We start from the raw sequence: 65,000 nt of genomic DNA on the forward strand, positions 1-65,000 counted from the left end.
TATATATATATATAGATATATTACTAAATACCATATATATATATAGATAGATATAGATATATTACTAAATACCAACAATATAGTTAATATCGTCCACGTGCACAACTTCACCTTTCGGTGTCTATTATGCACACACATACACACACACACACACATGCACACACACACACACACCACACACACACACACACACACACACACACACACACACACACAAGGCATACGCACAAATCGTTTCGTCTTACGTAGGCACCAACCCTCTAACATTAGCAAACTTTAAAAAAAACCTCAAAATTACGAATTCTATTTTTTTACTCATGTATTACATGTTAAATCAAAACCTTCGCTCACTTTATTGTTGAGTAATGATCAAATCAATACTATAACACAATGCTTCTCATTACATAAAAATTAGTTATCTTTCTGTCACCCTTTAGCATTATATAATATTTTAAAGATAAATATGAAAGTTTTGTTTGAAATTGCTTAGTGTTTTGTCATCATTCATTGTTTCTTATTTCTTTAAATATCAACATCAAAATATATAAATTTTAATATATTGAATTTCTGATATAAAATATTTCACCATATATTACACATTAACTGAAGAATTCTCCCTTCCATTCGTTTCTCATTCTTTATCATTAATAACAAATGTGTTTTTTTCATCATACTTTATCTCTTTAATATGAGAAGATATTTTTGGAAAAATTTTGAATGCTGGTTACAATTATTTCCTCTTGAATTGCATGTCAACTTGAGACTTCTTCCTATCTAAATTGCCCAATAATTATCGACTTAAGCACATCGTTATGATGCTCAAAATGGGCTTTATCATAGACCATTCCTTTTAACATCAGACAATTCTTAAACAGTCGAAATTCTGCCCAAAAATTCTTCGTTAATTTAATAACCGTTAAATTCACATCTATCATCTATCTATCTATCTATCTATCTATATATCTATCTATCTATCTATCTATCTATCTATCTATCTATCTATCTATCTATCTATCTATCTATCTATCTATCTATCTATCTATCTGTCTATCTATCTCTATCTATCTATCTATCTATCTATCTATCTATCTATCTATCTATCTATCTATCTATCTATCTATCTATCTATCTATCTATCTATCTATCCATAAACACACGAATACGCCTGTATATATATATATATATATATATATATATATATATATATATATATATATATATATATATATATATATATATATTCATCCCGCCATGTTCAGCTATATATGTGGATATATGTAAATATATGTTATGTCATAGTTTGTGCCTGTGGGTATGCACTGATAGTAGTAGCAGTGATACAAGCAATTGAGTTTGTTTTACTAGTAATAATGTCGATGGGGACAGTGCTTTGGTGATATTATTTAAATGGTGTTTCTGTTCAGTTATAGCTCTCGGATAAACGTCATAATGATAACCGTGGGTTATAAAATTGTCCCTGGGATATATGATGTTGCCAAGATAAGATTTACATCGTTTCAGTATTAAATTACACTAAAACTATATATGAAATTGTATTAAATATGAAAATATCTGCGTTCTTCTGTTCTTATTTTTCCCTTTTCTCCCTTTTCTTCCCCATTTCGTTCGTTATTTCTTACTCGTAATTTTTTAAAATACGTTATTTCTTACGCGGTGTTTATTAAAATACACGAAGGAGGTGTTGCCTTCGTGTATTTTAATAAACTTCGCACATAAATTCTGGAGAAACAATCAAATTTTGTCTGAAACAGCAACAATATCTGATATAACAATAACTTCGAAAGTATTCCTGAAAAAAACTAAAACTAAAAATTTGCAGCAATGATAAAAATTCAAACAATTTCTGTTTAAAGTAAGAAATATTGAAGGCGTTGATGACATCTCGAAAAATGTAAATTAAACCAGTAGAATAATTTGTTGCTTAGTTTCAGTGAAAGAAAGTTCAAGCAAACGTACAATAAAGAAAGCTTTACATATTTGTGTTTACTTTCTGGATCTGGAAGAAAGAGCAGTGTTCATGGCTTTCGCATGTACATCTCGAGAGGTGAGACTGATACCATTAATGCTCCTTTGTAAGCCAATACTCGCGGGAAAGACATGAGCAGAGAAGAACATTCAGAGGACGACATCATGCAAGGAATGGATTAGCTGTCGTGATTAGTGCGGGGCCTGGAGTGCTGGCCACAAGGTTAATGAAAGGAGTGGAGACGAGTGGATCGAGAATGTCTGAATAGAGATAGCTTCAGACCAAACAGTAACGAAGATCAGTGTTCATTGTAGTTGTGAAATAAAAAGTAGAGAAAGAAGAGACAGCACACCAGTAGGATATGTCTGTGAATAAATTGCTGCCAAATTTGGGTGGTTCTGACCATTCTGAAATTTGGTGTACCTAGGACTATATTATCCCACATGAATTCTTGTTTATGAAAGCAGAGTTTGGTTGCATGTAAATGTAGATGCCATTTTTTTTCAAGATGGACGAATACATTGAGGTTACCTTTTCGAATAGCGTAATTCTTTTTCTGGAAGCTATAAGTCAACAAGCACAGATTGAAAATCGGGATTTAGAAAAATTAAGGTCTTGATTTTAATAACTTTAATTTAAATTAGACAAAAGCGCTTAGCATTCTTTAATTAATAAACTTTGACGTAATTATTACATTATTAGTGCAGTGCATTTTTTAAAATTTGCCCTCAAATAATACAAATCATATTAAGTTCTTATAGTTTTAATTCAATCATTATATTTTTAAATATTTTATTTTGTTACACAGTTGTTGTTTAACTTAATTCAACCCTTATGATCAAAAGCATTCCATCTACAAACTTATTGGCTTCTTCCTTATATACAAGAAAAGCCAAACCACATCCAACAAGTCCTTTTTTATTAAGGTGGCATGGTGAAACTTGAGAGAGATTTGTTATTATTACTAGCACGCCGAGCGACAATGTGGAAGCTTCTGGAAGTGGTTGAGCAGTGAGTATGTAAAAAATGGCAACTACCGAAATGTCTTTCCTCATATTTAAGCTCAAGTAGAGAGAATAACAGGGGAGAATAACAGCTAAATGCTTTGTGGTACTTAATTACTTTCATATATGTATGTCATTGGTGCACTAGTATAGATAATTCAATCATCTGCAACTTCCTGCATCTAAAATTAGTTGTTGCCGTAGCTGATGTTACTATATAGCTTAGCTTGGGTCGTATTCACAGCCCCACGAACGTAGGCCGTTGGTTGAACAACTAGAATTAGTCCACAGATTCAAAACTCCACACATGCAATTTCTCCATTCAGACATTCACATGTTAATTGTATGTAGCACGGTGTGACAGTCTGGACATGATGCATTTACTGCACATTTCAGTTAGTTTCTGCATATCCGTAATTTGTTGTGTCAAAGTTGATTATTAAATAAGAAAACAAACACTATTCTAATTACTTAATAAAAAAAAACAATGATATTTCGTAGAACGATTGTTGTATTCATTGAACCTGGTGATAGCCATTGAACTCATAAACAAATTTAAACTTCTATAGAAGTGATTATTGTGATAAGGTTACGTTTTCTAGTTAATGCTGCTTTATTTAATTTAATTACCATCATTGAAAAGAAAAATTTCAGGAACATTTCGCAATCTTATTATAATTATAAACTGATAGTTTTCTGTCTCAAAAAGAAATCAGGTTTATTTTAATTTCAACATGAGAAGTGAATGGAACAAAATAAAATAAAATAATGACAAGTTAAAGATAAATGTTCCTCTAAAGTTTGGTTAACAACAGCAAGTTGTAAGCCTATCTATATCTTCCTATTGAGCTTCGCAACCGAGCTCACGAATTTGGCAGCTAGACGCCTGCTCGAGGTTACCATAAATTCTTTATTGGAGAATTGCACAAATTCTATTGCCCAAAGTGTCATGTTTATTATCAGGTAGTTGTCAAATGATGTACCCAAGACAATGCAGCCGTTTTGTCATGATTTTCTTTGACAGCAGAATCACCAATGAATCTGTCGTACAAATGGTTATTGTTGATTATGTAATCGCAATGTTCTATACAATAAACTTGAGTAGCAGTCATCTAATTGCTTATTTGACTGCAGTTGCATTAGTTATATATAAGAGGCGTAAATCCTTTTTGGCAGTATCAATGTGTAAAACATTTACAGCTTTGTTGAGGTGATTTTATACAGCTGCAGCGACATCTGTACTAAGATGGCCTTTCGTTTTCTATATGGGATGCCATCCCTATTATTGCTATCGATCGAGTTCAATTGCATGAAAGTTTTTGTAGTTTTGTTGGTATATTTTAATTAAATGCTAATAAGATAGCATTTGACAGCTTTTGCAACCATAATGATATCAATATTTTCTTTCTTTTTTTTTTATTTGTATTGAACTTCAAACCAGCAAATTCTGCCTTCTGTAAATTCATAGTTGAGGTATTGTTGAATACCAATGATAGAATTATCAAGCCAAGTATATTAAAGAAAACGAAGGAAGGAACCGATGGCGACGGTGGGGGGAGATAAAGGAATACGAAATAAAGAACAAAAATAACAAAGAAGAAGTAAACACCACACATATTGATATCTTGGCAGATTCAGGGTGAGTTTTGTAGGGAAGAAAATAAAAAGGACGATCGAGAAAGAGAGAGAGAGAGAGAGAGAGAGAGAGAGAGAGAGAGAGAGTGAGAGAGAGAGAGAGTGAGAGAGAGAGAGAGAGAAAGACAGAAAAAGTGAAAGAGAGAGTAAGAGTGAGTAAGTTAAAGAGGGGAGAAAAAGAGAGAAAGAAAAGCCCTATATATAAACAAATACAAAAAAAAACCCAAATAATTAAAGATTGATGGAGGTTGTTTTTGTAGTGGTTCTAGAAGATGGAAAAGAAGAAAAGAAATAAGATGTTGAAAGAAGAGAAAAAGTAAAAGAGGATGCTATATAAGAAGCTATGATAACAATAAGAGTTTCTATTTCGTCCCCCACTACCTTGAAATATCTGAACTACCTGCTAACATAAATGCAGCATGTATAATTTCCTTTCAAGCTGTGTAACACTTGCAAACGTCTCCTATTAAGACTGTAATTATATTTCCCAGATATCAATATAGCTTTCAAAGAAGCATTGATATAAATCATGTGGTTCAATCGACAGGGTTTAGAAAAGAGCAGCATTGTGTTGAATGTCAGTAGTAATTTAATACCTTGGCTAATAAAAAAAAAAAAAATGCGCGAGACCTTCAATTTCCAAGAGTATACCAACACATAGATATAGATTATCAAATTTTTGCTGCACAAATATTTACATAACGTATTACATATGCAGTCACGTCCATTGGAAACATAACCCAGAGATGTATTATGTATGCCTATCCCTTTAAACACTCACACACACATATATGGATCTTCGACAGTTTCGACGATGACGATTCAGTTGTTTGATCAACTGAATTGTCTGTCCATTGAATTAGTGAGTAACCGGCCGAACATTCCACAGTCACATGTACCATCAACACGAATATCAAATGGAATCGAAGTCACACAATGCATGATGATGCGATACATTTGAAATACAGATAAAATTCATCAGACAGGCTTCCACATAATTTTTCTAAACCCAATGTCAAACACAAGGCAATAGTAAAAGCCAATGCATGAGATTCCACGCAGTGGAATCGAACTCGAGATCTAGTGATTGTAACGCGAACTTCTTACACATTCAGCCATGCCGTGTCCTATATGCATGTTATGTATGTATGTATGTATGTATGTATGTATGTATGTATGTATGTATGTATGTATGTATGTATGTGTGTGTGTGTATGTATGTATGTATGCATGCATGCATGCATGCATGTATGCATGTATATACGCATACACGCATACACATACATATACAAACGTACATGTTCACACGAGCAAGCATGTATGTCACTGTACATACGGATCTTGCTGCATGCTAAACTTCTTGAATGATTTACATATTTTGACAGTGAATTTGATGGCTTGCAGTTATAATCTTATGATTTTGTGAAAGCAAGCTTCACAAGACTTGTACGAGGCAGTTAGTCACGTAACCAAGTAGTCTAATAATTATTGATAGAGATATAGGACTATAGTTCAATTTGATACAGATGTATACTTTTCACTAGCTTTAACATGAATATATGAAGGGTTGTAGGTATGTATACGTTCATATACTTATGTATGAATATTTATATGTATGTATTGATGTAGGTATGCATGAATGTATACCTACATCAACGTTGAGTACTAATCTGCCTTCTCAACCTAAATTATACAAATAGTACTTAGTAGAAGCGAAATGAAAGCTGCTTTTGACGAAGTCCATGCTGCAGCAAGCATTTGAATAAGGACTTCGGTCTGATAACAACTTGATCGACGTTTTGATGCATTATACTCAAGAACAGTAGCATACAAGTCGTGATTCCTAACCCTGCTTCCAGTTACGCAGGCTTTGCAATGATTATAACCTCTGCTTTTCTTATAATGCTGAGACCCCTTCGGTCATGACTGACCGTGGGATTGCACCTAGAAAGTTACCCTCCCAGGTAAAAGTCCGGGCAAGGTTGTTTATGGAAGACCAGCAGTCGCCCATGGATACCGACCTCCCCTCTCCATGCCACCAGTGTTATCCAAGGGAAAGGCAACAGCAGATACAGCTTGGCACCTGTGACATCGCAACTCATTTCTACAGCTTATTGAACTGGAGCAACGTGAAATAAAGTGTCTTGCTGAAGAACACAATACACAGCCCGGTCCGGGATTCGAACTCACAACCTCACGATCGTAAGCTGGACGCTCTACCCACTGAACTATGCGTCTTCACTTCTTCTAATAAGCTATGAGAAATGAAGCAATTCAAACGCAGAAATATTGAGAACACCCTAGGATATGCAGTCGAAAGTCATCCCTTTATTTTGATAGCTTCTTTCCTTGAACTGTTGCTCTCTGAAACTAGCAACCAACGTCTTCTTCCCCTCTAGTCTATTATATTCAGTCTTTTAAGTTTTCTGTCGATCGACGCATTTTCGTTCTTTGTAGTCTCTACCATTACAGTGGCTTCAATCATTGTTTGCAACAAAATCGAGTAAAAAATTATGCGAAACACAGTATGCAAGTTTGAAGAGGTTTCATTGATAGCCAGATAGCTGAATCCAAGAAAAAACGTCTTTCATCATTCTGTACAACTCCTCCACATATTTCTTAAGAGTTGAAGCTTGACACTAATTCCTAAGATAGGAATCTTTTGACCTGACTTACGCGACATTTTGAAAATGACAACGTAGTGATGACGTTAATGGTAATACTAAGGAGGATTTGTAAAGCAAAGTGATTGGAAAACTGTTACTTATGTATTACACACACACACATTCACACACACACACATTCACACACACATGCATGCACACACACAAACACACACATGTGTGTATGTGCACAAACACATATTGTGTGTGAAGGCTCAAAATTAATGACGGGAATAGCAAAACAAAAGAAAGGTAAAAAGTGTAATCATTAGCGTGAAAGATTAAGAAAGTGGAAGTGTCATTGACATTTTGAGCTTAAGCTCTTCTTCATTAAGTTAAATAGTTACAAGAAGGAAAATTGTCCAGGAAAGAAAGAAAACTGGAGTAACGGTCAAATATAGGTTGTTTTGTGTAAAGTAATGTTGAAAATAGAAATCAGATGACCGGCAGTGATTCACAATGAATTAGGCTCCATTAATGCAAGAGCAACATAGGAAGTATTTGAATTATGTATGTAAACGAAGTTTGTGTGTGTGTGTACGTGTGTGTGCATGTGTGTGCGCGCGATATGTGTGTGCTTGTATGCGCATGTGCAAGTCCGTGGATGTGTTTTTCAGTGTTAGTTACTATCAACGTATGTCTGTATGTAGATCTATCTATCTATCTATCTATCTATCTATCTATCTATCTATCTATCTATCTATCTATCTATCTATCTATCTATCTATCTATCTATCTATCTATCTATCTATCTATCTATCTCATGTGATACTTTGATGCGACTCGAGTCATATAATAACGAAGTCAAAGTAATGATATTTTGAATGCATTTAATACGCACATTTCAGATCATTGTAAAATAGCTAAAAAGGGAATTCCATCTTAGACGCAAGATCTTCCTCAAATAAGACATATTTCAAAATATAAAAAATTGATGGAAATCACTTGCTATATATATATATAATTCGCAGATGGGATCCAGAGATTCTAAGTTTAGAAGACAGTAGTGCTCAAAAAATTCAAACTAAGATTCCGATGTCTTTACAGGGGATCATCCCACAAGGTAAAGAAAGGCTATGAGAGGGAATAAGTTAATCATATATAAATGGACTGATCAATAACGGATTTAAAGTACGGAGAATGAAGCCGCTCGGCAAAAATTGACCTTGAACAATAAGTTTTAACGTTCTAGCTTACTTCCGCTGTGTACAGCAGTGCTTGGAAGGAAGGTGTGTAGCGTGTGACCATGACAGAGAAAACTGAGCAGAGAATCTGCATCAAATTTTGCCAAAATCTTAGCGATACATGCCCAGAGGCCTATGCAAAGTTTTCAAAAAATTTTCATCGTTCTCGACACAATCAAGATTTTGTGCAGCTGAAACCCGAGTGTATTCTTGGTCAACTGAAAGCAGTTTTGGCACAAACTTGGCAGACACGTGTCTCGTACCTAAATCTTCAGTGATAATGGACTGAAGTGAACCGTAACTAATCTGCACATCCTCTGATAAATCACGGATAGTGATTCGACGATTTCCCCTCATAGCTGCACGCACATCTGCGATGTTTTTCTCAGTTCTGCTGGTTGCAGATCTTCCAGAATCTTCGTTAAAATCGACATATTTTCGGCTATCTTGGAAACGTCTGAAACACTCGTACACTTGTGTGCGGCTCATACACTTCTCTCCATACACTTTGTGCAATTTTGCGCTGACCGCTGAGCAGGTATCACCATGATAACTCACTCTGTCACGGTCAAAGCGGTGATCACACGCTACACACCTTCCTTCCAAGCACTGTTGTAAACAGCAGAAGTGGGATAGAACGTTAAAGCTTAGTGCGCATGGACAGTGGAGTTAAGGCCAATTTATGCCAAGCAGCTTTACTTTCCGTGCTTTAACTTTGTTACTATGGCAACAGTGCGGATACTTATTGATCAGACCTCGTATGTGTGTGCATATATTTATGTGTGTGTATGTATATGTATGTATACGTATACATTTTGTGCATGTTTGTATTGTGTCAATGTATTCAAGTCTGATGAATCAGTAATCAGGTTCAATCCAATGAACTTAGTAAGACATCTGACAGAATAATGAGACACATTCTTCTGGGACTGAACTCTTTCGATATCAATTAAAACCGAAACTAATAGGTATGTGTGTATTTGTGTGTATACATACATATACATGTTTATATATAAGTATGTGTGTAGCTGTTATCAAAACTTTTATATATATATATATATATATAATATATATATATATATATATTATATATATATATATATATATATATATGTATATATATATATATATATATATATATATATATATATATAATATATATATATATATATATATATATATATATATATATATACAGATATATGAATGTAGGAGTGGCGTAGTAGTGGCTGTGTGGTAAGTGGCTTGCTTACCAACCACATGGTTCCGTGTTCAGTCCCACTGCGTGGCACCTTGAACAGGTGTCTTCTACTATAGCCTCGGGCCGACCAAAGCCTTGTGAGTGGATTTGGTAGACGGAAACTGAAAGAAGCCCATCGTATATATGTATATATATGTATATATGCATATATGTATGTATGTGTGTGTATATTTGTGTGTCGGTGTTTATCCCTCCAACATCGTTTGATGCTGGTGTGTTTACGTCCCCGTAACTTAGGGGTTCGGCAAAAGAGACCGATAGAATAAGTACTAGGCTTACAAAGAATAATTCCTGGGGTCGATTTGCTCGACTAAAGGCGGTGCTCCAGCATGGCCGCAGTCAAATGACTGAAACAAGTAAAATAGTAAAGAGTAAAGAGTAGATGTGTGCATATATGTGTGTAAGTATGCAAGGATGTAAGAATATGTTCAGTGCTTTTGTATTTAGTTTTGTTCTTTTATTACGACTCTTAGTGTGTTAGCGTACATGTTGGTTACACTGTGGATCCATGCATATATGTATTGTATATATGATTCCATGCGTCTATTACATTAGCATTTAAAACTGCATGTAATTTGCTTTGAACAATGTGCGTGTTGATTGACTTCGTAACAAAGAACGAAAGAACCAATCCAAAGAATGCAGAAACGCATATGTTCCACAACCCATTGTCGCTTCATTCACAGCCTAATATGTGTTTTCCTCACGTCTAGGACGAGAATTTTTCTCTCAGGAATATTTCCACAGCGGATAATCTTTTCACATCTGAATGCACGCAAACCTGTTAAATATGACATTACTCACATAAACACACAGATACGCAAATATATTCACACTCACACACACAAATACGCAAATATATTCACAAACACACACTTGCACATTTGAATTAAAGCTAATATTAAGCAATTGGTAAAATGCTACACATCTTCATTAATAGCTCTTGATATTACGCCTGTTCGTTTCAGTTTTAATTGATATTGAAAGAGACCAGTCCCAGAAGAATGTGTTTCATTACTTTGTCAGATGTCTTACTAAGTTCATTGGATTGAACCGGATTACTGATTCAACAGACACGACTACATTGACATTATTTATGTAACATTTTGAGAACGTTTAAGGCGATCGTATTCATCAAAATATTTTATAATAATGATAATAATAATGATAATAATAATAATAATAATAATAATAATAATAATAATATAATAATAATAATAATATAATAATGATAATAATAATAATAATAATGATAATAATAATTTGTTTCTTTATTTCCCACACGGGGCTAAACATAGAGGGGACAAACAAGGGCAGACAAACAGATTAAGTCGATTACATCAACCCCAGTGCGTAACTGGTACTTAATTTATAATAATAATAATAATAATAATAATAATAATAATAATAATAATAATAATAATAATAATAATAAAAGGGTTATCATGTACATTGTTTTGTCTTGGTATAAAAGATGGGCTACAGCAAATATTCTGCTCAATACCACAGATTTGCTTGTCAGTTGTTTGACCTTAACCAGTTGAGCATGTCCCTTAGTGGCTGACGATATGTGCATCTCTGATCACGAGCAGAAGTAGTGGGGGAGCATCATGGCCATGTGTTGAGAGGGATTCTTTGGAGTTTGAATGGTTCACCTCTGGAAACATAGGTGTTTCGTTCAACATCCTAAAGCAACCCTTATTCAGGGACCGTTTGAGCAGGATGGGCTACTCAACCTGAAGAAAATTCTAACTGGGCCCCACCTGCAAGGTCATGTGCTGTTTATCTTGATATGAGATCACCATGTCGCGCACATATGGTTGTGATGCATGTGCCTGGTGTACCTTTATCAGACGGGTAGTCATGATGGGTATATTGGGCTTCGTATATTTTACCCCAGTGTCACTTTGATGGCATGAACTGCTCTCTCACTCAATAATAATAATAATAATAAATGCCCTGATGCAGTACCAAGCAGTGGCTCTCGTGGCTTCTGATTTTAACTGACTGGAAGTGTTATCATGTACATTGTTTTGGCTTGGAATAAAAGATGGGCTACAGCAAATATTCTGCTCAGTACCACAGATTTGCTTGTCAGTCGTTTGACCTTAACCAGTTGAGCATGCCCCTTAATGGCTGACGATATGTGCATCTCTGATCACAAGCAGAAGTAGTTGGGGAGCATCATAGCCATGTGTTGAGAGGGATTCTTTGGGGTTCGAATAATGCACCTCTGGGAACGCGGGTGTTTCGTTCAACATCCTTAAACAACCCTTATTCAGAGACCTTTTGAGCGGGATGGGTTACTCGACCAGAAGAAAATTCTAACTGGGCTCCACCTGCAAGGTCATGTGCTGTTTATCTTGATATGAGATCACCATGTCGCACACACATGGTTTTGATGCATGTGCCTAGTGTACCCTTATCAGACGGGTAGTCATGATGGGAATACAAGGCTTCGTATATTTTACCCCAGTGTCACTTTGATGGCATATACTGCATACGTATGCATTGTGTTTGATAAAAAGAATAAGCTAAAATGCATTTATATACGATGCAAAGTTTATTGCATATAAGGCGTGCATACAAATGTTAATTTACTGAGGAGGAATTTATTATCAAAATTATACATGTACACACACACAGCAATGTAGCTATGCATGTATGTAAGTATGTATGTATGTACGTATACATATATATATATATACAAATACAGACCTGCATACACATATACACACACACATATATATATGTAAGTATTTATATACATACAAATTTATGTACATACATACTTACATGCATACACACAGACATAAAAACACACACATATACATACATACATACATACATTTATACTGATATATATTTATACTCATATATTCGATTAAATATATATTTGCGTACATGCATATAAAAAAATAAGTTTGCATAATATTTGCTGACGATTCAATTTCAAGCAAAACTATGCTTGTACCCAAGAACATACTCGTGCCTATATACATACACGCATTGTAATATTCGCACAAACTAAAAAAAACCTCTACTCCTCTCCTAACTGTACATGTTTATACGCGTATGTGCGTATATTTATACAAACATCAATTCTTTTAATTTCATAGATATACGTAAATATATTTATGCAAACATATGTGTGCGTTTCTAAATACATTTAAATATAATTCTATGTATATGAGATTCTTATAGAGACACTCCTATTAGTATATTGTGTATTGTATATATATGTGTGACTAGATTTGCATTCGCTTTTATTATTCGAATCGAACAGTTGATAAAATGGTGAACATTTATTATTTTGAATGTACACACATGCGCCTGTCTGTCTGTCTATCTATCTATCTATCTATCTATCTATCTATCTATCTATCTATCTATCTATCTATCTATCTGTCTGTCTGTCTGTCTATCTGTCTGTCTGTCTGTCTATCTATCTTTTCTATCTACCTATCTATCTATCTTTCTATCTTTGTCTGTCTGTCTGTTTGTATGTATGTTTGTATGTAAGTATGTATGTCTGTATGTCTGTCTATCCGTCCGTCTATCTATCTATCTATCTATCTATCTATCTATCTATCTATCTATCTATCTATCTATCTACCTATCTATCTATCTATCTGTCTGTCTGTCTGTCTGTCTGTCTGTCTGTCTGTTTGTCTGTCTATCTATCTATCTATCTATCTATCTATCTATCTATCTATCTATCTATCTATCTATGTCTGTCTGTCTGTCTATCCGTCCGTCTGTCTGTCTGTCTGTCTGTCTATCCGTCCGTCCGTCTGTCTGTATATCCGTCTGTCTGTCTGCCTGTCTGTCTGTCTGTCTATCCGTCCGTCCGTCCGTCTGTCTGTCTGCCTGCCTGTCTGTCTGTCTGTCTATCTATCTATCTATCTATCTATCTATCTATCTATCTATCTATCTATCTATCTATCTATCTATCTATCTATCTACAGTTGCTGCAAAGTGTGTCTGTTCTTTGTGCACTTTCTCTACTTTCAACATATTTTCCAAATACAGTCGAGATGCTTTTTCTGTTTTCCTCTTTCTGTTCTCTCTCCTCCCTGTAACACAAGCACACATTCTCATACAAACGCACCCATGGTCACATACGATATCGCGCATATGCAAGTGTGGTGTATGTTTGATATATGCGTATATATTTATGTATGACTTTATACACACATACGTACACACACATACACATACATACATATACACACACTCTCTGTCTTTCTTTTACACACACTCACTCTTGCACACACAATAACACATTTATATACTATACATATAGTATACACATGATATTTCTGCTGTGTTTTTTAAGTGTGTGCGAATATATGTGTATGTATTCATTGATATATGTAAATCCCTGTGCTACGTTATGTATGCCTATGAGTATGAATATGCGTGTATATATTGGTAGATGTTTGCAACGGAAAATAAGATTGCTCGCTGTTGTCAGGAACCATTCACCTGAATCCTTCATCTTCCACTAAACTGAAAGAACGAAAGCCACCAGCAAATTCATACTATTTAGAAAAATACCCACAAAAACACACTTTCCATGTGGCTTCCTTATCCACAAACCCATGCTCTCGATATCTTACGCATATGAACACACAGGCACACAAACACGTATTTGTATACGCACTCACCAATTCACACGCGTATATCATACCCATGGTCACGCATGCTATATTAAATAAATTACCATTCACTCCTGACAACAGTTGGTCAATTCACAAAGATTGGTTTTTACATGCGTAAATCCGACGTCGTTCTTTTATGTCTTTTAACCTTAAGTATTGCTTTTCCGGTGATTTTAAGAGAACCGTTTATATTTGAGGTTCCGTTTTTCTGAATTCCACTTATTATGAACGGTTTCATTCACTTATAGCAGTGAGACTATCTAATATCACCACATTAATAACAAAAACATAGCAAACAAATATAGTGAAATTGAAAAGATAATGTTTGCTCTAAAATAACTGTAGAACATTTTGTTTATCCAATTTTTTTTTTTTTCTTTTTCTCTAGTTTGAAAATATCTGATCCCGACTAGCATATTTAAGCTTGAAAACCACGACTACGACGACGACGACGACCACCACCACCACCACCAACAACACTACCACAACCACCATCACCACCACCAACACTACCACAACAACCACCACCAGCAACAACAACAACAACAGCAGCCCAACCACAACCCTTACCACCACTGCTGCTGCTGCTACTACTACTACTACTACGACAACTACTACTACTACTACTACTACTACTACTACTACTACTACTACTACTACTGCTGCTGCTGCTGCTGCTACTACTACTACTACTACTACTACTACTACTGCTGCTGCTACAACAACAACAACAACAACAACAACTACTACTACTACTACTACTACTACTACTACTACTACTACTACTACTACTACTACAAGCTTTTGTATTCGCAAACCAAATTCTGAAAGATTGAAATATTCAATTTCTTCTCTGTCTGTCTGTCTATGCTTCCGTTTGTGTCTCTTTGTCTGTGTCTCACTCACCATTTTAAATTTTATTTTCTATAAGATCGGTTCAGTGCCCTAACCTATACAACCTGATATGTACGTATATGTGCGAAGTGAGAGTGTACATGTGCATGGCTGGGTGTATGCATTTATACATACATACGTACATACATATATATATATGTTTATCTATATATATATTTATGCATATATATATATATATATATATATATATATATATATATATATATATACATATATATATATATGTTTATGTATATATATATATATGTTTATGTATATATATATAGATAGATATATGTTTATGTATATATATATAGATAGATAGATATATGTTTATGTATATATATATATATATATAGATAGATATATGTTTATATATATATATATATATATATATATAGATATATGTTTATGTATATATATAATATATATATATATATATATATATATATATATATATATAGATATATGTTTATGTGTATATATATATATATATATATATATATATATATATATATATATATATATATAGATGGATACATACACACATACTAATATCTATGAGAGTACAGTAAATTGTTCGGAATATTTTGTTGGGTTTTTCCTAAAAAGAAGGAAATAATTTCTAAGTGAAGAGATAGCTTCAGACAATAAGGAGGAAAGTTACTTGTAGTCCATGAATAATCGCTGCATATTATGTTAAATATTGTAATAGTGCTACATGTATGATAATCAACCAAATTGGATCTTAACAACACACAACAGGCTAAATTCACATTAGTGTTAAATTACTGTATTAAGGGTTTACAGAACATGTCTGTTATGAAAACATTCAACCTTCAATGGTTTAATGAACAACTGAATGTGGTCATTCAACTTGCTGGAAATAGCAGTCAAATTATCCTCAAATCATATGTTGGAAAAAAAAGGACACATTCGGTAATGTAGGCCCAGAGATAATTTTCAGAAGACAAGATGGTAATGGCGAGAAAGCTGTGTATCGGAGGTCTGTTCACTCTGAGCTGGCACGGGATACAGTATAGCTGCGAAATCAACCTGGCATTAAGTTGGTATTATATATTAGTGAATAGCGGGAGTACTATAAAAATAATGCGTGTTTCATTGATTTGCAACATTGAGTTAAACCCTTCCATAGTTCTGAACAAAGCAAATCAAAGCCATCTAATATATTATCGGCCCGAGCTTGATATTAGTCTTTTAATATACACTGGATCTCAACCGTTGTTCCAATTACAAATTACGTGTCATAACTATTATAGCATATTTCAGTTTATATTAAACTAGCAGTATTGCCCGGCTCAACGGGGATTTCAGGGGAGAGTTTCAGGGAGTCGTTGGCGATGTATCGTGATGATAAAAAATCCGGCCTGCTAAAATTTGGTTAAAGTGATTCAAACTACAGACTCAACGCAAAATGGTCACATTTAATTCAAAGCGTTAAAAATGTTATGAAAACAATTGGTATGTGTTCACAAAGTCAAAACGATTAATACGAAAAGACCCTCCGGGCTACATCCCGAAAATTCATTTCTTTGCCGAATTTCTACAATGTTTACGGCGATTCTTTTTTCATATGTTGATTTTTTATTTTGCATGCAATTTACGCATGCTTGCATGCGTGGTGAACACAGTTCACGTCAAACAGCTGACTGAGTAAAGTTCACTATTCAATGCATGGGATAAGGCCTAAACAAACACATTATCGATTTTTGCACTTGCGAGATGAATTTCGGAACAGAAATAGCGCAGTTCAATTTTCATTCGCCTAAACATTAAGTGACCCATTTTTGGTGGTTCTACGATTTGTTGGCTAGGAGGAGATGTGTCGGGAAGTTAAACACACAGACACACAGATACACACACAGACACACAAGTTGAGTTTTATATATATAGAAGAGTCAGCTCAGGTGCATAAATTGGTTCATTTTGGCATATTTCACGGTACCTATAATACAGAGCAGAGTGATACTGAATGAATGAATTCGGAGATGAAATGACTTGTGCTAATGCACCGTTACCAGTGCCAAGTAAAAGAATCGTCTCCATACTTCCATTGAGGTTTTCGTCTTAAATAACTCTGCTAACACTAACCATTACCGTTTTAAAAAGTAAAAGACAAAAAATACCATCTTTATATAGTTCTTTCGAATATTGGACTATCTCAGCAACTTTACGACTGCCGCGGAAACTGAAAGGAAGTAAATCAATCAATAGTTAAAAGGAAGACAAATTTTAATCATTAAAACAGTAAAAGAGATGTTTAATATGAGTAATTATTGCCTATAAATCAGACCAGGGTGAATGCAGAAGAATACAGTTGCTTATTTTGTTTTCTGTGGCCACGAATTCGATTGGGGATAGTATCATCCTCACAGGTTTTCAGTGATTATCTGTGACAGAAAATAGGTTTAAAGGGATTTCGAATAAACTGTGAAATTAATTGTTATTATTCTTCAATTTCAATGTGTTATAAACTTTTATAGTGGCATTTAAAGTGTCATACAGAAGCAGTACTTTGAATCGTGTAAGTGGCTCGTGGTAGTGGATAGCTGGAAAGTGTTCCTATAGACGAGACTTAAAACAGGTGGGAGGTGAGTGAACCAGTGGTTTAGCATGATTCAATAGAAATAAAATTGTCAAATGGTTATTGAATTTGTCATGGAATATGTTACTTTAGAGTCCAGTACTTTCCCAAGCTACTATCAATTGTGCTTGTTAACATTGGTAATGGTTGTGGCCGCCATTTTCTTTATATTGATTCATATTTATTTTTCGTTGCTGTAGTTGTTATTGTTATTGCTGTTATTATTATTATTATTATTATTATTATTATTATTATTATTATTATTATTATTATTATTATTATTATTATTGTTGTTGTTGTTGTTGTTTTTGTTATTATCAACATCATCATCACTGCTGTTGTCTTTGCTTTGTTGTCGACAATGTTCTTCGTTTTCTTTCTTTTTTATTCTCTTCCTCCTCTTCTTGTCCCCATTCTTGTCGTTTTCATCGTCGTTGGCATTGTTGCTGTGGCCGTCCTTCTCCTCCTCCTCCTACTCATCATCACTTGCTTAGTGTACAGGATATTGTTTTCCTTCTAATTTTTTAAAAACTTTCTGTTCTTGTGGGAAATGAAGAAAATGATATATTTTTAAAAACATTCTATCATCGATAAAATGGGATTATATTACACTGGGGTATGCCAGTTGTTTGCTTTATTTTTTTTTTAAACTTCAGTATCTAATTCATTGCCTCGTTTTTCAACAACCAGACGTCATAGAATTAAAGATATTCATAGCTTATATATCAAGAGAGAATTTAAACAATTAACGCCGAGCAGAGTTGGATTCCTATACCACACATCCCATGTAAGCGACATTGTAAGGCCATACCCTGAGATGTAATCTTACTGAAAGAGAATATATCACAGTCCACGTTCTGTCTGAAAGAAAATAGAATATTATCTCAAAGACGTTTTTTCTCCTTTCTGACTATAAATATATATCATAACCTACAAATGCCATAAAATCATTTCTTTTTATTCGAAAACAGCTAGAACGCAATATAAAAATAAAATAAAAATCGTAAATTAATGTAAGAAAGATAAAAAGTGAATAGATGAAAGATGATATACAGCAATAGAACAAAACTAAATGACATAAAAAATTAATAAAAAGAAATGTAAACAAAATAAACGAAATGAAATGAAACCGATATACAATAAGGTTTCACAGCTTAGCATTATTGCTTTTGAAATCCAGAGATTGGCTCGAGTTTCTTCGTTGTTTTTCTCTCTGTGGAGCATTATGTTCGACCATATTTTAGCCAAGATAATGTCTGTGCATTGAAATATGAGAAAAATCTTTAAAATATTGGCTTTAACATCTCTCTACGACATTGTTAATTATTTTAGACAGTAGTGATAGGGAAGATTTTGTCTGTGCGTATATACATACACATATATATATATATATATTATATATATATATATATATATATATATATATATATATATATATGTGTGTGTGTGTATGTGTGTGTGTGTGTGGTGTGTGTGTGTGTGTGTGTGTGTGTGTGTGTGTTCGTTTGTGTGTGAGCGTGTAAGTGCGTTATGTATGTATGTATGTATGTACGTATGTATATGCGTATCTATCTATTTATCTAACCATTTACATACAGACAGACGCATACACACATACATGCATACATGCATACATTAATTCATTCATACGGTCAAACAGACTGCCAAGAGAGTGGTGTTGGTCTGTGTCGGCAAGATTTGTACGATTTGGTAAAATCAACAAAAAGAACAGAATGAACATGCTGTGGGGAATGGAAAAATCCAGAGTTTCGGACAGATTCCTCCTTATATATATATATATATAGTAATAACGGAAATGATTGTGGTTGGAAATTTTTAGACTTTAGTAATATATTGCGATATATGTTTCTGCATCTCACACGTTCATTTGTAAGGACATTTTCACACCAATAGCATATTATAAAATGTTTATGATATCTATGAATTTTGAGCATTTTTCTATTCCATAGATATAAAAAAATATTCTATAATATCCTACAGATGTGAAAATGTCCTCGACACTGAACATGTGGGATGCAGAAACGTATGTCGCAATACATTAATATATATATATATATATATATATATATATATATAAAATAAAATATTAGGGAATAAATCCAAACTTACAGGGAAAAATCAGATTTAGGATTGAATCCAATTTTATAGTAAAATATTATATTATATTAAATTAGAGATAAAACCACTATTAGGCAAATCATACAATGAAAAACTTAAGCCAATACATAAGATTAATTAATTTATATTATTTAAATATATATCAAAATTATTAAACCTCGCCAAGTTAAATATTTAAACCACCTGAAGAATGTTTGTAACTCGAAATTTTAAGAATTGGACAGCAATGAAACGATCGTAGTGTTATACTAATTATCTTTTTTAATAATTTTGATATATATTTAAATAATATAAATTAATTAATCTTATGTATTGGCTTAAGTTTTTCATTGTATGATTTGCCTAATAGTGGTTTTATCTCTAATTTAATATAATATATATATATATATGTATATATATATGTATATTTATTTTTATGTTTCTTCTGTGAAAGAAACTTTGCTATCGTAATGTTTAGCATTGCAGCAGTTTAGCATGTTAAATCCCATTATTAAAAAAGGCAAATGAAAAACATTCTCGCTGTGTGACCATTCTGACAAATTCTCTCTTGTAATTGACCCTCTTCGTGTGGAACCAGGTCGCTGTTTCGTTTTTGCGTACAAATTCAATCTTCCTTTGTTTCCTTTTTGCATTTGAGAATGTGTATTTCTTCTAAATCGTGTAACATTTGTATTATTTTCGTATCCTTTTGAAGTATATTATTGTTATCTTTTTATGTTATCCTTTTATGGTAAGTGGCAATAATGTTTTGAAATTATTAGGATTTGAATCGTCAACTTTGGAAGTACTAATGAATTAATCTGACAAAACAAAAAAAGCTCTTCAAAATTGGAGTGTAATACAAGTAAACTAACACAGACACACAGTAAAATAATGGGAAAATAATTATGATACTTGACAGCGTCAGTCACTAATTTCCCAAGTCATTATGCAGTGAAAGCATTAAACAATTAATAGAAGAAGCAGAGCACGTCATGCTTTTTGCTGCTTGGTCATTACTTCTCGCACATTTTTTGTATATATCACGAAAACATATCGTTGCTATTATAGCAAAAGTGTCATAGTCCAAAATTCTGCTTTTTCAGAAAACGAAAAAAACAAAAAACAAAAAAACTGCACTACCATTCCATTTCTTTTTACATTAGCAACCGTATCAGCTTAACAATAATACTTTGTTAGGTGCATAGAATCCGTAGCTCCATGCAGGTATAATATTTTTAGTGAGAAATATTTTTGCAAAACTGTCGTACATGGGACTTACTACACCTTTGGAAAATGCTAAACAGTTGTACTACAATTTGATAGTTTTTATCTGAAGCAGCTGGAGATACGATATTTTGACCAAAAGAACCGGTTATTGCAAGCAAAATTAAATATTGAGAAAAACGCATTTGGCCAAATTTGGACATACGACAGTTTAAAGATATAATCTTAGAGTTCGCCTGACAAAGAAATTGTTACTTGAGTTGCATCAGAATTTCCAGAATATTTCAAAGCTATTATAGAAAAAGGTAAATATTGAATGTAGACAAATGTTGTTATTTTGGAAACGCTTACTCTCAAAAACGTCCATATTAAAGGAAGAGAAAAAATGTACCAGAGTTTAAAGCAACAAAAGATCATGTCAAATTGTTACTGGTAAATTCTGTTGGAGATTTGACATTCGAACCATTGATTGTTACTCATTTTGATCTTCCAAGAACAATGAAAGTGTTTCCAAAGCAGTTTTACCTGTCAGGAAACCTAATAGGAAAGTTGCACAAAATGTATCTACTGGATGGTTCGTTGAAGATTTCTGCCTCGTTGTCATTTGTTACGGTTAGAAGAATAATTTGAAGTGCAAATTTCTTTTGGATACGCTTCTAGCCATCCTTCAGTTATCGTCTGCATTTCACCATGGGCAAATTTAGTACTAGAGCCTATGGATCAGGATTTATTTCTATTTTCAAGGCATGTTATCTTTAAGCCAGATGAATGCAGCGTTTGATGATAATCACCAGCTTGCAAAGAATCTGAAAGAATCACAACAATAAGCAAGCAAAAAAAAAAATTATGTTTGTCAAAATTTTAAATATACATGCCTATATAAGGATTTGGAGAACTTACGTCCAACTAGAAAGAAGTAAGGGTCTAAGTGCAACAGCGGTGCCACCTGAAATACGAGAGCAGTATTGTATTATGGCTTTCTTCCGAATTTTCTAAAGAATTGTGTAGTTTGGTACTGAGCCACTGGTTGACACTGAAGAGAAGAGCCTATCTTTGAAATGCAGTCGTAACCATGTTAAACGTTGTGAGACCTTGCATTTTGGGTGATGGTGACAGCCCTAGAGGTGGTTTAAGGGAAGCGAAGTGAGATGATGCTCTCTCGCTACGTTCAGTCAATTTTTTACCGTTGAAAGCGACAAAATTTACTTGTTCCCGTTGAAGAATGTTTTCAGGGATATTTTATTTAGTCAAGTAAGATCGGTATGATTTGCGTGAGAGTGGTTGTTGTAGATGACAGTAAATAAGCGTTAATGTATAAGAGGAAGAGGATAGGCGATAGAACCGCACCTTGGAACACAACACAGCTCTCTCTTATGCACACTCCTCTGTTAGATTACGCTATCATGGTTTATGCTGAGATTGCTCTGATCCACTCTACCAAGAGTGTGAATCAGAGAGCATACCATCAGTGCAGACTGCAACGGTGCAATCTGACGTGAAATTATTGATTCCGGAGATAAATGAAGTACAGAGACTATAGGCGGACAGCTTGACAGGAAAATAGCGTGCTACATTTGGTAAATGACGTGGCGGAGTCACGAATTTTTTTATAGGGTGATATCTCTCTGGTGATCAGCATGGGAGAATAATTCAGTGAATCAGAAAATTTTTGCTTTACGAAAACAGTGAAATGGAAATATGTTGAGATGAAATTTTGTGCGCTTGGTAGAGTGGTGAACAGAAGAGGAAGCTCTCTCCAGGAGAATACTGCTCACGAAGGGAAAGGATAATTTCGCAAAGATTTTGGAAACCCTTTTGGAAAGGGACCAATAGGGACCTGGTCACTGTATCAGCTCAAATAAACTATTTCATTGAGATTGAGTTCTTCTCTCGTTCCTTATAAGCAATCAATATATGCACATACATTCCTATATACGTACATACATGTATACATGCATACACGTGTATGCATATATATATATATATATATATATATATATATATATATATATACGCACACAAACTCCCCCCACATATATATGCATAGATACGTATATGTGCGCTTATTTATATACATATATATATATATATGTGCATTGACACGTATGCATGCATATATATATATATATATATATATATATATATATATGTATGTATGTATGTATGTTTGTGTATATATATATATGTATATATATATATATATTTATACATACATGCACATACGTACACACATACACATACATCCCACATAGATACAAACCTTTAGAATATCAATGCCCTTATTATTGATAGAAGCCATTATCATTGTTGTTGGTGAAATTTGTTATCTATTGATATTACTTTGATCTAGCATTTAATAATGGCGGTCATTAAAGCGATGCAGCTTAACATGGTTGAGTTGTTAATAGATGGAAGTGGGGGGGGAGAGTGAAATAGCTTACAGGCCATTGGATGGCTGCAATATACCATGTTGAGAATTACACTATAAAAAAAATCATTCCGATGGTTTTTTTATGGTTATGACAATGATGGCGTTGGTGAAAAGATAATGAATGTTGTTGTTGTTGTTGTAGATGAAGATTGAAACCGTTGTGGTGGTCGCAATGATGACGAAGATGGTGACGATGTTGATGATGATGATGATGTGTTGATGATGATGATGATAATGATGATGATGATGATGATGATGATGATGATGATGATGATGATGAGGGTGATGATGATGATGATGATGATGATGATGATGATGAGGGTGATGATGATGATGATGATGATGATGATGATGATGATGAGGATGATGGTGGAGATGGTTCTGTTGATAATACTACTGCTGCTGATAATGGCGATGATTAAGAATGGCGGAGATGAAGGTGATGTCGATCATGACGTTTAAGATTATATGTGCTTAGCGAGAATAATATGATAATGGTGATATGATGATAACGACAAGGATAATGACGACGACGACAACGTCGATGATGATGATGATGATAGTGGTGTGGTGGTGGTGGTGGTGATGGTGGAGGTGATGGTGGTGGTGGTGATAGTGGTGGTAGTATTGGTAGTGTTGGTCGTAATTGTAGAACTTGTGATGGAGATGATGATAAACAACAATATGGCCCGACACCAACAAGCTTCAAGAGAGCTTCTCTCTCTCGCTCTCTCTCTCTGTCCCTCTCCTCGAAATGCATTTGTCAACTGACGTCATATGAAATATTTAAATAACCTACTTTATTAAAAGATTATTTCCGTGTTAAAGCATGAGAATTTATAACTCCACGATTTGGTATTGAGAATTTTGGCAAAATCGAAAGGAAAAATTATTTATGCTGCGTATTATTTATGCAAAATTGCATTGAATTTAGAAGAGCTTGCAAAACTTCTGAGTAACTCAGTCAGTTTCTGTGTGGGGCGGAGCATCTCTGATGCTTATTTCCTTTGATGTTATAAAGTTTTATCTAAAATGAAAAATTTTCTGCACTGATTTTGATACATTCACAATTCTTTCTAAGAGGCTGAGAAACGTCTTATATAACCGACTTTTCAGATCCAGAATTTATTTATCTAAATTATTCAGTAGCAACCTGAAATGGGTTACCGATAACATCAAATACTCTGAACTCCTTCATTATATTGTTTCTTATTTGCAATAGATTTATTCCGAAATATTTTAAGATTATAAAACAACTTCAGTATAGTAATACACTATCTTTATTTCTGTTTCCATTCTTCGATATGTTTGGTATTGTTCAAATTTTTTACAAGCGTTCATCTGGGTTTTATCAAATATTACTTTCAACGTCTGAATCCTAACCGTTTAGCAGTAGTAAAAATGCTTTTAAAACTTTTATCATGTACGTTGTTTTTCATTTATAGGGAATTAAAGTCAATAATATGTATTTAGAAATGTATGACTAATCTCAGTAGAATATATTTTATTCTACTAATATATATAATATAATCTAAAGAAAATGGATACCTCTTCATTCAATATATGAAGCAGAGTCATGAAGATTTTATACTTAAAGTTACAGTGTGTACTTTACATATTTTTAAAGATATATCTTTGCCCCTCACTTGCACATCGATGCTTTACAGCACAGTGATTGGGGACGAATGGGCCAATAAAAAAAGAGGACTTTACATAGAAATACAGCTTATAAATAAGTCAAAATGTCAAAATCGAAATTATCAGCAATGTATCTAGTCACAGCGTAGTGACATAAGAGAAGAAAACGAACCATTATTAAGAAGAATTACGAGAACTGCCTTTGCATCGTAGTAACATTATCACAATATCAGTTCTGTTTTCTTCCAAATATTCCTCATAAAACAAGTTCTTTAATGATTCAGATATGTCTCTGTTGTTAATATTTGTGATATAAAATGGATAACTTCTAAACAAAATGTTTTCTGAAATGACAATAATCTCAAAGAATTATAATCTTCAGTAACTACTAGGCTATGGGTCTTCTGTAATACCTCATGTCCTTTAATTTTTGAGCAGAAGAATGCGCCTTTTCGAATGTGTATGTTTATTTTTTGCTGGGTATAATTCAAATCATTTTTGGCATTCTTTGTTGTCTTTTTCTCGCTGAATGTCCCAATTAAAGACTAAAACCTTCGTAACTGGAAGTCAAATGTTGCTTATTTATACCTGCCACTACAAACAAATATCTAAATAACATTCACCCCTAGAATATCCATACTACATTCGTTTTGAAGAATGAACAACTGAAGATTGACTTAAGGGAACATAAAATGGTTAGTATGGTATCACATGCTTCGAGGTATGTTGCTATTTAGTAGAAGGAAAGAGGAGGAAAATGAATTAGGAAAATATTTGTCACGCAATATCCTATTATATTTAGGATAGGTACATATGTTAGATAAATGCACAGCGTATTGCCTATATTTAGGAAAAATTTGTCCGGCTGGCTTACAAACAGAGCTTAACTTCTGGTGCATTACCGGCTCAATTACCGGCTCTGTTTCCCTTACCGTTCGTACATTTACCCATGCAAAATGTACTTTATTCTCTTGAATAAGAACACATTGGATAATATTCATCCTCAGTTGAACGTGGATGGTCTGTTAGAACAGATTATGCTGAAGTAGATACCATGAGAGATACCATCGGACATTTGGGTATAGCCGGCAAATAATTGGTGCTATTTTATATCAGACCCATATAAGATTTCGTGTAAAGAGTTGGCGCACGACATGTGAAATGTTTCCTGGTAAAGATGAAAGTGCAAAGAACATAGCAGCGTGACTTGTTGGTGTGCAATGGGTGCTAGGTAAATGAAGACTTAAATAACAGTAAGAATGAGGAGGAAAATAGGAAAATTTCATAAGCCATAATAAAAAGGAAGTTAAATAAGGCAGGGTTTCGGTAGAAGTAAAATAAACAAAAGGAAAGAAGAAACCGGAATAGTTACAGCACCTAGGTTTCCCAAGCGGTCACCCATCTAAGTACTAACTAGGCTCGATGTTGCTTAACTTCGGTGATCGGACGAGAACCGGTGCTTTCAACGTGATATGGCCGTAAGCATCAAAGTGGTAAATTTTACTATATTTATTCTACAAACTGATACTAAAACTTCTTATTGTAGAACAAGTTTTACATTTTTTTACATTCGTTAACAACACATTATTTAACATATATTACACTCATTTTTCATTTTTCTGACTGAGTCCTAAACGACATATCAACAACGCGAGATGTGACATGTTTCTGGTACAAATCAACGTGTAAGGAACGTAGATTCCTGACTTGCTGGTGTATAATGTGTTCTAGGTAACTAAAAACTCAAATGACCGTAACAATGAGATGGAAAATAGGAGAATTTCCTAAAACTTAATAAAAACGAAGTTAAATTATGCAGAGTTTCGGTAGTAGTAAAAAAGAAAAAGGGATTGCTTACAGCACCTAGGTTTCCGAAGCGGTCACCCATCTAAGTACTAACTAGGCTCGATGTTGCTTAACTTCGGTGATCGGACGAGAACCGGTGCTTTTAACGTGATATGGTCGTAAAGAGCCAAGCGGTAAATTTTAATATATTTATTCTATAAACTGATACTAAAACTTCTTATTTTAGAATAAGGTTATCCTCTTTAAAATTCATTTTTTTTTACATTCGTTAACAGCACATAATTTAACGTATATTACACTTTTATATTTTCATTTTTTTGACCGAGTCCTAAACGACAGATTAACAACGCGAGATGTGAAATGTTTCTGGTACAGATCAACGTGTAAAGAACGTAGTTGCCTGACTTGCTGGTGTATAATGTGTTCTAGGTAACTAAAAACTCAAATGACCATAACAATGAGAAGGAAAATAGGAAAATTTCATGAGTCGTAATAAAAACGAAGTTAAATTAGGCAGAGTTTCGGTAGTAGTAAAAAAGAAAAAGGGATTGCTTACAGCACCTAGGTTTCCCAAGCGGTCACCCATCTAAGTACTAACTAGGCTCGATGTTGCTTAACTTCGGTGATCGGACGAGAACCGGTGCTTTTAACGTGATATGGCCGTAAGCATCAAAGTGGTAAATTTTAATATATTTATTCTAGAAACTGATACAAAACTTCTTATTGTAGAACAAGTTTTTCATTTTTTTACATTCGTTAACAACACATTATTTAACATATATTACACTTTTTTTTCATTTTTCTGACCGAGTCCTAAACGAGAGATTAACGACGTGAGATGTGAAATGTTTCTGGAACAGATCAACGTGTAAGGAACGTTGTAGTATCAGTATAAACTGATACTAAAACTTCTTATTTTAGAATAAGGTTATCCTCTTTAAAATTCATTTTTTTTTACATTCGTTAACAGCACATAATTTAACGTATATTACACTTTTATATTTTCATTTTTTTGACCGAGTCCTAAACGACAGATTAACAACGCGAGATGTGAAATGTTTCTGGTACAGATCAACGTGTAAAGAACGTAGTTGCCTGATTTGCTGGTGTATAATGTGTTCTAGGTAACTAAAAACTCAAATGACCCTAACAATGAGATGGAAAATAGGAAAATTCATAAGCCGTAATAAAAATGAATTTAAATTAGGCAGAGTTTATCTTGTAGTAAAAAAATAAATTAAGAAAGAAAAGGTGAATGCTTACAGCACCTAGGTTTCCCAAGCGGTCACCCATCTAAGTACTAACTAGGCTCGATGTTGCTTAACTTCGGTGATCGGACGAGAACCGGTGCTTTTAACGTGATATGGTCGTAAAGAGCCAAGCCGTAAATTTTAATATATTTATTCTAGAAACTGATACTAAAATTTCTTTTTGTAGAACAAGTTTATCCTCCTTAAAATTTATATTTTTTTACATTCGCTAACAACACATAATTTAACATATATTACACTTTTCTTTTCAATTATCTGACCGAGTCCTAAACGAGATATCAACAACGAGAGATGTGAAATGTTTCTGGTACAGATCAACATGTAAGGAACGTAGTTGCCTGACTTGCTGGTGTATAATGTGTTCTAGGTAACTAAAAACTCAAATGACCCTAACAATGAGATGGAAAATAGGAAAATTTCATGAGTCGTAATAAAAACGAAGTTAAATTAGGCAGAGTTTCGTTAGTAGTAAAAAAAAAAAAGGAATGCTTTCAGCATCCTTACACTGGGTTTTAGGTATAAAATACACTCTCGTTTATATCGCTGGCAAAGATATAACCCCCCTTCCCCGGCAACACCCACACTGAGACCACCAGCCCACGTGATTCCGACCATGCTTGGTCTTATCTGTGATGGAAACTCAACCATAGATATAGCAGCGACTCATCTCCCCACACAAAAATATATACAAAACAGTGCAAGAACATGCGCTGCTGTAGAGAGTAGCCAGCCCTGTTCATGCTAAACAGGTCAAAGGATAGAAACCTGACTAATATGGACCACCTCTACCTAGAGTTAAAAATGGGTTTCCGTTAGGATAACAGCTTTACTTTGAAAAGAAGTCAAAGTTACAGAATTATTGGCAACAATTCAAAAGGAATAAGAGATGGAAGAGGGCAACTTTCTGTTAAGGAAACGTATGCCATGTCAAACCCTGACCTGAAACGCACAAGGAAGTCGAAGAGAGAACATTTTGAAAATAATTGTTGGCAGGGTAGTAATGCAGAGCTGAAGGAGCGGCGATTCAACTAGAGAAAAGCAGAAAAGCCAGTCGCGAGACGAGAAAAGGGATGAAAAGTTGTCGATGGTATATGCTCCATTAGAAGCGCGTGTACAACGGCGAATGATGTAAGCATAGTCGAGAAAATCAATAAAATAGTGCTAATCAAACAAAAATATATTGTGGTTATTGTTTCTCCAGCGCGGCACTGGCATTTTTTCAGTCTCACTGTTGAAGATGCCATATAGTAGGGTTTAGATTTTGGAAACGTATAAGCAACCGTATTGCTCTTCGTAAAATGACATATAAATGGAATTAAGGAGAAAAATAACCAATAGTTGGTTAAAACTATTTACAAAGAATTATCCTGAGCGTCAGGCATAGAACATACCAAGCAGCACAATATCTGAAAGCGTGTTTAATGTACTAGGTGCATTCCAGAAGTTTTGAGACTTTTTTGAGAGGTGGTTGTAAATTTTCTAGACTTTTGTAATTTTCGTATATCATTAATATATATCTTACAAGCTGACCTGCCAACATTTTTTATTACCAATTGTAGGAGACGGCTGTAACAACATTTTGAACATGCTCTGCTAAACACTGCTTGTCGGAGCTAACTAGTTTACAGAACGAAGCTCGCGGTGTAATAAAGTTTTGTTAAACTGAGTGTAAACGCTCCAATAACTTACGAAATACTCCAGACTAATTATGGATTAACTTGTATGAGCCGATCATCAGTTTCTTGCTTGTACCAGAGGTTTCAATTTGGTTGAGAAGAGGTGAGAGACAATGAGATGTTTTATGAGGAGAGAGAGACGTCAGAGCAGGTTGAGAAAATTCGCAATTTTTTGTGTGAAGACCGTCGTATGTTTATAAAGACAATAAGCACACAATTTAGAGTTGGCATAGTAACTGCGCACAGAATTATACATGAAGATCTCGACACACCCAAAATTTGTGAAAAAGGTTGTTCGTAGAGTGCTCAGACGAACGGACGGAAAGACGCGTTTGGTGAAAGCAGAGCACTGGTTGGGCTCATTACCTTCAATACAAGAGTATTTGAGTCTCTGGTGACCTGTGACGAAAGCTTTCACGAAACAGCTGGAGCACTACAACAAGTGCATTGAAATCAGAGGATCTTACTTCCAAAGTGAAAAGAGTTTTGCATTTGTTTGGAATTAATATCTCTCCTGAGAATGTCTTAAGTGTTATGGTAAGCTCCTTGTGTATGTATGTATGCATGTATGTATATATGTATGTATTATTGCTTATACTCTTTAAAGATGTTATTAATAGAGATGTGATTTGGCAAGCCATGCATCGATAATTACATAACCAGCTGCAAAAGCTTATTGTTTTCGACGTCAAACTGTATTATAACAGTTAAAGATTCGCCGAAGGTAGCACAGAGTTAACAAACTAATCACATTTGCAGTTACAAACATAGGTCTAGCAAACAATGGCAGCATAAAATACATTGGACTTCATATCACGTGATTGCCGAACAGTTTTGTATGCGATAGTAAGAATATATTTATGAGTGTTAGACATTAGAGAACGAAGTGTAGCGATGAAGATGCCCATCAGTTGAAAAGAAAATGGTGGTCACCATGGTATATTTCTATAAAACAGTTTCATTTGCAGGTCTCATTCAAGTTGTTTATTTGTAGATTTGAAACACAATTCTTTTATTTCCCGAAACAGTATGTAAACTCTTTTAGAATATCTTACCTTAAAATAGTTCTCTGTGGATTTCATTTTCATGATGTGGCATATTACTAAGAAAAGAAAGATAAATAGAATAATAGATAACTGGATATACGTGTGTATATGCGCGTGTGTAAGAGTGTGTGCATATATATATATATATATATATATATATATATATATATATATATATACACATACAAATATTACATACATACGTATGTATATATGTGTAGATATATATATAAACATTATATATACATGTATGTATATGCGTATGTATGTATGTATGTATGTATGTATGTATGTATGTATGTATGTATGTATGTATGTATCTATGTATGTATGTATGTATATATATATTATATATATATATATATATATATATATATATACGGATGTATATATATGTATATATATACATGCGAGAGAAAGAGAATGAGAGAGAGAGAGAGAGAATAAGAGAGGGAATGAGAGAAAGGACAGAGGTCAGCGAAAAACCTGCAGAGAATTGAATATTTTCCCTGGCTGTGATGCCACAAGTTATCCATAAAGTTTTTCATTGGCTTACGGACATTGATCTGAGAAAATACGTCAAGAGAATTTTCTTCTAAATCTTGGCAAAGTCTGTAAGCAGAAGATATAGCTTCATCGGACTGGAATTTGGTATTTTTCCTACATAACAGATATCAAAGGAAGTTGCTTGTTTAGTGCCATCATCATCTCCAAATCACATGGAATGACATCAGCCTCGGGGAAAAATTTCATTGATTGCCTTGAAAATGTCAGCAAGGAAAATGGTTTAGAAGTTATTGGAGAAAGGAAATGTGGAAGAAAAAGAGAGTGAGCGAGAGAGAGAGAGAGAGAGAGAGAGAGAATAAAAGAGAGAGAGAGAGAGAGAGAAAGAGCGAATGAGGGAGAGAGGCGAAAGAAAGAAAATAGTTCGGATGTTATCGATGGGAATTAGAGAAGGATGAAGGAGAAATACCGAGCGAAATACATAAAGAGAAGATTATAAAGAAAATATTTAGAAGGAGAGTAAGAAAGAATGCGAAAGGGTTTGAGAAACTGAGAGAAAGAAGAGAAGGTGGGAAAGTAAGAAGTAGATGAAAATGGAGAGTAAATTTGATAAGGAGGGTGTATTGAATGTTTGTCGAACTGAAGAATTTCAGAAGAAACAGGCGATGTGAGAGAAATAAATAGAAGAGAAAAACAGAGCGGTATACGGAAAAGGTGAGATTTTGAGAAAGAAACGGAGCGATAGATAGATAGATAGGCAAGCGTGTTGGTAGGCAGAGAGCAAAAGAGAGAGGGTAAGTGTGTGTGTGTGTGTGAGAGAGAGAGAGAGAGAGGGAGGGGAGAGAGAAAGAATTACAGAGAGGTGAATAGCGAGAGAAATTGAAGCAGCTTTAAATATGCAGATAGAGAGAAAACGAAAGAGTGCATCGGTGAGAAATGGGTAAAGAGAGAGATAAAGTCGATAAATGGATAGACAGAGAGTGAAAGAGAGAGAGAGAGAGAGAGAGATACAGTGTGTCTGTTTGAGAGGGATAGAGAAAGATAGAGAAGTATATCTGAGAGAAAGAGAGAGGTACAGTAAGTGTGTGCGTGAGAGAGAGAGAGACAGAGAGACAGAGAGAGAAATAGAGAAATGCAGTGTGTGTGAGAGAGAGATAGCGATAAATGGACTTACACACACACACACACACACACACACACAAACACACACACACACAAACACACACACACACATACACACACACATATATATATATATATATAGAGAGAGAGAAAGGTGGAGAGAAAGGAGAAAACGACACTGAAACGTGATAGAAATAATAGCAATAGAATGAAAGAAAAACAAAATGAAATGAAAGTGAGAGCAATAGTATGTGTGTGTGTGTGTACGAGATAGATAGATAGAGAGAGAGAGAGAGAGAGGGGGAGAGAGAGAGAGATAGAGATAGAGAGAGAGAGAGAGAGAAACGGGAAATTACGAAGAGCTGGAAAAGCAGCAGAAAGTTTTGGTTATAAGCGGATATCAACAGATAAGGGAATCGAAGTGAAAACTGGTTTGTAGGTGGGTGATGTAATTTTCGAACACGGCAGTTTGGAATACATAACAAAAATATACGGCTAATTGCTGTTGGCTTTAGTTTTGGCAATATTTACCTCTGTGCTGCACATTCGACAAATATGTATGTATTTATAACAGAGTAAACAGGTGTAAATTAGAGCATTTATGTGTGTGTTTGTATGTTGGCATGTGTGTGTATTTATGTATACGCGTATAGGTGTGGGTAGTTTATATGTGTTATATATATATATATATATATATATATATATATATATATATATATTATATATATATATATATTCATTCAACTTGAGGTAAAATTAATTAATTATTCAGTTTGCTGGCACTGTTAGTTTCGAGCAGATCTTCAGAAGCGATAAGAAGCCGAAAGGGTATGCTCCACTTTCAGTGTTTTCAAATCCAAACCAAGGAGTTCTGAGCTGATGATAGAAATGTCGAGTTGACTAATCTTGAAACGTACGTTCTCAAATAACCTTTGCATTTGATTTTTTAATGTCTTTACCCCCATACTTTCGTGAGTTGAATTGAGCAAACACTATATGAGAGAGGTTTTCTTTAAGTATTAGAAATAGTTTTTAAAAAGTTTTTTTGCTACTATTTCTAATGAGTTCATATGCGGCAAAGTAATTTATTTACTAAGCCCTTTTATATAATATATATATATATATATATATATATATATATATATATATATATATATATATATATATATAGATATATATATATATATATGTATATATATATATATGTATATATATATATATATATATACAATATATATTTATGTATATATATATATGCATATGAATGTTTGAATGCATGAATATGTAGGTATGTATATTCACACACACATATACATACATATATATATATATATATATATATATATATATATATATATATATATATATATATATATATATATATATATATATACGGAAGCTTTATGAAAATAAACAAAAGACGAAGGCAGGTGGAAAACAAACGAACAATGTATTAGTATGGCGCTCAGGAAATATAAATAAAACAAGTCTTTAACGTTTCGAGCCTACGCTCTTCAACAAAAGATACACAGAGAGAGAAAAACACAGAAAGAAGGAGAAAAAATGCGTGCAGTAGCTAACGAATCAACATGGCGATCTGATTTCGGCCAGAGGTCAAAGATCAAACATGAGACGCGAGAGCGAAATAAGGGGAGATAATAGGGTTGATAAAGGGTTGAGGGACCAGCTAAAAGTGCGTGGGAGGGGTCTGGATGTGTGTATGTATAGGTTGGTGTATGTATTAGTATGTATAGGGGGTGTGTTGTGTGTGTGTGTGTGTGTATGAGAGTATTAGTGCGTAAGATTGGTCTGGACGTGCGTATGTATGGGGTTGGTGTATGTATTAGTATGTATTAGTATGTATTAGTACGTATTGGTATGTATAGGTGTGTGTGTGTGTGTGTGTGAGAGAGAGTATAAGTGCGTATGCGGGGTCTGGACGTGTGTATGTATAGGTTGGTGTAAGTATTAGTATGTACTAGTATGTATTAGTACGTATTAGTATGTATTAGTTGGTGTGTGTATTAGTATGGCACATCATATGTGATGTGATGTGTAAAGTCATGTGGTGTAGTGAGGAGAAAGGGGGGGAGAGAAGGGGAGGGGAGAAGAGGGGAGGAGAAGGGGAAGAGGAGACGATGGGGGAGAAGGAAGGTGAGGAGGGGGATGAAGGAGGAAAGAGGGAGAGGGGGAGAGAGAGAAGGTAGAGGGGAGTGAGGGAGCAGGGGAAGGGGAAGGAGGTGAGGGAGAAAGAGGGAAGAAGGGAAGGGGAGTAGGGGTGAAAGGATGAAGGACTGAAGAAGTAGGGGTCGGGGGGAGAAAGGATAGGTGAGGAGGGGGAGAGGGGGGTTAGATGAGGAGGGGGGAGAGTTGAGACCAAATGGCGTATAAGAGAGAAGAGAGAAGATTAATTCCTGTTCACGGCGCAAACGGGAATCCGGATGGCCTCTGTGTAAGGACAAACCGAACACAGATAGGTGTTGCAAGGAGTGACCGGTGGAGCGGAAATGGCGTGAGACCGGTGTGTCGTTCGCAAGGTGGATGTCACGAAGGTGTTCCGCGAACCGGTCAGCCAAGCGGCGTCCCGTTTGTCCGATGTACAAGGAATTGCAGAGAGAGCAAGAGATGCTATAGATAATATTGCTGGAGGTGCAGGTGAAGGAGTGGATGATGGAATAGGGTCGATGGTGGGTGCTAGTGAGGCGGGTGGTGTTGGAGAGGTAAGGGCAAGTGCGGCAACGTGGGCGGGAGCAGGGGAACGAGCCGGGTTGGGAGGTAGGGTCAGGGAAGGAGCTATGGACCAAAAGGTCTCGAAGGTTGTGGGCTCGTTTGAAAGAGGGGAGGGGTCGGTTAGGGAGAGGTGTGAAGTGGACGGGTCGGACTGGAGATGACGGAAAGCTCGAAGAATGGTGCGTTGGAGACTTAGGGTCGTGGGTGGTAAGTGAGGGGAAAAGGGAGGCGGGGAGACTACAGGGCGGGTTCGGGGAGAGAGAGCAGATACACGGTCCACGGACCGTGCTCTGGCAAGGGCGGTGTGGATAGTGGTGAGGGAGTATCCACGTAGGGTGAAGTGGTGAGCCATACGTTGAGACTGAGTCTCAAAGTCATGGTCGTCACTACAGAGACTACGTAGACGGAGGATTTGAATAGGGGATGGAAAGCTTGGTTGTGTTCTGGGTGGGAGGAAGAGAAGTTGAGGTATGAGTGTGAGTCTGTGTGTTTGTAGTGAATGGAGGTGGTAAGAGTGGAGTGAAGAATATATGCATATATTACGTACATACGTATACATACATATATATATATAAATGTAATATATATGTATATATTATATATATATATATATATATTATATATATATATATATATATATAAATATATGTAAAATATCTCTCTCTCTCTCTTTCTCTCTCTCTCTCTCTATATATATATATATATATACATACACACCCACCCACACACACACACATATATATATGTAAGTCCCAGAGATCGAAGTGTAGGAAGAAAGTCATCTGTAGAAAATATATAAAACCAACTTTCATGGACAATCGTGGTTTATTGAGACGGAAGGTTGTGGGTTAGTTTCGTATCGAAGAACAATAAGCTGAAAAAGTTCTTTTTATGTTCCAGGTGTGCAAATAAGAATAGAAGAATTACGGAATGGAGTAGGAAAGATTCAGGTTGCATGTTTCAGAGCGAGCAGAACCTCAGAAGTGGTAAAATCCAAGTGAAGTGTATACCTATTTCTTTACTACCCACAAGGGGCTAAGCACAGAAAGGACAAACAATGACAGACAAACGGATTAAGTCGATTATATCGACCCCAGTGCGTAACTGATACTTATTTAATCGACCACGAAAGGATGAAAGGCAAAGTCGACCTCGGCGGAATTTGAACTCAGAACGTAGCAGCAGGTGAAATAATGCTAAGCATTTCGCCCGGCGTGCTAACGTTTCTGCCAGCTCGCCGCCTTGAAGTGAAGTGTATACCGCCGGCTACTCTTCAGGCGGTATACACCTCTCAGACAGACAGACCGACAGACCGACAGACAGACCGACAGACAGACAGACAGACAGACAGACAGGCACACGCACACACACATTCACACATATAACCAAAAGCAACAATTCTCATATGCACGCGTGCACACATACGCATAATAAAAACACATACAAGTAAATGTATAGATTTCCCCCAGAAACTTAGAAACTCCGGGTAAAAAGCCATAAAACCCATGCTGAATATTTCTACTTCGTTCGTACTATCTAATAGAAAGATGATTACACTCTCTCATGCGCCAACACATTTTGCGTGTGTATGTATGTTTGCGTGGAACTCCTACGTATGTTGTATTTTCTATGCTGGTATATAATGTCTCAAAGAGTAGCTATTTGTTGTTTCGCCCTAAGTTCTATTTTAATGGACCTATAAGTCTTATAGAAGAGTGTGCATTGAAGTTAATTTGATTTAGAATCCGGTAAAACACAGATACATCCTTCGGACAATTTAATACCAATAACTGTTACACTTCAATACCACTTACTCATCTTAAGGAAGCTTTGATATTCGCTTTTAACATTGTTCTTATACTAAGTAAATTAGCATCGTAATTTCAGCTAAAAAATATTTAATGCAGTTTAACGGCGACCAGAACCTCAGAAGTGGTAAAATCCAAATGAAGTGTATACCTATTTCTTTACTACCCACAAGGGGCTAAACACAGAAAGGACAAACAATGACAGACAAACGGATTAAGTCGATTACATCGACCCCAGTGCGTAACTGGTACTTATTTAATCGACCCCGAAAGGATGAAAGGCAAAGTCGACCTCGGCGGAATTTGAACTCAGAACGTAGCAGCAGGCGAAATACCGCTAAGCATTTCGCCCGGCGTGCTAACGTTTCTGCCGGCTCGCCGCCTTGAAGTGAAGTGTATACCGCCGGCTACTCTTCAGGCGACCTATGATATATTGATGGGTCCAAGTTACTAACCGTATTAGACTCTTCTAAGCTGAAACAACGGATGACTATAAAGTTTCAGACAATGTCACAATATAATGGTTTGATGCCTTTATACGTAGCTGCTTAATATGCAACGTTATCTACAGATAAAGTGTCATCAATAGGTACCATGGATCATATAGAATTTACTCCCTTTAAATGCCATTACACCTTACATACACACAGCTATAGTACATATTAACTCTTCGAATACAAAATACGAACTATACTTGGGACGTCATAGCGATATCATCTTCTTACTTTGGAAACAAGAAAGCATGCTGTGTTTGCTCTAATGAAGCCTTCATATTTTATTAACTGGTACTCCGTCGCTTACGACGACGAGGGTTCTAGTTGATCCAATAAACGGAACAGCCTGCTCGTGAAATTAACGCGCAAGTGGCTGAGCACTCCACAGACATGTGTACCTTTAACGTAGCTCTCAGGGAGATTCAGCATGACACAGAATGTGACAAGGCCGACACTTTGAATTACAGGTACAACCAATTTTTGCCAATTGAGTGGACTGGAGCAACGGGAAATAAGGTGGTTTTTCAAGGACACAATGCGTCACCGGGAATCGAACACACAACCTTACGATCGTAAGCTGATTACTCCTAACCACTAAGCTACGCGCCTTCACGCTTATTTTATAAATTACTCAGCTTGAAAAGAGAATGCTTATTTTTTACAAACAAAATTTTAAAGTCTTTTAAATTTTATAAAAGGCGTGCTTATGTAGTAAGAAGCTTACTTCCCAACCTCAGGGTTCCGGGCTCAGTCCCAATGCGTGGTGCCTTGGGCAAGTGTCTTCTATTATAGCCTCGGGCCGACCAGACTCATGTGCGTGGATTTGGTAGGAAACTGAGAGAAACCCGTCGTATGTATGTACGTATATATATATATGTATATATATATATACATGCATATATGCACACACACACACACACACACACATACACACACACACACACACACACACACATATATATATATATATATATATATATATATATATAAATAAATAAAGCTGAAGGCGCATGGCTCAGTAGTTCGAGCGTCGAGCTTACGAACGTGAGGTTGTGAGTTCGAATTGCGGACCTAGCTGCGTGTTGTTTTCTTTAGCAAGACACTTTATTTCACGCTGCTCCAGTTCACTCACCTGTAGAAATGAGTTGTAACGTCACAGGTTCCAAGCTGTATCGCCCTTTGCCTTTCCCTTGGATAACACTGGTGACGTGGAAAGGGGGGGGTGCGGTATGCATGGGTGACTGCTGGCCTTCCACAAACAACCTTGCCCGGACTTGTGCTTGGGAGGGTAACTTTCAAGGTGCAATCCCATGGTCAGTCATGACCGAAGGAGGTCACAGCATGTATGTATATATCTATGTATGTATGACTGTTTGTCACCCCCTCCACCGTTTGAAAATCGGAGTTGGTCTGTTTGTGTCCCCGTAACTTAGCAGTTCAGCAAAAGAGATCGATAGAATAAGTAGCAGGCTTAGAAAGAAAGTACTGGGGTCGATACATTCGACTAAAAATTCTTCAAGACGGTGCCCCAGCATGGCCGTAGTCTAATGACTGAAACAAGCAAAAGATAAAACAAAAGATAATTCTTCCCAGGTAAGGTAGTAAATAGTAATCTAGTACATTCTTTCGGTTGACTGCAAATTTATTTCAGTAAGGCTTATTTAGCATGATACAGATCTATTATGAAATTACCTCATCCATTATATTTCATTTATCAGCATTGTATTATACGAGCAAAACGCCCCCCGTTCAATGAGTTGTCAAACATTTAAACCAAATTTTCTCAAAATAACTTGTCCGACCGTCCCATAGGCCTCCCCTTTGAGAAACACGGATTTAACCTAAATTTGAGACAGTGCGTACAAATGCAGGTTCCCACGGCTTTATCGATTGCATTCTCACCTGGAATCGATTTTTGTACTTTTTTCAAGACGTATTCACGTCCTGATACCGTCGGTATCTACATATCAAATTTGAGCGCAATCGGATGGAGGATGCCCAAGATCCTAGAAGACACAGACAGACACACAGACACACAGACAGACAGAACGGATTATATATAATAGATGTGCATGTATGTGTGTGTATGTGTGTGTGTGTGTGTGTGTGTGTGTGTGTGTGTGTGTGGAGAGAAGGTCGAAACTGTCGAGAGAACGTGAACAAATGTTCTTTAGGAATAGCTCGAAGCACACACATAATGCTATAAATGATAGTCTGTAAATATTGGGTTGAAAATTCTTTTTGGATAGAAAAAGACCAAGGCTGCTCTTATGTATATTTATTTATCGTATGAAATAGACCAATATATGAGTAAGATTACATACCAAACCCAAATACATAAATTAATCAGATAATTTTATTTAAACTAAAATTGAAAGCCGTCTCAGAAGTTGCTTGCGACTATGTTTTTTAAAATTGTTTATTTGATTTGAGGCGGTTGCTTGAGTGTACAATTGTGTGAAGGTACATATGAACTGCATGATTATGCATGTGAACGTGTGTTTGAATTTATTCTTCCCTTCTTAGATTTTTTTTCTTCTTTCGTAGATTTCTGGATGTCTAAACGTAGGTGTATGACTATATAGATAAGTGGGTTGGTGTAGAAAAATTAATTTATATATATGTATATGCGTGTGTGGCGGTAGTGGTGTAGTTGGCCTATGAGCTTTTCAGCCCACCCTCGTGTGTGTGTGTGTGTGCGTGTGTGTGTGTGTGTGTGTGTGTTTGTGTGCGCGTGTGTGTGTGTGTGTGTGTGTGTGTGTGTGTGTGTGTGTGCGTGCGAGTATGCTAGTACGCACGGTTGCTTTTCTCTGATCGAGTTCCTGATTGCTCTCACCTCTTAATGTCTGACAGCTTAGAAAGTCGAAATCTTATTTTCCTTAGATATCCTGACTACAGTGTTTTCTTTTTTTCTCTTCTTTATTTCACTGATAACATTAAGATAATAGCTTTCTTTTTCTTTTAAGAGAGCAAAAATTGTTCTCTTAAGTTTGTGTACAGTTCTGCCTGAGTATTGTCAATCAATTGAAGTTGGTAAATAATATTGGATTGAATTACTTCTTTCTTCTGAGGATCTGGCGTTTCAATGTTATTATGCAAACGTCAACGTAACGATTATTGCATAACATACTAGTATTCGCTAGTGAAACACGTCTGAAGATTACGATATTATGATAATAAGGCAGCGAATTGGCAGAAAAGTTAGCACGCCGGGCGAAATGCTCCTTCCACAAAATTTCGGGCCTTGTGCCTAGAGTAGAAAAGAATATTATTATAATAACAAAATTCTCGTGTTTTATAGCCACTCTCGGATATACAGGAGAGGGGCTTTCTCCGTCCTGGTTGCGGATCCGTGGAATAAGCTGCCAGACGAGATGGTGAAGATGCCGACGACCGCTCGGTTCAAAGTCTCCCTTGACCTCAAGTGGCCTGAACTCTTTACATGAACACCACCCTGTACATAACTCCATGTCCCCCTACATGGCCTTGCTTTTTGCTTTTTGAGCCAAAAAATTGACTAACTAACTAACTACCTAACTATTCTGTAAATTATTGAAATGCATATAATACCAACAAGAAAATCGGAAGACAAATTTTAATAATCGATCGGAATTTGGATGTACAATGATTTCAATGGAGTCCTAAACGATTCATCTGTTATAAAATTGACATCATTTGGTTGCATTCCGTAAGGGTGTCTGCTCAGCCTATGAACTTTTCAGAGGACCCTCGCACGTGCGCGCACACACGTGTAAACAAAACAAATTTGTTTCGAAATTATCTGTCAGGCAGATAATTTATAGTCGAGTCTGCTGCGTGTCTGACGATATATGCCTAGCTTGCGAATAAAAGTATAAGGGGATAGTGGCTGTTTGCGTGGTGATTGCGTTTTATTGGTTAATTTTCAGTCATCAACCAACAAACGATAGTTTGGCATGGAACTGTCTTCGTGCGTGCTTGTTCTGCTTGACGTGTCGAAGTGGAAGAAGCCAATGGGTGTACATCTGTGCGTGTGAGCTTCTTCTTTTGTGTGTGTGTGTGTGTGTGTGTGCGTGAGCGTGTTATGTTTTTATGTATTTATGAGTGTGGAATGTAGATGTAACAGAAACAATGTCGCATTTTAAACTTGAGAAAAGCCTTGTATATTTGTTCTTACCTGCTTCATTTATCTAAATAAAATTCACAAATTACCAAAAAAAAAACGAGATCAATATCATAAAAGCCATATTAGTTATAATAATCGATGTGCTTTTTCTTTTTAACCACCAAAGAGTCGAAATATTGCAACATGCATCAAAAAGCCGAAATACTGCAAAATGCATTAAAGAACAGGAAAATATTGCAACATGCATCAAAGAACCGAAATATTGCAACATGCATCAAAGAGCCGAAATATTGCAACATGCATGGAGAAAAGAAAGAAATGTAAATTGACACTTACTATTGATTAAAGGAAATGCAAAAGAAAGAAATGCAAATGACATTGACTCCTTTCATTTTAAAGCTAAATTAAACAAGATCTGTAGAACTATACAAGAAAACGCTCACACACTCACACACACACACAAGAAGTAACACACACTCACACACATAAGAACAAATACGCACACGCTCACACACAGAGACGTATACCCATTTGTTGCTGAAAAATATTGGAATTATAATATGTTGTACATTCTGTGGTATCCTTTTATCACAACAAATTTGTTTAGTTCATCAAAATTAAGTTATATTAAAAATTTATTAAGTTAAATTATCGCATTCTCAGTTTTAACAAAATAATTGTCTACAAATCCTAATGACATCTTTACGCAATTATTCAATCTACGAATGATAATTTTTATAAATTTACAAGTAATGAATCAAAAATAATTTAGTAATAATTTGTTTAATTCGATAACTATTTCATTAATATGTGTCTCATAATGCGAATTATCTTTGCTTATAATTATTTCGGTTTTATACTTTCGCTATTATATAGATTCAACTTCATCATAAATCCATTTTTTATTTATTATTATGGTAATCTGCATGCAGATATGATTTTTATATGATTTTTATATGCTTTGGTATGAAGAGTATTATAATGAATTTATTTATTCGAAGTTAAGGATCATATTTTGTACATTTTTAATTTTTTATATTAAGAACCCGGTTTAATAATTATCGTGATATCGTAATTCACACATGAGTCTCTTTTCGTTTTGAGAGGCCACAGATTGTACAACATCTAGGGATTTCAATATTTTTTCAGAAACAATGCTAGTCCCATACATTTTAAGGTTTATTATGACATTCTGTAACCCTTTTGAGCGTGTGGATTTCTCAATTATAGTCTAGTTATGAGCCAACTCTGCCTTTGTATACTGTGTGATGTTTGTAACTACGGAGACCTGTAGAAAGTGATTTTGTCTAATACTATTTTTTGTCACGGTTTTCTTTGCCGAAGTATAATGGCAGCTGGTTTCTAAATACTGGTCACATGACATGTAACTTAAATTGCACTAAAAGATACACAGACACACACACACACTTATACACACATACACATACACACATATACGCGCAAATGCACACATATACATGGACACACGCACAAGCACACATATACATGGACACACGCACAATTGAACTCACACATGTCCACACATGAATATAATATTAATGTAGTAGCCGTTTACTTCGAAATTTTAGAAACTCTAATCCTTCATTTAGTGTCTACTTAGTGTACATAGGTAGACATGCAAAATATGTTTAGTGTACATATGGATATACATACATAGACCAAGAATCACTTTCTATTGAAAGAACTGACCAGCTGTATAGGAGTAAACACATTTTTCTTCTTTCACTCTTCTTTCTTCCTTTCCTTCTCTTTTCCATTGACACTCCTTTCAGATACAAAGGCACACACATGCACTCTCTCTCACTTTCTCCCCATTCATCACCCTCTTTTACTATCCTATATCTCTCTCCACCCCTACACACTCAATAATACTATAAAAAGAGACAAATCTCCTAAACAAAAATCTGTAAATATAAAACCATCCAGATTTCTGAGTACCTTATTTCTTCTAATATATAATACCTGTACATCATCTCCAAAAACCTTTTTAATATATATGTATATATATATATATATATATATATATGTTCATACGCATACAAATGAATTTTGGGTCATCCTATAAATAATGTGGTTTTTTCAATTGTATGTACTAAAATTCGGAGGGGACGGGATAAACTACCTGTATCAACTTGCTATAAAAGCAGGTAGTAATTTTACCTTGTCCTTATTCTTAGTATAAATTTTGACGAGTGCATTTCGATTTTAACAGTTATTTTTTCAGAGATTTAATAGAAGTGACAAAGGAGCATATTCGGTAAATTTTGCTTTAGTTAAATAAAGGCAGCAACTCAACGGAAAGCACGAGGAATTTTAATGCAGTATAATGGTGTCGAACAATAAGCGTAAGCTAGAATCAACGACGGTCCCAGAGATTCCGAGCCGGAAACTACAACTTAGGAGACTAGCCTCGTCCTGGAAAATCTGTAGAGCACAACGAGGACGTCCTGCAAACCCTAATCGAACAAAATCTCATCGTAGCTGTTGAGGAACTAGTCAAGAATCTTGGAATTTGGTCATTTAACCATTCATCGACACCTGCATGTCATAAGCAAAGCCAACAAATTAGATCAATGGGTTCTTCACAAACTTTCTGAGTCTAATCGCATGCAGTGAGTGAATGTATGCACTTCTTTGCTGTCACGTCTCACGAATGAACCTTTTTTGGACCGAACAGTGACTGGTGAAGCAAAATGGGTTCTCTCTAAAAATATCAAGCGCCGAAGACAGTGGGTAGGGAAAGGAGAAACACCGGCAACCCAGGCTAAAGAAGGTCTTCATCCATATAAGGTGTTATCTGTTTGGTGTGATATGAAAGGTTTAGTCCACTTTGAACTTTTAAGCCCAAAACAATCAATAACAAAGGAGATCTGCTGCGTGCAACTTGAGCGGCTTAAGTCAGCGCTAGAAGAAAAACGACCATCTTTGGTTTCAAGACGAAAGGTGTTCTTCTATCAAGATAATGCTCGGTCACATACAGCAAGGATTAAATTCCTGCAATTCTCAAAATAATTTGGACGGAAAAAAAATGACTTCTGTAGACGCGGTCAAAACAGTCCTGGAGGAGTTTTTCATCACGGACAATTGAATTTTGGAAGAGGGGCTTTGCAAGTCTGCCAGATAGATGGAAGAGCATTGTAGAAAATGAAGGAGAGTAAATTTTAGATTAAAAAAGAACTTTATCTCAATTATGAATAGTAAAAGAAGAGTAAAAAACCGCATTACTTATGGGGTGACCCAGTATACATATATATGCGTGTTTAGTTATATTTACATACACATTTGCATAAGTATATATATATATATATATATATATATATATATATGTATATATATCCTTAAATCCTTAAATCCTTAAAAATGTTTTAGCCCGAAGGCCGCGGCCATGCTGGGGCACCACCGCTGAATGAGCTACACTAGTTTGTGAATCCACCTCTGATACGTGGCACTTGATCAACAAGGGAGTTCGATGCTGCTGCCCGCATCCGTGTCTCCTGTCGTGAGGTAGGTTCATCTGGGACTCCCAACAAGAAGAGATCCAGTTTAGTTTTAAAGAAACCCACATCCACACCATGTAAGTCTCTCAGGCATTTAGGGAGGATGTTAAAGAGCTGTGGTCCTCTGAAACCCAAGCTGTTGCAGTATCTGGACCTGTATTTTGATGGTGATGTTGGAATCCTTGGCACCACGCAGCGGCGCCCCGTTCTGCGGTTGGAGTAACTTTGAATGCCAAAGTTTGGGACAAGACCCTCCAGGATTTTCCAGATGTATATCACTGCATATCTCTCCCGCCTCCGCTCCAGGGAGAAGAGGTTTAATACCTTCAGTCTTTCCCAGTAGCTGACATTTTGCATTGAGACGATTTTCTTAGTGTAGCTTCTCTGAGTTGCTTCGAGTTCTGCTGTTTGTTTTATATTGTGTGGTGGCCAAAGTTGGGAGCAGTAGTCCAAGCGGCTGAGGACAAATGTTTTCCATAGGACCATCAGTGTCTCCTTCTCTCTTGTTCTGAAAGTTCGGAGAATCCATCCAGCTAGCCGTCTGCATTTTATCACCAGATTAGCAATATGCATTTGGAAAGATGCATCATTGCTCATGTCAATGCCCAGGTCACGCACTGATTTTGTCTATGTATATAGGTATATATATATACACATGCATATATATATATACATATATATATATATGTCTATGTATATAGGTATATATTTATACAGGCATATATATATACACACACACACACACACATATATATATATATATATATATATATATATATATATATATACATAGCTGTGTGTGTGTGTGTATACACTCGCGTACACAGACACACAAACACATAGATACACCCACACATGAATACGCCCACACATACATACACACATATATATATAATATATATATATATTATATATATATATATATATATAATATATATATATATCGAGAGAAAGCAAGGAAATGAGAGGGGAGATAGTCAGATTGTTATGGCTTTGCCTGGGAGTAATATACTATGATAAATGCATAATTTCTGTCAGAGATAACACACATATAAACTAAACAAAATACATGCATCCCAGGCAAATATGCATCTATATTTTAAAATTGATACTAATGATATTTGATTTGATAGTACAGTCGTATATCATTTGTTTTTCTTTACTCCTTTTTTAGTGCTATATTCTCTCATTCGCTTACTGCTGTTTGGGCCATGTTTTGATAACACAATGTATTCGTCAATTATAATTTCGAAATTTTGTTGAAGAACATCTAGCAGATGCATAGTATGCAAGTATCTAACAGGATAATTATATACCTATTTTATATGCTTGAATTTCATCTAAATTTTTGTTTACAAGTATTTTATCTTGTATATCAGTATATTAATGATAGTTAATTTCTCCAGGCCTAGTTGGTAAATACTTTTCTTTCATTTTTAATATGTATGATAGATAATCTATGATAAAATGTATATTTTTGTATAAGATAAAACAATTTATTAAAATATATAAAAAATAATGCTTATATTAGAATTTGTTTATAACATACAATTACACTTCAGAGATGATGAAAGAGTTGATATGACGCTCATGCTTACTCCAATGTAGTTCCTTGGTTTCAGCTTTTCTACTTGCCTAGGGATTATATTTCAAAATAAGGAAATCTATTGGAGTCCTTTTAATTTAGAATGGTTTCAGATCTATAGTGGGCTTGATTTTTAAAGGTAGTATATTTTTGTGAAAGTATATTTTTTGGTTTTTAATTCCGACGGAAAGTACATTTTTGAGTGTCGTTTAGATGATCATTGACCGTAAATGATTTCCCAATCTATTTCATATGTTCGAGATATTCCTTTTCTTCTTTATTTTCTATCGAACACATGTAAGTTTACATAGAGTCAAGTACCTTATTCAAGAGCAGTGCTTATTGCCTGTGGATATGAATATCATTGTGATTCTTTAACAAAAAAGGCCGATACTTTATCTCACCAGCCATGTGGAAACTCTACGATATACATTCTGAATTTTAAAAAGGCTGCAGAATGCCTGTATCTTAGAGTTTACACTTCGACTATAATGTAAGCGATTATTTCTATAGTCTGAGAAAAATAGTATTAAAAATAGTGAACTTTAGTCAATGTATTTAGCCCTAGCGATGACTTGTTGGATCCAGATATTGAAATGGTAACTGCTTCTATAAGTTACACTTCATGTTCAGCACAACGTTGGGCAGTGAGTGTAAATATTGAAAAGGATAACTGATTAAATTCCATGACAACCCTTATGGTTAGCTTCAGGTCCTAAATAGAATTCACTTCCATCATTATTTGAGAATAAGGAAGAAACACTTTATTGAAGAAACACTTTATAGAAATATCGACAGAGCTCTTGAAAACGTCAATATATCGATCCTGTAGACAATGTATTCAGTTCTCCCTTATGAAAGTTGTTGAATTTCATTACTATTTTGAGTGAGTAGGAAGTATCGATGAAAAAAGTCAATGACTACACAGGTTGATATTTCAAAACGAGGAGACAGAAAAATAGGCTTTTACTAACGCAGGAAAAATACTTCTGCTTGATACGCCTTACGAAATCAACTGCTTTCCGAATAGATGCTCCTTGTAGCCTTGGATAACTCCTTCGAGGGAATATAATCGAATGCTACTCGACGAATCTTTAGGCAAACGTTAACCTCTGATCAATGTAACGATTTCCACCATTAAATACCTTTCGCAACTTCATATCAGCCCTTTTCTACTTCATACGCTCAGATTAAGAAATAAGACACATAATAAATATTTCCCCATTCTAAAATACAGGGACAGTAATTAGCACAGGTGAAGGTGTTGCGTGTGCTACAGACTAAGTGGCATGAGTTTTTTTTAGAAGGAGAAAGCATATTTGTGCACACAGGAAAACTGAGCTAGAGTTTGCATAGAAGCCCTGATCCACTTTTAACCTGAATGCCGATATAAAATTCCCCGCTTAGATAGATACTAAAGCAGTACCCAGCTGGTTTGTTATAGTGGATAGTAGAAATCCTATTTCTTTACAACCCACAAGGGTCTAAACACAGAGGTGACAAACAAGGACAGACAAACGGATTAAGTCGATTACATCGACCCCAGTGCGTAATTGGTACTTATTTAATCGACCCCGAAAGGATGAAAGGCAAAGTCGACCTCGGCGGAATTTGAACTCAGAACGTAACAGCAGACGAAATACGGCTACGCATTTCGTCCGGCGTGCTAAAGTTTCTGCCAGCTAAATCCCAAGTGCCACTTGTGTAGTAGCATCATATGCACTGTTCTAAATAGTAAACAGGGAAACAACAACATAAACAGAATAAATACAAAAGACCCTCCCCGCCCCAGGCATCGACTGCAGCTGAAGCTGTACATAACCTGCATCAAATTGACCACTTTCTGATAATATGTGAAGATCAAGGTCATGAGTACAATCTTTTCCTCTTGAGCAGAACCATAATAAAGTATATATGACCTTTGGAAAAGTTTAAATTGCAAAAGCTAGTTTAAACTAAAGCTGGGCTTATCGACAAGCATTGGATTGTTGACCAAAGGCTCAATATTTCGTAATCTGTGTCCGGTGAAGCAAAGAGTCTGTGGTTAAAATTAAATTCTTCACTGAATTTATGCGCTTAGCTGTAACTAGAGAGGTATAGTAAGAATCATGATTACGTTATTGTACAATCAACGAGTTTTAATAAGTGGGAAGCATTTAAACATCTTTCGTTAGTTAAAAGACGTCTATAGTCACGCTAATCTGTCACGCAAATCTATCACGGTAATCTGTCACGCTGTGGGAAGAGGATCGTGAAAGTAAGTGTACGAAAGAGAGAGTGAAAAAGTGAGAGAGAAAAAGTGACAGGGGGACATACACAGATTAAAACAGATGCTACTGGCATCTACACTCAACAAGATATCTTTCTCTATCCATCTTCAATTATATAAAAGTGCTTTGGGGATGATAAAAGTGTGAGTGTGATAGAAAGATATATATATATATATATATATATATATATATATATATATATATTATATATAGATAGATAGATAGATAGATAGATAGATAGATAGATAGATAGATAGATAGATGGATAGATAGATGGATGGATAGATAGATAGATAGATGGATAGATGGATGGATAGGTGGATAGATAGATGGTTAGATAGATAGATAGATAGATAGATAGATAGATAGATAGATAGATAGATAGATAGATAGATAGATGGTTAGATAGGGAGATAAACAGATAGATTCAAACGAACGATACTGGCACATATACGAACGCTATTGGCGCGCACACACACACATAAACGACAATTAGCTGTTCGTGTGTGTGTGTGTGTGTGTGTGAGTGTATTTGTATGCATATAACTTATAACATTTTAAGTGTTATATTGAATTTTAATACTTGGTGTTTTTTTAAAAATTAAATCGTTGAACATCGACAGGGTTGGGCTAGACAGCAGTTATGCATTTTGGAAACTTGGTGATTATTGCTGTTCTTGGTGATTCTTGCTGTTTGCTTCATAAAGTTTCCTTTCCCCAACTTCGTATCAATGTTGCTGCTGGTTAACAAACGACTCTTTTACCATCGTTTTACATTTTCCCTTCCGATTTCTACTGCTTCATCTGTAACCCAAGGCTGGATAGCTACAAGTAAAATATGTTTTGCTAAAGCGCAGCCTGTTTCGTCCAAGGCAGTTTATGTTCATATTCGCTGCTAATCCATATATTCTAACCCTTGTTTCCTTATCCACTACCTGGGTGTTCGCCAAGCAGGGTTTCTCTCCCAATGCTTTCTAGCTTTGCTGTCCTCTTGAATGTTATACGGCATTGTGAAGAGTTTCGGGACAGAGTTGAGTAGATCAAAGCAATATATCAAGTATAACACTTCAATTTATTCTATACTATATCCATCAAAATTTTCAAATTTAGAACTCTGCGACCCTTCAGTAATGAAGTAGTTGCAACAAGAACAGCGGCAGTAACAACATAAGTAGAATAAGGAGGGGAGGAAAAAGAACCAGTAAAAAGCATATTCGTAATTATACGCCTATAGACATAATCAGAGTAGAGTGATAAAAAAGGGTTCGCTTGGCAACTACGTGATTCGGGTTTAGCCCTATTGCATGGCACCTCGGGCAAGTGGCTTTTACTATAACTCCATACCGATCATAGGTTTTTTTCTCGCTCACAAACTGTTATATCGCACGTTCCGATTGACCTCTACTCAACTCCCGACGTCTAGACTCCTCCCTCTATATCTACGTATTGAGCTAGCCTACTTCATCGTCTGGGGGCGTCCAGCAACACAAACAAACACACACACGCTCGCACGCACGCACGCACGCACGCACGCACGCACGCACACACACACACACACACACACACACACACACACACACACACACACACTGTACGTATATACTGTCGTCTTAGACTACGAGAAAACATATGTTCTGTAATGGAAATCAGTTGACCCCTAGTCACAAATGAAGTAAGAAAAAGTGCAGGTGAAAGAAAAGGACTATAGAACATTAGTAAGGAATTTGAAAATCCAGTAACTAAGATACTCTTTCAGTATCATACTTATTATTATTAGAGCGACAAGATACGCACCAATCTGCCTGCAGTAGAGTATGGCTGAACTTGGATTCTTGGGGAGAAAATGTAACTCCTTAACTCATATGTTACAAATGATCACGATATCTGCAACAATAAAAATATACAACACCTCCTTAAGATATAAAGGATGGAGAACAAAATAAATGCTATCCATCATAGTTTTGCCACTAAGCAGGTAGTAAGTGGAACAGTAAAGATCTATAGAACTTTTCTCAAGTTCAAAATATGATTTTGCTTTCGTTTGTTAAATTCCAACGACGGAGCCTTGTATCTTTGTCAGCAACCAGCTCAGAGGATTTCAAATAATTAAAAGTAGAAGAGAACATACACATGTGTAAATTTGTGTGGGGGTGATTTTTGTGTCTTAATGTGAGACAACCAATAGAATAGGTACCAGCTATTAAAAAAAAAAACTATTTCAAGACGGTACTCCAGCATAGCTATAGTCCAATGACTAACACACATAGAAGCATAAAAAGATATATTTTCACATAAACAATGTCCATATGTATATTCCACGAATATATACATAAATACCCGCTAACTTATTGCTGCCAATTCAAATATTTTTTTATATCCGAAAACCTGACAGATTAATAGGACACATGTCATAAACAATATTCAACAGCACACACAAACAACATACACACACTCGGATAGATACACACGCACGTACACACTGATAGATACATAAATACTATGTATATCACTTACACGAAATATCCCATCATAGATATACAGACCGTCAATCAAAAGAAAGAAAAAAAGGAAAGAAAGAACAAAACCTTTATCAAATTATAAAGGGAAAACACTAGAAACCGAGGAAATTATTGATAGCATTCGCTAGAAAAAAGAAAAAGGTTATTAAAAGGTAAAAATTAGGAAGTTTGTATGCTGTTAAGGAAGGTAAGTTCAGAGTTTTTATATAACAGGAAATGGCAGCTGGATATTCTGGAGAATTTATGCTGCATATAAAATGAAGGAGCTCCCTGGCTGAAAAATTCGGAACTCACTTCGTGGCATAAGAGAGTGGCTTAACAAATGAGCGGTATAAGCCAATGACAGAAACGAAATATATATATATATATATATATATATAAAAAAAAGGATTGAAAATGAATAAGTATATGCATTTATAAATAAATATAAAAATATTCAGAGTAACAGCTGATAACAGAATGGTAAATGCAAAACCACTAGTATACGAAAACAACGAAAAAAAAAATAATAAAAATGGAAACCAGAAATGGCAATGGAAATCAAAACAAAATAAAAAGGCATTCTGTCGGAGAGCACCATAGACATTCCTTCTCACAGTAAGCAAACGGGTAATAAAACACATAATTAGTAAAATATGTTTATGACAAACGTTAGTTGCCTGAGCGCCTTTTCATGTTTTTCCATTACAGCTAGACTCGATGTTATAGACTGGCTTTTTACATCCGTCGATATCCTAAAGTGAGAGACAAGGTGTTCTTTAACATCTCAGATCAGCTAGCATTTTAGTTATTGGGCGCCTGTCTCCCCTTCTTGCCGTTTAGTTATATAGTTATATAACATATGCATATATACATACAAACATACATATGCACATACATATATATATATATATATAGATATATATTATATATATATAATTATATATATATAAATATATATATATATACACACATATACATATATGCAAATAGTCATATATACATACATACATATGCACATACATGTATATATATGTATTATATATATATAATATATATATATTATATATATATATATATATATATAATATATATATATATATATATATATATATATATATATATATATATATATATTATACACCATACATATATGCAAATAGTCATATAATACAAACCATACACACACGGGTACGTACACACATCATGCTCACATCTCAATGCTACGGTGTGATTATCGATTCCTTGCGAACTACAAATAGCCTTTCACATGTATATTAAAAGAACTTGGTATATAAAAGTAAACTCTAACGATGTAATGAGAGGGTATATAGCCGCAGAACCACACAGACCAGCGTGTTTCATTCTGCTTTCCTTTCTTATAAACACTTCAAACGTGTTTGTATTATTCAATATGCACAGCTATAATTGCAAACAAACATATATTCACACACGCACACACGAAAACACACGCAGCGCACACACAATGCGTACACACACACGCTCACACAGACAAACACACACACACACACATACATACATATATGAATACATACATACACACATACGTACGTACATTAAAACATCATATATACGAAACAGTCAGCCATCCAAATATAGGATTATGTATACATATGTTGATATATGTATATATTCATATGTATATGTATGTATGCATGAATGAATGAATATATATATATATATATATTATATATATATATATACACATACATATGTGTCCGTGTATGTGCAAAATTATTTCAGTCCTCTTCATATAGGTATGTGTATGTGTAATAATGTATTGGTATTGTCTGAGTTAATAGAGTTAATAAATTCTGTATGCGTCTCGCATATATATATATAATATATATATATATATATATATTATATATATATATATATATATATATTATGTTATATATATTTTCATAATATGCGTACGTCACAGTTCGTATATGTAATGTGAATATCTATCTATCTATTAATGTATATATCTTAACGTATATATACATATATATGTAGATATACATACACAAATATAACATACATAAAAAATACACCCATACATTTATACATACACGCCACATACATTATATATATGTATATACATATATATGTCTGTGTAAGTATATATATAAATATACATATATACGTATATATATATATATATATAATATAATATATATTATTATACACATACACACATGCATATATAACCACATGCATGCATGCATACATACATATAGGGTGCGCTGAATAAATTGTGTAAATTACGCAAAAATTATAATAACTCTGACATCTTATTTTAACAGGTACATTTACCAAAATTACATAAAAATATCCTGAAATACTAAAGAGTAAATTTATTCTATAAAATCACCATTGGCTTCAATTACAGCCTCCAGACCACTTTGGAATCTCCTGCGACTGTTCTGGACGGTCTTCTTATTTAAGTTGGTGAATGCTACCATAATCTTTGCCTTCAGTTCATCTTTGGTGTTAGAAAGAATTTTTTTGGTCTCCTACCCAGCTACCTTCCTCAGGTAATAATCAAGGGTGTTGAAGCCTGAGAGGTTAGGTGGCCAGATGTTAAATGTGATGTGGTCGCAAAAATTGTCTGACAATCATGACTAGGTGGTCCTGCTTGTATGACATGGTGCAGAGTCCTGATGCCAGACATAGCGTCTTCCAGCAGCCATCCACTTGACCCAAGAGTAGCACTAATTCCTCCAAGCAATTGATGTAGGCCTCCGTGTTGAGTCTGAGGCCATGTGGGAAGATGAATGAAGGCATAACGTCACCATCACTAGTGAGCCCTCCAAATACCATGATGTTGACTGGACGTTTGATTTTTATCACTCTCGTTACATGTTTTGGGGACACAGCAAACCAACAGTTGTTCTGTGTTTTCACCATCTGATCCCAGCAGTAATTTTTCTCGTCTGAGAAAAACCAAAGCCTGTTCGGTTCGTAACGCAGTCTTTCCACTTGTCCTTGATAGCTTGGGATAAATATTGGCCCTTTCACATCATGTGTGAGGGACACCGATTGTCTTCATGCACTGCCTGCTTAATAAGAAACTTGGACATTTGCATGACTCTGGAGATGGACCTGAATGTCAAGGAGGGATTGTCGTCAATCATGGCCCGGATCTCACCAACAAATTCAGGAGTTCTTTTCTTGTCAGAACGATCGGACTACGTTTTTCAAGCTGCAGTACCTTCGTAATCAGCATTATACCCCTCTAACTCTTTCTGAATCCTCTGCACTGCCCTCAGATTGACACCAAACACTCTGAAATATTCGTATTGGAGCTTCTGGTATGAATGTCAAGCAGTACAGCATGTCGTTTGCAAATTTCTGGAAGAGTGAATTGCGTCATGGTGCCGTTTTTCTCACAGACGGTGCCCAACTGATCCTACTATACTGTGTAGACGACAAAATCAGAAACAAACAATGTGCATGCACAAATTTAGAAATATAAAATAGCGACAATTTATCCATTACACCGACACACATACATATTGCATTTTATATAACTTACACTTCGAGGCATTCCCTATATCAGCTGTCAACTGGACACCATAATGATTAAGGCATTTAGGCACTTTAATATATTATCTCTCCTTCCACTTGTATCATGAAGTATTTATACTATCAAGGAATGATTGCACGCTTGAAGAATGTGCTTTGCCACCCCACCAATGGTGATTTATAGTGTTAATCCAGACCTGCCCCGGTTCAAGATTGTTAGAAGATAGAAGCATGTCGTACATTTCTCTTAAGAGGAACCGCAGCCTGGCTATTTTTTTTATAATTTTATCTTGCGACCAATACATTATTACACATTATTCATACTTAGAACCTCTTACACAAGTGATTCCCCACGATTATGCAATCATGCATAGGTACATATTCGCACAGAATATCCCGCACATTTGATTCCCTATTCTTCCTTACAAAAACTTATGTACACTGACACAAACTTCAATATGCTTCTCCATCATTGCTTACCTGTTTTTCTTTGTTGAAATCGCTTATACTACCCAGTTCCTACTTAGAATTATTATTATACACCTTTAATAATAGTAGATTGCTTTTTCACATTCCAATTTTTTTTTATTTTTGCGTCTCACACTATCAATTTTGGCGAAGGTCAATTGCCTGAAACGTCGATACTATTCCTTGTATTTACAGAGTGATGGTACCGGGCTTTGTATTCTTGTCCATAGAATTTCCTTTTTACTTGTTTCTATTCATGTTTCACTATGGGCACGCACACGTACACATATAGATATAATACGCAAACAGACAGACACCCCCCCCACACACACACAAGAGACCGACACAACGTATTTGTGATTAATTTTGAAAGAGAGAGTGAGAAGCATATGGTAAACACATATTTAGCCTCCTTGAAAATAAACACCATTGTTAAGCTATATCGCTCTCTATATCCCGGATGAAAGACAGAATGGACTAGTCTCCATTAACGTCTTATCAGAATTTACTTACCTGCTTACCTTCTATCTGCTGAATGAGTGTAATGATATTGCAGAAAAATGTAGATAGATCATAGTTCAAATGATCGCATCTAAGTTGTTCTGCAAAGTAAAGCCAGTCAATTCATTGGAGCACTGACACAACAGGTTTGAAATTAAATCGAAAAAATTCCCCCAACTAATTCGAAACCTTTTAATTTTAATAAAAATTTGAAAGCAGAAACTAGTAGGTTCGGTCTTTCATCCAGTGGGCTGAAAACCCTGTGACTCAATCACAAGGTCTGTTTCTCGTAGCCTACTTGCAAGTTTCCAGTTGCGCTGTTACACCTATTGTAGCTTGCAGACATATGATATTTCATTCACCAGCTTATCATGAAAAGTTTATTAAAATCAAGAATCTCTAAGCGGATTTCACTCATACAAGCATTCGGCTAGGTCTCCAGTTTATGGATACCTTTCTTCTTCTATTCCGCTTGTCACAAATACCGCCAAAAAGGCTCGTGGACATTCTTCCGTTTCCTCCTGACTGAAAGATGAAAAAAGGAAGAAAATGGAAAATAGGCAAGCTGCTACGAAAACTGAGTTTGACAAGAGAGAGAGAGAGGGAGAGAGGGATGAGTTTTCAAAAAACTAAAGGTCGACAAAAACTCGTCTTTAGTGACAAGAAACATAGTATGACTTTGTTGTCAAAGCATTTCAATACAAACAATAAAACAAACGTATCTCAAAACATGCTGAGTAAGATAGGATTAAAAACATAGAAGGAAAAGAAAATTGTTGATAGGAATCAATATCTTGAACTGGGGCATTGTCAGAAGCATTTTAGAGCCGGACAAAATGTCTGCAGTATTTCGTTACGGTCTCGTACGTTCTGAGTTCAAATAACAGTCGAGGTCAACTTGTCTTTTCATCGTCGGGGATCGATAAAATAAAGTACCAGTTAAGTACTGTAGTGAATTGAGTATTCACGTAAAAGCATCCTCGATGTGAATGGAATTATAATACAAGAAAAGAAAAAAAAAAAAAGCACATCAATGTTACTACACAAAGAATAAGTTATTTATACATAATGCCCCTTTGCTTTGTACCGATTTTTGCCTGAACAATTCTATGATCAATACATTTTTATCACCAATTTTTATTTTTTATTATTATCAATTTACACATTCACTTGCATTTACATTTTTATTTTTACTATATTGGTACTCATATCCTATAGTTGTGAAACAAGTATGAAACTGGCTAAATAACAAAAGTGTTTATGGTGTACTTGAGCATGTTTTTATATACATATACAGACCTACATGTCTAGACACGCGTGTGTGTGTATGTGCATTTATAATGATGTATGCATATGATATAGGTTACATGTATGTATAAGTATTCATTGTATGTATAGGTTTGTTAATTATACCCCCACACAAATGCACGCACTCACAGGCACATACACCTATGTAATATATATATATATATATATATTATATATATATATATACAGAGAAAGAAAGAGAGAGAGAGAGGGGGAGATGAATTGAGGGAATATACGTGAGAGAAAACGTATATATATACATATATATACATATATATATAATATATATATATTATATATATATATATATATATATGTATATATATATACAGAGAAAGAAAGAGAGAGAGGGGGAGATGAATGAGGGAATATACGTGAGAGAAAACGTATGTATGCGTAGATTCAATGCTCGTTTCTATGTGCATATGTGTGTGCAGCTGCTCTCGTGCGAGTGCATATACACATGAATATGAAAGGAAACTGCAAATAAATATATAAAGCGGTCATTATTTTTTTAATATGCATATATCTGATAGATCTGTAGTATATTAATATAATACAGAATACATAAGATATATACATATATATATATAGAGAGAGATTATAGGGAGATATTTCGATACACACACACACCCACACATATGATTGTTGCAACTCCAACTTGGTCAATGCTACGGGTATGGATTTTCAGTCCTTCAAGATTCCCACTCTCTTTTGCACCGGTGTGGAAATGATGGGCGCATCTTGCAATTGATATGAAGAGAACTTACCACCTTTGCTGACACATGCCTTCATTCCATCTGGAAAAAATTTTCATCGATGTTATTGCTTCATTCGTTTACAGCTATAGGATGAAACACATCATCATCACCACCACCACCACCACCACCATTATCATCATCATCATCATCATCATCATCATCATTAGTATTATTATTATTATTATTATTATTATTATTATTATTATTATTATTATTATTATTATTATTATTATTATTATTATTATTATTCGGCTCTTCACGTCTTGACATACGGTCTAAGCAGCAGAGAATGTCTTAAGTACTCGTAGTCTTCTTCTTGCAGTTTCTCTCTGTGGCTGACTCTTCCAATGTTTGAAGAGAAGTTCTGCTGCAAAATCTGCAAGCAAAGAGGATGTCACAGGGCCGCGGTGTGTTGTCTTTCTTTGGCATTTTGTCTCGAGAGCCAGGATTTTTTTCTTTTTCGAGCCGTTTAACTTCTTACTCACTGAGGCTTTCCATGCTGTTCTTTTCTCAGCTAACTTTTCCTAAGTCTTTACATAGACGTGGCTTCTGATCAGGCTATGTGACCTTGAATTTCAGCTTGGGTCGTCTTCTGGATCTGCTACCCTGAGCCAACTGGCGATATAACAGCTGCGTGGAAATTCTATTGTCATCCACCCTCATCACATATCCAAGTTATCTTAGTCTCCTTTTGTACAGAATAGTTGTCATGCTCGGAAGAATAGCTTGTTTCAAGACTTTTGTGTTGGCTACTTTGTTTTCCCAAGGATCTTGCACAGACATTTCAGATGAAAGATCGAACCTCTTTTGTTCTGTGTTAAATGTCCAGGTCTCTAATCCATAGAGAAGGGTGCTTAGTATGCACGCTCCATAAATACTGAGATATCAAAAACCAAGCGATGCCTCTGCCTGAAGCTTTATACATTGAAGAAAAGTCTTGCGCGCGGCCAATCCCACTTTTCAAGCAACGCATGCATTTTTCAAAAAAGAAGGGCTGATCTATATTGTAAGATACAAACGAAGATGCAGGTGTTACAACAATGTTTTACTACTCTTAAAATAGGTGAGGACTTTCCCTCCTAGCCGCATGGGAAACAAGTTTCTACCTATACAACCACGCCTAAGATCAAATTTTCTGTCGATTATTTTATAAATATATTCTCAACGCCGAGTGAATTTTAGTTAACAATTATCCCCGCCATCTTCCCAGTATGTTCATGAAAATTTCCATAAAATTCTTCTTCCTGATATTTTTGATATTAATTTTCTGTGTCCATTCATTACAAAGAGGGAGCAGTTTATATATCGAAAAGCCATTATCCCTCCCCTTATCACGCGTATTCACCCACCTGTGGAAATCAGAGGAAGATAACAATCTCGATATACAATCAAAGGCCAGTTTAGAATTTTAATACTTCCTGTACCTTTCTGAATTCGCTTTTCATGCACTTTTTTCATGTAGATTATTTTTCGGGAAACTTTCCAATTTCAAAGTATATATGTACTAAATATCCTTGTTTAAAAATTCACCACCGCCCGATGAGCGGAAACCGATTAGTGAAGTTTTCAGCTTCCAACATACATGCGTACGTACATACAAACATACAAACATACATACATACATACATACATACATACATACATACATACATACATACATACATACATACATACATATATACATACATTTTGCAAGGAAAAGTTCAGTTGTAACTTAGATGTTTCGGCTCAATTTTCTTTGTCTAACGAAGGCAATCTATTCGAAACATTGACAGTACTGTCAATCAAACTTTTCCTTCTAAAAATTAATAAATATGGTACTCTATTTAAAAGTTAATGCTTGACTGTTTTCATATATAAATGTGCAGAAAAACCATTAATATTATGTACGTATGTATGTATGTATGTATGTATGTATGTATGTATGTATGTATGTATGTATGTATGTATGTATGTATAAGAATGCATGGTTGTTTGTCTGCTTGTATATATGTACGTATGTGTGTGTGTTTATGTTAACAAAAAACTGAATGAAAATGCCGAACAAAATTAAAACAATTGTAGTCATTTTAGTAAAATTAAAAGGTGTATCTAATTTCATTTAGATATGTCAAATCTCCTTACCTCATATTCCAGCCTGTTTTTACTCTTCATAGGAAGAATACACACACACACACACACACCACACACACACACACACACACACACACACACACACACACACACATACACACACACACACACATATTTGTGTGTGTGTGTTTTGTTTGTGACAGAGTGTGTGTGTGTGTGTGAATTCAGTTAAAGATATATTTTCCTTTTATTTGGAGTGTAAAACGAAGAACCCAGCAGTAGCTACCGACGATTCTCAAGGGCGGTGGGCCATAATTTCAAAGATTTACGATTTCATTTAATTTACTGTCTTAGAGAAAGAATTGAATGGATTTAATTTGGAGACAAGTGACAACCATGTTCATACTTCGATTCAATGGATACGATTTTCAAATATAGTAGAGATTTTGAATAATTTAAGCTGGAATAATTTGCATAATTAAAACACAACAATCTAAGGGAAATAACACAAATAAACCAATAGCATGAATTACGATAAAGAGTATTAAAGGGTGATGTACTGGAAGCTGTACACAGAAACTCATAATATACTGAACTCTCTTATGAAAAAAGAACATAAAAATTTAGCTGCAACTGTTAGCAATTCTCAAAGGAGAGAGCAGATAATTTCTGAAGTTAATTTACAACCTTATGGAAAACACAATCTGATATTTATAAGCAATGGGTACCTAAGGTTGAGTTTTAGTCTATCAGACTTTGGTCAGTGAATGAATTTTCTAAATACTTTGGATATCACTTACAATTGAGTACGATTTGATAGGAATGTGCGTCGTGCTGTTTTGTCTTGTTGAGGTATTCTTCTGAGTTGTATACAGATACGGACAACGTTTCGACCAACTCAACCTTGATCCAGTCAAATTTTAAGTGTATAACGGACGAAAGAGAGGGAAGGAGATAGATAGATGGCTGTGGACAAATGTGCTACCATGCATTTTGGGAGGAAAAATCCAGCGTCTACTTACTCCCTCCACAACACTAATCTCAAAAAGTCTTCTTCTGAACGTGACCTGGGCATTATTGTCGACAGCGATTTGCGTTGGACAAGACACATTCCTAAAATTGCCAAGAAGGCCGAGGGTGTCTTGGCATCACTTACCAAGTCCTTTGTGAGCCGCTCTCCGGCTATCTATCTGAGGCTTTATATAGCTATGGTGCGGCCTCACCTGGAATTTGCATCACTGGTCTGGAACCTCTATCTTGCCCAGGATAGTAATCGTCTGGAAACCGTTCAGCGACGTGCAACCAAGAGAATACCCTCCATCAGGCATTTGCCATATTCTGAACGCCTTACTTCCCTGGGCATGGATACATTGAAACTCCGACGTCTGGTAGCTGACTTGGCAGACACCCATTAAATTATTAACCATCTTACTAACAATAACTCTGAGCACCTTTTCAAACTCCACCTGTCTAACACCTGTGGATATGTTTGCAAAGTCAGAAAATAGCACAGCTCCCATGACTTTCGGAAACATTTTTTCATGCTAAGAGTTGCTGAAGCATGGAACAAACTGCCAGCATCAGTTGTTAGTTGTCGGAGCACTGCTTCCTTCAAAACTTCAATGCTTCCTGAGATTCGCCAACACTATACCTGATTTTCTTCCCTCCATACACGCGCAAGCATGTGTCTGCTCCCTCCATACACGCGCAAGCATGTGTCTGACTCACATACTGTTCACTTCCCAGACATTTGTACATTACTGCATATGCTTTATACGCACTTTTGACAAGTTGTGGTGCACCTGAGCACTGTATACAATAATTTCATTATTACTATAGCTAGATAGCTAGATAGGAACAAACAGAAGAAAAATGAAAGGAAGAGAGAGGAGGGTTGAATCTTACTACTTTCACTGATATATTTCATCGACTCCTAAAACGGCGAGCCGGCAGAATCATTAGCACGCCGTGTAAAACACTTGGTAGTATTTCGTCCATCTTTACGTTCTGAGTTCAAATTCCGCCGTAGTCGACCTTACCCTTCATCCTTTCGGGGTTAATAAAATAAGTACCAGACGAAAATTGGGGCCGATGTAATCGACTCATCCTCTCCCCAAAATGACTGGTCTTATCCTGAAATATGAAATCAATATTTCATTGACCCCAAAAGCACGAAACATAAAGCTGACTGTAGCAGTATTTGAATATATTAGCTGAAACAAAACCTGCGAGGTACTTTATTTGATGCTGTAATAATTTCACCAATCCATTGTTAAAAGGATTATTCGGCGAAATTTATACTGTGTATATAAAGAGCTGGAACAAATACCATAAGGTATTTTATCCCGATGCTCTTTCAATTCTGCCAGTTAATCAACTTGTGTATGTGTGTGTGTGTACGTATTTCTATCTATCTGTCTGTCTATCTATCTATCTATCTATCTATCTATCTATCTATCTATCTATCTATCTATCTATCTATCTATCTATCTATCTATCTATCTATCTATCTATCTGTCTGACTGTCTGTCTCTCTGTCTTTCTGTCTGCCTGCCTATCTAAAAGCATAAATGCATGCATACATATATCGCATATACACAGATATAAGCAATGCATACTCAGTGTAAATATGGCTTGGTTTCTTTGTTCATGCAAGAATATATACTCTTTACTCTTTTACTCTTTTACTTGTTTCAGTCATTTGACTGCGGCCATGCTGGAGCACCGCCTTTAGTCGAGAAAATCGACCCCGGGACTTATTCTTTGTGAGCCCAGTACTTATTCTATCGGTCTCTTTTGCCGAACCGCTAAGTGACAGAGACGTAAACACACCAGCATCGGTTGTCAAGCAATGCTAGGGGGACAAACAAAGACACACAAACATACATACATACACACACACACACACACACACACACACACACACACACATATATATATATATATATATACATATATACGACGGGCTTCTTTCAGTTTCCGTCTACCAAATCCACTCAGAAGACTTTGGTCGGCCCGAGGCTATAGTAGAAGGCACTTGCCCAGGATGCTACGCAGTGGGACTGAACCCGGAACCATGTGGTTGGTAAGCAAGCTACTTACCACACAGCCACTCCTGCGCCTTATATATATATATATATATATATATTATATATATATATATATATATATTATATATATATATATATATATATATATATATTTATATGCATGTATATATATATATATATATATATATTATATATATATTGATATATATATATATATATATATATATTTATATGCATGTATATGTATATATACGCATGGAACATGTAGAATATATATATATAATTATATATGTATGTATGTGTGTGTCTAAATATATATATTATATATATATATATCTATATCTATATATCTATCTATCTGCCTATATATAAATATAAATATATATATATTATATATACATACATACACACATACACACACATGCATATTAAATTACTTTTTCATATGAATTTCGCCCACTGACCGATCTTCTGATTAAATAGTTATAATTTCTTGCATCGATTTCCAGTAAGTAAGGAAAATAGGGATTGGTGAGGTTGTATAAGTTAAATCGCTGTGCAAATTTCCTGGCGAATTTTGGTGATTGTGGAAACTTTTCACCGGAGGCAGTGAACATATGAAAATCAATTTCAATGAATTTCTTCGTTCTAGGCAGAACTAGTTCCTTAACACCACCATTTCACTACATGGACAAGCAAATCACCTACTAACAACTGCCACTGACTCTCTTCATCGATAACTCGTCACCATAGCCATAACCATAACCACCGAAGATCACGTCTATTACCATCACCACCGAGACTAAATCTGTACCCACGATCCCCACTACAACGACGACCACCGTGACCACCACTGAGATCGCCACCATTATTATTGATACTATTATCTAACTAAACTATCATTCGTAGTCTAGAACCAACCTCATTATCACTATAAAAAATCTGCCAAGTAATTATTAGAAATACTATCAAAATCAGAACCGATAACTGCTGCTATCTCATGTTAGCATTATGAACTAATGAGGAAGACTGTATATAGCCGTTAAACCTGTTAAAAATAATAGACTAATCTCTCTCAAATTACACGAAAATGGAAGGACGCATGGAATATTGTAACACTATCAATGCAATGTTTTGTTCATGATTTGTCATCCAGTGTATTCCACTCTTTAATAAATAAACAATGAAGCAATAATGTAAAAATATTCTACTAGTTGAGAAGAGTTATTAAAAAGTTATAACAGTTGGGAAAATTAACGCTGGGTATGTCTCTATTAGTGGAGGCACATGGCCTAGTGGTTAGAGCAGCGGACTCGCAGTCGAAGAATCGCGGGTTCGAATCTCAGACCGGGCGATGTGTGTGTTTGAGAGCGAAACACCTAAGCTCCATGCGGCTCCAGCAGAAGGTAATGGCGAACATCTGCTGATTCTTTCTCACTCTTTCCTCCTGCATCTTGTAGCTCACCTGCGACGGACCGGCGTCCCGTCCAGGTGGGGAACCTATACGCCAAGGAATCCGGGAATCCGGCCCTTATGAGCGAGGTGTGTCTAGAGAAGGAAC

At 35.4% G+C, this 65,000-nt stretch overlaps 3 non-coding genes and 1 pseudogene across 3 annotated transcripts; all 4 read right to left on the reverse strand.

The window, feature by feature from the left end:
* Positions 1 to 26,676: 26,676 nt before the first annotated feature.
* On the reverse strand, positions 26,677 to 26,795 carry LOC115211207. Its single transcript, XR_003881528.1, has one exon. It is a non-coding gene; the product is annotated as a 5S ribosomal RNA (ribosomal RNA).
* A 367-nt stretch (positions 26,796 to 27,162) lies between these two features.
* On the reverse strand, positions 27,163 to 27,281 carry LOC115211248 (annotated as a pseudogene).
* Positions 27,282 to 27,666: 385 nt separating this feature from the next.
* On the reverse strand, positions 27,667 to 27,785 carry LOC115211195. The gene has a single exon (XR_003881517.1). It is a non-coding gene; the product is annotated as a 5S ribosomal RNA (ribosomal RNA).
* Positions 27,786 to 28,373: 588 nt separating this feature from the next.
* LOC115211234 lies at positions 28,374 to 28,492 on the reverse strand. Its single transcript, XR_003881554.1, has one exon. It is a non-coding gene; the product is annotated as a 5S ribosomal RNA (ribosomal RNA).
* Between the last annotated feature and the right edge of the window lie 36,508 nt (positions 28,493 to 65,000).

Source organism: Octopus sinensis, linkage group LG4, assembly GCF_006345805.1.
Source record: "Octopus sinensis linkage group LG4, ASM634580v1, whole genome shotgun sequence".
In the NCBI taxonomy this organism is placed as follows: Eukaryota; Metazoa; Mollusca; class Cephalopoda; order Octopoda; family Octopodidae; genus Octopus; species Octopus sinensis.